Raw genomic sequence first — 70,931 nt, forward strand, 5'->3', positions numbered from 1 at the left:
AGGGATTGGGAGGAGAATCGAGAGAAAGTAACTCCCATGGGTTGAGATCAAAAGTCCAGTAAGTAAGGTATAATACACATCACCACTGCTACCACCAATCATAATATTGATACGAGAAAGTAACAAGAGAATACGATACCACCTCCGAACGAGTTTAACCCCCCCCAAGAGAGAGTGTGCCGTTCCGGGTAATTCCCAGTTACCTCCCTGGGCATGACATGCTGTGGTATGGAATACGTCTTTGGCTACTTTGGGTCAGGCGTCCTGTCTCTGCTTCCTCCCGGCCTCCTCTCGTCCCCAGCAGAGCATGAGACTCACAAAGTCCTTGGCCAGAATAAACATTACTTAACAACAATTACTAACAACTGGTGTTATCACCTCTCTGCCCAGGCTGGAAGTCAAAACACAGAGCTTACACCACTTACTAAGAAGGAGAAAAAAAAAATAACTGTTACTGCTGAACCCAGGACAGTATCCACCCCTTAGTCCATGCCATTCACGTCATGCTCAGATCCCACATTTTTGCACCTCGTGGTGCGTAAATGTTTTTTTCCTTTGGGTACCTCTGGGACATGCCTGCTGATTGTGATGGGGATCAGCATGTTGGCACACACACACAGAGTGTGTTCTGCCCGCAACCATTTTGTCTGATCTCAGAAGTTAAGCAGAGTCAAGTTTGCTTCTTGTCTGGGGTTAAACGACAATATGGGAGGACCAAGAGATCTTCCTCAAGGCTGGACAGTCATGAGTGGCAGTGTATGTGGGACAGCATGAGCAAGTATCTGGTCCACTGGACCCCTCCAGTGCTTTGGAAGCGTCGGAGATGGAAGGCAGCTGTATGGAGTCCCCAGCAACAAGCTGTAGAAACTGCTGAAGGGAACGGTGAATTATTTTGAGCCTCGTGGTCCCATGACACTTCAGGCCATCAGGGTAGAGATGCAACATAGAGATGGACTCATGATCCAGGAGTGGACTTAGCGATGGACACTATTGCTTACGTTATTCACGAGTGTGAACAGTGCATGCAGCCTCTCCTGCTCTGAGATACTGTTACAAGAGATGGAACTTGATATCATGGACTTGATGGACTCAACAGCTTTATAGGGACTGGGCCATGCACTAAGATAAGAGTGCACTGAGATAAGAGTGATGGTATATTGAAAATGTGGGATCTGAGCATGACTTGAATGGCATAGGATACTGTCCTGGGTTCAGCAGTAGCAGTTATTTTTTCTCCTTCTTAGTAACTACTGTAGTGCTGTGTTTTGATTTTTTGGCCTGGGAACAGTGTTGGTAAGGCTGATGTTTTCAGTTGGTGCTCAAAAGTTTGGTCTGGCCAAGGACTTTCTGAGCCACATGCTCTGCCAGGAAGGAGGGAAAGCTGGGAGGAAGCAGAGACAGGACACCTGACCCAAACTGACAAAAGAGGTATTCCATACCACAGCACATCATGCCTGGGATGTAACAGAGTTACCCGGAAGAGCTGGGGGACTGCAGGGTTGGAAGAGGTATCCGTTGGTGCTCGGCTGGGGGGAGTGGGGCGAATTATTGGTCAGCTGGTGTTGAGGTGTAGTTTTCTTTCCTCTTGTTATTTCCTTTATTATTATTGGTGGTAGCGGTAGTGATTTGTGTTATACCTTAGTTACTAAACTGTTCTTATCTCAACCCGTGGCAGTTGCATTCCTTTTGATTCTTCTCTCCGTCCCTCCAGGAGCAGGGGGGGGCAAGAAGGGGGGGAGTGAGCAAACGAGGTTTATGGCTGGGTTTGAACCACGACAGTTCTCCAGCAAAACGCAGAGTTCTCTAGCAAAACGCAGAGTTCTCCAGCAAAACGCAGAGTTCTCCAGCAAAACGCAGAGTTCTGCAATCCTAAACGTCGAGTTCTGCATTCCAAAACGTCGAGTTCTGCATTCCAAAACGCCGAGTTCGACATTACGAAAATAAGGTATGCATTACGAAATGCTCAGTTCTCCAGCAAAACTGTATGTTTTCCAGCGAAACCGTAAGTTCTGCATGACGAAAGTAAATTCTCACTTTAAACGCTAAGTTCTCCGGGGAAACACTAAGTTCTGCATTAGGAAAGGCTGAGTTCTGCATTAGGAAAGGCTGAGTACTCCAGCGAAACACTGAGTTCTCCAGCAACAAGCTGAGTTCTTCAGAAAAACACCAAGTTCTCTAGCAAAACACAAATTTCTGCATTACAAAGCTAAGTTCTCCAGGAAAACGCTAAGTTCTCCAGCGGAGCACTAAGTTCTTCAGCGAAGCACTAAGTTCTGCATTACAAAAGTCATTTCTCAATTGAAATGCTATGTTCTCCAGGGAAACGTTAAGTTCTCCAGCAAAACGCTAAGTTCTGCATTACAAAACAAATTTCTCAACTGAAACACTAAGTTCTCCTGGAAAACACTAAGTTCTGCATTATGGAACTTGTTTCTCAATTGAAGTGCTAAGTACTCCAGCAAAACACTCAGTTCTGCATGACGAAAGTAATTTCTCAATTGAAACGCAAAGTTCTTCAGGAAAACGCTAAGTTTTCCAGCAAAACGCTAGAGTTCTCCAGTGAAATGCTAAGATCTGCATTACGAAACTAATTTCTCAATTGAAATGCTAAGTTCTCCAGGAAAACACTAAGTTCTGCATTATGAAACTAACTTCTCACTTGAAACACTAATTTTCCAGGAAAACGTTACTTCCTCCAGTGAAACGCTAAAGTTCTCCAGCAAAACGCTAAGTTCTGCATTACGAAACTAAGTTCTCAATTGAAGTGTTAAGTTCTGCATTACGCAACGCTCAGGTCTGCATTACGCAACGCTCAGGTCTGCATTACGAAAGGCTGAGTTCTCCAGCGAAACAATGAGTTCTCCAACAGAACGCTGAGTTCTACATCACGAAACAGTAAGTTCTGCATTACGAAAGGCTGAGTTCTGCATTATGCATCTTATTTCTCAATTGAAATGCTGAGTTTTGCATTGTGAAAGGCTGAGTTGTACATTCCGAAACTAAGATCCCCAGGGAGACGCCACGTTCTGCACTACGAAACACCACCGTCTGCATTATGAAACACCACGGTCTGTGGCGAAACACCACCGTCTTCGGCAAAATGCTACGTCCTGCATTACCAGACTAAGTTACCTATCGAAACGCTATGCTCTTCATCGAAACGCTATGCTCTCCTAACAGCAGCATTCTAAGCCTAACACCTGCATTCTAAACCTAACACCAATAACTTTTACCTTACATAAACTTAGGAAATTAGTAACATCACACATTTCTTTTAAATACATTTACATACATAAATGACATTGTTCACATTTTAAAATTCAATCCTTAGAAATTCAACAACACTTTAGTACTTACACAAGACGCTCAACACGTAGCATGCTTTGTCACATAACGATCATCAGACGTCCCTTTACAAACGGCAATGCAGCCTTCCATTTGTCATGGAAAACTTTCATACCTTTAACTGAAATCTTCTATATGCTGCGAATCTCCATCCAAGAACAAACAGAGCTGCTTTTAAATCTATAGGTTCTCAACGTGCTTACCTGCAGACAAAAATACATTTCTATCAATATTATTACAATATGTCCTCTAAAAATTCTCCCCTCACTTTACTTTTCTCTATTTCTGCAAAGATAACTATTTGCATGCAACAGACAATACTCACTGCACCTAAACATGCTTAACAACCACCTACACCCACATAGGAGACAGCAACTTAAGGGCTGCCACACCAATTCTCACATGTTCTTTCCCAATACAAAACAACACCCCCACAGAGTGGCTTCATGAATTCTCAGCAACTGAATTTGCTGAAGCCTCAAAATTACCCTGCCTGAATAACCCATAACTGCACCAACCACAACTCAAACATAGGCAGAGATGCACATCAAATCATGGACTGGCTGGAAACAATAAAAAAAAAACTCACCTGAGGGAGGGAAAAAAAAGTCCTCTGTCAGTGACTGTTGTTTCTAAACATCCAAAGACCTGAAAAAAAAAAATTCAATCTAAAACCCACGTCCCACGCATAGAGACAACCCCTAAGCCTAGAACCGCCCACACATGATTCCACACATCTATACATGCTCTCAGGCATTCCAAATAGATCACCCTGCTGCATGCCACGCAGGTACAAACTCCGCCTCCACTTGTCGCTGCCATGCCTACCCCTGCCTCGTCACAATCAATCTGTGGGAACCGGGTTCTCGGGAACATCCTAAACACCCTTTTGCCAAAACTATATCCCTGCACCTACCGCTGCTCAAACATAGGCTATGACAAATGTTAACTGTCACAGAGATCATTACGGATAAACAGCTACAATGTGATTATAAAAACCCACCACCTATGTTCCAGAGCTCAAGAACTTCAGGTCAGAGAAAACTAGAGACAAGCATGTAACTGCCAATAGGCTTATTAATATCGGAAAATACAGACATAGTAAGAATACAGTAAAGGGTATGGTTTCATGGTTGCTTAGCTCACCAACCCCAAAGACCCTGTGAAGACCATCAGCAAACCAGGTCCAAGAACTGTCACAGTGGTGTGAGGTGGCAGGCTCAGCGTTAGCGGGTGTCCCCATGTAGGCAACGGTCACCTGGGCAGGATGACCTTCTCCCTCCCTCACATAGCATGAGGCTTGGGCTTTCATACTCACAAAAAAGAATACTCATTGCGACGCAAGGGGCCATCCTACATCAGATGAAGTGGCCAACAATATCTAGGAAGGTCTGCAAGGGTTACACTTCTTCATGCAGTTCTAAAGCAGAACTCTACAGGGAGGAAACAAAGCTGGACTTGTCATGAAACAGCCAAAGCAGCTATCTCTGCTAAGAGCCAAAGACAACAAACAGTACTTTCCCACCCTTGTGTGTTTCACCACAGACCATTGCCTGTTGTCCCTGACACAACAGCACAGACTTAAGCAGCACAAATAGCACCTTTATATCCTTGCTTTTGATTCCAAAGTACTAGCTTCACTACAGCTGTCCATTCCTCTCAAAGGCCCCTCCAAGTGTGTTCTGAGACTTCCAGACATTCTGACTCAGATAGTACATCGGAACACTATATTTCAAAGCCCTTCCTGCCATTCTGACATTGTCCCCCACCCCTGCCCCAAAAAAACAGTACCTTCACTTAGCATGCATTGTACTATGGGTCTTCAGGCAGCCTCCCTGCTCAGAACTCCTGCAGCAGACTTCACCAATGCCACACCCGTTACCAAGTTCCTCTTCATCATCTGCCAGAAGCAAACAAAGAAAGGGGAACACACTATCCTGGCCGTCATCACCACCACACCAGCCGACCAGAGCGACCTGACCTATCATAACCTTCTGCCTCCTCCAAATATTCTCAACATTGTGCTCGCCTTGCCTGTCCCAAACGGACTAGGACTAGGACTCTCATGGATTCCGCAACCTAGGAGTGCAATAGAGAAAAATGACCAGAGTGTTTGCAAAAATGGACTAACCCCACTATCCTCCTGCTTACCTCCCTGACTCACCTCAAGCACTCATCTGACTCCCAAGCTATAGGACAGGCCCTGCAATACCAAATGCAAATACTCAATCCCTTTGCCATGTTCTCCTCATTGCCCAGACATCACACACACACACAAAAACCCCTTAACTCTTTACAACTATCCACGCTTTGTGCCTTCACATCTCCCAAGCTGGCGGCAGCACGTGAAAAAGAAACAAAAGCAGGCATGCTGAGAGAGGACTCAAAGATGCACCTTTAACTTACCAAGTGCCATCTCCTTCTATTGTCATTTTACTGCTCGCACAGTGGACTTTGCAGATCTTTGGTTCCCTGTATGAGACAATGTATTGCTTACAAAGTACAACACAAGAGAAGCTTCAAATTCCTCGTTGTTCTCAACTCTAAGCTCACACACACACACACAAACACACAAACCCCTTAACTCCTCACAGCCCTCCCCAGCTGCCACCTTCACCTCCCCCAGGTTACCTGCAGCACCTGAAACACAAAGGGAAACAGACAAATGCTGAGAGAGGGTTTAAAGATGCACCCTTACCTCAGCAAGTCCCTTCTCGCTCTGCTGTCACTCTGCTGCTCATCTGCTGGCCTTTGCACGTCTTACCTGCTCTTCATTGAGCCCGGGCTCTCCCTGCAGAACACAGCCTTAAGAGATGCTTTTAATTTCACAAAAACTGAAAGACACTATCAGTTGCTGCTTCACCCAGCTAAGCATAGCTCACCCAGTCCAAGTAAGCTCTGGGACACAGAGCCCTACTGCGCTCCTCCATCTGCACCTCCTAATTTAAAACACGCAGCAAATCAAAAGCCCGCCAGGACAATCAACTGGAACTTGCTTCCAAGGAATCTTGGAATTCTTAGGATCTTGCCACAGTTGCCAAGTTCCTTTCCATCATCTGCAACAACAAACAAACGGGAGCACACTGTGCTGGCTGTCACTACCCCCACCCAACCAGCAATGCCAGCCTGTTCCGTAACAAACCCCTGCCTCCTCCAATGCTCCTCAACACGGTGCTCGCATGCTCCACATTGATTCCGGAGCATGATGACGGGCTGTCTCCTGCAATCCAGAACCTAGGAGTACAAGGGAGACAAATTACCACCGTGCTTGCAAGAAGGGACCAAGCCACAACCCCTATTGTTACCTCCCTGCCTCACCACACACACTCACCTGACTCCAGATGTAAAACACAGGACCTGCAACACCAAACACAAATACTGCACCCCCTTGCCGTGATATTTTCAAATCTGAGCCCATACACACAACCCACTTATCTTCTCATGGCCCTCCTCCATTTGCCTCTTCACCTCTCCTGACTTGGCCGCAGCACCTGAAAAACAACTAATTGGAAACACACAGAGAAGGTTCAAAGCGGCAACCATGCCTCTGGAAGTCCCGCCTCCCTCTCCCGTCACTTTACTGCTCATCCACTGGCCTTTGCAGGCCTGTGGTTCTATTCTACAAGCCCGTGCACTGTCTACAGAACACAAATACAAGGAATGTTTCCAAGTTCATGAACATTGCAAGACATTCCATCAGTTGAGCTATGTTTAGCGGGCTGAAGCAGCAGGTTGCCCAAGGCAGCTTTGGGTCAGAGGTCTTGCTCAGCTCCTTCTTCTGCACCTCCTAATTGAAAATAAACAGCAAAGCATAAGCCAGACAGGAGATTAAGCTGGAACATCTTCCTTCTGACATAGCAAGTTCACCCCCCTGGTACCTTCAACTCTGCTCAACCCACCCACAGCAGCCTCTCACACGTGCCTATCCACCTCGCCATCTGCAAGAACAACCTGGCATTAGTCACCGCAACGCCAAGCAAAAGCTTAGTCTGCCTCAAAGCCTCAGGCCACACTCACACCGACGCTTAGGTTGACATGCAGTCACACACTGGCATTCAGACACTCTCAGAACAGGCCCTCACACCCTCCGGCTCACACACTAACTCCAGATATATACTATCACACCCACTCCCAAGCAGACTCTCTGCCCCCGACTCATTCATTACAAGCTTATTCCCAGAGCTCTTCTCTCCATTCACACAGATCATCAAGAGTACACAGCTACACTGATTATAAAAACCCACCACCTCCCTTCCAGAGCTCAAGAACTCCAGGTCAGAAAAAACAGAGACAAACAGAACTGCCAACTACTTTATTAACATGGGAAACTACAGAGATACTCAAGGATACTTCTCATGCCTGCCTATCTTCCCAACCCCAAGGACCCTGCCAAGACCACCAGCAAACCAGCTCCGAGAATCATCACGGCCGTGCGAGGTGGCAGGCTCAACCTTAGCGGGCGTCCCCGCACAGGCAACGGTCGCCTGGGTGGGATGAACTTCTGCCTCCCTCACACGGCATGAGGCTCGGGCTTCCATACTCACAAACGGGCACGCTCATTGCGACGCAGGGGGCCAGCCCACATCGCAAGAAGTGGCCAACAATATCTGGGAAGGTCTGCAAGGCTCAGGACTTTTCCAGGCAGTTCTAAAGCACAACTTCCTGGGTAGGAAACAAAGCTGGACTCGTCTTGAAACAGCCAAAGCACCACTCTCTGCGAGGAGCCAAAGGCGACAAACAGCACTTGCCCACCCTTGTGTGTTTCACCACGGACCATTACCTATTGTCCCGGACGCAACACCCCAGACTTAAGCCCCACAAATGGCACCTTTTCATCCTGGCATTTAAATCTGAGGCACCACCTGCGCTATAGCTGACCATTTACCTCCCAGCCACCTCCGACTGTGTCCTCAGACATTCTGGCTCAAATACTACATTGGAATGCTACATCTCAAACCCCTTCCTGCCATTCTGACGTTGTCCCCCACGCCCTCGCCTCCTACAGGAGGCCCTCTACTTAGCGTGCGTAGTGCCCTGCGTCTCGAGGCGGCCTCACTGCTCAGAACTCCCACAGCAGACGCTAGCCATCTTGCTGCCGTTACCAAGTTCCTCTTCATCATCTGCCAGAAACAAACAAAGAAAGGGGAACACGTTGTGCTGGCCATCATCTCCAGCATCCCAGCCATCCAGCCCGGCCTCTTCCTTACCAACCGTCTGCCTCCTCCCAAGCTCCTCAACACCGTGCTCACCTGTGCCAAAGCCATTCCAGACTCTGACGCCGGGCCTCTCCTCCCCTGCGTGCCCTAGGAGTGCAACAGAAGCCAGTGACCATGGTTCTTGCCAAAGTGACCCACTCCACAATCCTTCCGCTTACCTCCCTGACTCACCTCAAGCACTCATCCGACTCCCAACCTAGAGGGCAACACCTGCAATACCAAACACAAATACTGAACCCCTTTACCACGTTCTTCTCAACTCTAAGCTCACACACACACACACACACACACAAACCCCTGAACTCCTCACAGCCCTCCTCCGTTGGCACCTTCACCTCTCCCGAGTTACCTGCGGCACCTGAAACACAAAGGGAAACAGACAAACGCTGAGAGAGGGTTCCAAGATGCACCCTGCCCTCAGCAAGTCCCATCTCCCTCTCCCGTCACTCTGCTGCTCGTCCGCTGGCCTTTGCACGTCTTCCGTTCTCTTCTTTGAGCCCGTGCACCCCCTGCAGAACACAACATTAAGAGCTGGTTTTAATTTCACAAAAACTACAAGGCACTCCATCAGGTGCTGCTTCACTCTGCTAAGCATAGCTCACCTAGTCCAAGTCAGCTCTGGGGCACAGACCTCGCTGCGCTCCTCGCTCCGCACCTCCAAATTCAAAACGCACAGCAAGCCAGAAGACAGCCAGGAGAGTAAGCTGGAACTTCCTTCTGACACCACAATTTTACCCACCTGGTACCATCGCTCCACTCAACCCTCCTCCATCAGCCTCTCACACGCGGCTATCCATCTCGCCATCTGCAAGAACAACCTGGCATTAGTCACCGCAACGCCAAGCAAACCTTAGTCTGCCTCTAAGTCTCAGGCCAGACTCACACCGGCGCTCAGGTTGACATGCATACACAGACTGACATTCACACACTCTCAACACAGACCCTCACACCCTCTGGCTCACACACTAACTCCACATAATACTACCACTCCCACTCCCAAGCAGACTCTCTCGCCCTCACTCATTCATTACAAGCTTATTCCCAGAGCTCTTCTGTCCATTCACACAGATCATCAAGAGTAGACAGCTACACTGTGATTATAAAAACCCACCACCTACGCTCCAGAGCTCAAGAACTCCAGGTCAGAGAAAACCAGAGACAAACAGAACTGCCAACTACTTTATTAACATGGGAAACTACAGAGATACTCAAGGATACTTCTCATGGCTGCCTATCTTCCCAACCCCAAGGACCCTGCCAAGACCACCAGCAAACCAGCTCCGAGAATCATCACGGCCGTGCGAGGTGGCAGGCTCAACCTTAGCGGGCGTCCCCGCGCAGGCAACGGTCGCCTGGGTGGGATGAGCTTCTGCCTCCCTCACACGGCATGAGGCTCGGGCTTCCATACTCACAAACGGGCACGCTCATTGCGACGCAGGGGGCCAGCCCACATCGCAAGAAGTGGCCAACAATATCTGGGAAGGTCTGCAAGGCTCAGGACTTTTCCAGGCAGTTCTAAAGCACAACTTCCTGGGTAGGAAACAAAGCTGGACTCGTCTTGAAACAGCCAAAGCACCACTCTCTGCGAGGAGCCAAAGGCGACAAACAGCACTTGCCCACCCTTGTGTGTTTCACCACGGACCATTACCTATTGTCCCGGACGCAACACCCCAGACTTAAGCCCCACAAATGGCACCTTTTCATCCTGGCATTTAAATCTGAGGCACCACCTGCGCTATAGCTGACCATTTACCTCCCAGCCACCTCCGACTGTGTCCTCAGACATTCTGGCTCAAATACTACATTGGAATGCTACATCTCAAACCCCTTCCTGCCATTCTGACGTTGTCCCCCACGCCCTCGCCTCCTACAGGAGGCCCTCTACTTAGCGTGCGTAGTGCCCTGCGTCTCGAGGCGGCCTCACTGCTCAGAACTCCCACAGCAGACGCCAGCCATCTTGCTGCCGTTACCAAGTTCCTCTTCATCATCTGCCAGAAACAAACAAAGAAAGGGGAACACGTTGTGCTGGCCATCATCTCCAGCATCCCAGCCATCCAGCCCGGCCTCTTCCTTACCAACCGTCTGCCTCCTCCCAAGCTCCTCAACACCGTGCTCACCTGTGCCAAAGCCATTCCAGACTCTGACGCCGGGCCTCTCCTCCCCTGCGTGCCCTAGGAGTGCAACAGAAGCCAGTGACCATGGTTCTTGCCAAAGTGACCCACTCCACAATCCTTCCGCTTACCTCCCTGACTCACCTCAAGCACTCATCCGACTCCCAACCTAGAGGGCAACACCTGCAATACCAAACACAAATACTGAACCCCTTTACCACGTTCTTCTCAACTCTAAGCTCACACACACACACACACACACACACAAACCCCTGAACTCCTCACAGCCCTCCTCCGTTGGCACCTTCACCTCTCCCGAGTTACCTGCGGCACCTGAAACACAAAGGGAAACAGACAAACGCTGAGAGAGGGTTCCAAGATGCACCCTGCCCTCAGCAAGTCCCATCTCCCTCTCCCGTCACTCTGCTGCTCGTCCGCTGGCCTTTGCACGTCTTCCGTTCTCTTCTTTGAGCCCGTGCACCCCCTGCAGAACACAACATTAAGAGCTGGTTTTAATTTCACAAAAACTACAAGGCACTCCATCAGGTGCTGCTTCACTCTGCTAAGCATAGCTCACCTAGTCCAAGTCAGCTCTGGGGCACAGACCTCGCTGCGCTCCTCGCTCCGCACCTCCAAATTCAAAACGCACAGCAAGCCAGAAGACAGCCAGGAGAGTAAGCTGGAACTTCCTTCTGACACCACAATTTTACCCACCTGGTACCATCGCTCCACTCAACCCTCCTCCATCAGCCTCTCACACGCGGCTATCCATCTCGCCATCTGCAAGAACAACCTGGCATTAGTCACCGCAACGCCAAGCAAACCTTAGTCTGCCTCTAAGTCTCAGGCCAGACTCACACCGGCGCTCAGGTTGACATGCATACACAGACTGACATTCACACACTCTCAACACAGACCCTCACACCCTCTGGCTCACACACTAACTCCACATAATACTACCACTCCCACTCCCAAGCAGACTCTCTCGCCCTCACTCATTCATTACAAGCTTATTCCCAGAGCTCTTCTGTCCATTCACACAGATCATCAAGAGTAGACAGCTACACTGTGATTATAAAAACCCACCACCTACGCTCCAGAGCTCAAGAACTCCAGGTCAGAGAAAACCAGAGACAAACAGAACTGCCAACTACTTTATTAACATGGGAAACTACAGAGATACTCAAGGATACTTCTCATGGCTGCCTATCTTCCCAACCCCAAGGACCCTGCCAAGACCACCAGCAAACCAGCTCCGAGAATCATCACGGCCGTGCGAGGTGGCAGGCTCAACCTTAGCGGGCGTCCCCGCGCAGGCAACGGTCGCCTGGGTGGGATGAGCTTCTGCCTCCCTCACACGGCATGAGGCTCGGGCTTCCATACTCACAAACGGGCACGCTCATTGCGACGCAGGGGGCCAGCCCACATCGCAAGAAGTGGCCAACAATATCTGGGAAGGTCTGCAAGGCTCAGGACTTTTCCAGGCAGTTCTAAAGCACAACTTCCTGGGTAGGAAACAAAGCTGGACTCGTCTTGAAACAGCCAAAGCACCACTCTCTGCGAGGAGCCAAAGGCGACAAACAGCACTTGCCCACCCTTGTGTGTTTCACCACGGACCATTACCTATTGTCCCGGACGCAACACCCCAGACTTAAGCCCCACAAATGGCACCTTTTCATCCTGGCATTTAAATCTGAGGCACCACCTGCGCTATAGCTGACCATTTACCTCCCAGCCACCTCCGACTGTGTCCTCAGACATTCTGGCTCAAATACTACATTGGAATGCTACATCTCAAACCCCTTCCTGCCATTCTGACGTTGTCCCCCACGCCCTCGCCTCCTACAGGAGGCCCTCTACTTAGCGTGCGTAGTGCCCTGCGTCTCGAGGCGGCCTCACTGCTCAGAACTCCCACAGCAGACGCTAGCCATCTTGCTGCCGTTACCAAGTTCCTCTTCATCATCTGCCAGAAACAAACAAAGAAAGGGGAACACGTTGTGCTGGCCATCATCTCCAGCATCCCAGCCATCCAGCCCGGCCTCTTCCTTACCAACCGTCTGCCTCCTCCCAAGCTCCTCAACACTGTGCTCACCTGTGCCAAAGCCATTCCGGACTCTGACGCCGGGCCTCTCCTCCCCTGCGTGCCCTAGGAGTGCAACAGAAGCCAGTGACTATGGTTCTTGCCAAAGTGACCCACTCCACAATCCTTCCGCTTACCTCCCTGACTCACCTCAAGCACTCATCCGACTCCCAACCTAGAGGGCAACACCTGCAATACCAAACACAAATACTGAACCCCTTTACCACGTTCTTCTCAACTCTAAGCTCACACACACACACACACACACACACAAACCCCTGAACTCCTCACAGCCCTCCTCCGTTGGCACCTTCACCTCTCCCGAGTTACCTGCGGCACCTGAAACACAAAGGGAAACAGACAAACGCTGAGAGAGGGTTCCAAGATGCACCCTGCCCTCAGCAAGTCCCATCTCCCTCTCCCGTCACTCTGCTGCTCGTCCGCTGGCCTTTGCACGTCTTCCGTTCTCTTCTTTGAGCCCGTGCACCCCCTGCAGAACACAACATTAAGAGCTGGTTTTAATTTCACAAAAACTACAAGGCACTCCATCAGGTGCTGCTTCACTCTGCTAAGCATAGCTCACCTAGTCCAAGTCAGCTCTGGGGCACAGACCTCGCTGCGCTCCTCGCTCCGCACCTCCAAATTCAAAACGCACAGCAAGCCAGAAGACAGCCAGGAGAGTAAGCTGGAACTTCCTTCTGACACCACAATTTTACCCACCTGGTACCATCGCTCCACTCAACCCTCCTCCATCAGCCTCTCACACGCGGCTATCCATCTCGCCATCTGCAAGAACAACCTGGCATTAGTCACCGCAACGCCAAGCAAACCTTAGTCTGCCTCTAAGTCTCAGGCCAGACTCACACCGGCGCTCAGGTTGACATGCATACACAGACTGACATTCACACACTCTCAACACAGACCCTCACACCCTCTGGCTCACACACTAACTCCACATAATACTACCACTCCCACTCCCAAGCAGACTCTCTCGCCCTCACTCATTCATTACAAGCTTATTCCCAGAGCTCTTCTGTCCATTCACACAGATCATCAAGAGTAGACAGCTACACTGTGATTATAAAAACCCACCACCTACGCTCCAGAGCTCAAGAACTCCAGGTCAGAGAAAACCAGAGACAAACAGAACTGCCAACTACTTTATTAACATGGGAAACTACAGAGATACTCAAGGATACTTCTCATGGCTGCCTATCTTCCCAACCCCAAGGACCCTGCCAAGACCACCAGCAAACCAGCTCCGAGAATCATCACGGCCGTGCGAGGTGGCAGGCTCAACCTTAGCGGGCGTCCCCGCGCAGGCAACGGTCGCCTGGGTGGGATGAGCTTCTGCCTCCCTCACACGGCATGAGGCTCGGGCTTCCATACTCACAAACGGGCACGCTCATTGCGACGCAGGGGGCCAGCCCACATCGCAAGAAGTGGCCAACAATATCTGGGAAGGTCTGCAAGGCTCAGGACTTTTCCAGGCAGTTCTAAAGCACAACTTCCTGGGTAGGAAACAAAGCTGGACTCGTCTTGAAACAGCCAAAGCACCACTCTCTGCGAGGAGCCAAAGGCGACAAACAGCACTTGCCCACCCTTGTGTGTTTCACCACGGACCATTACCTACTGTCCCGGACGCAACACCCCAGACTTAAGCCCCACAAATGGCACCTTTTCATCCTGGCATTTAAATCTGAGGCACCACCTGCGCTATAGCTGACCATTTACCTCCCAGCCACCTCCGACTGTGTCCTCAGACATTCTGGCTCAAATACTACATTGGAATGCTACATCTCAAACCCCTTCCTGCCATTCTGACGTTGTCCCCCACGCCCTCGCCTCCTACAGGAGGCCCTCTACTTAGCGTGCGTAGTGCCCTGCGTCTCGAGGCGGCCTCACTGCTCAGAACTCCCACAGCAGACGCCAGCCATCTTGCTGCCGTTACCAAGTTCCTCTTCATCATCTGCCAGAAACAAACAAAGAAAGGGGAACACGTTGTGCTGGCCATCATCTCCAGCATCCCAGCTATCTATGCCAGCCTTTTCTGTAACTCTACTTCGCCTTTACATTATGCTCACCTACTCCCAATCTATTGCAGAATACAATGCTGGGCTTCTCCTGCACTCTAGGACCTAGGAGTACAATAGAAAGAAATGACCATGGTGCTTGTAAAAAGTGACCAACCCCCACAACCATTATTGTTACCTCTCCGACTCACCTCAAATACTCATCTGACTGCAGAAGTGGAACGCAAGACCTGCAATAACCAACACTACTACTGAACCCTTTGCCATGTTATTCTCAGCTCTTACTCACCACTCACGCAGACAACCTTCTGACAGCCCTCCTCAGCTGGCAGCTTCACCTCTCTTGATTTAAGTGTGGCACCTAAAAAAGAAATGGAAACAGGCACTCATGGAGAGAAAAACAGAAGCTTTGGCCGACCCTGAAATAAGTTGCTACTGGGGTGTTCCAAGCATGGCTCACCTTGACTGAGTCATCTGAATGTTATTTTTCAGCTCGAGTGTGAGGATGAGTTTGAGCCAGGGAGTCTTAGCCAGGTAGTCAGAACCAGGAATTCTGTGTTAGAATCAACTTGAGATTTGTGTGGATGCATGAGCCAGTACGTGTCAGACTAAACCTAAGTGAGTGTGAGGAGAAGTCAGCGCCAGAGAACGTCTGTGCAGCTTAAACATGAACATGAGTCTGAGCCAGTCTGTGTGAGAAGGAGCCTGCACTGTCTGCCAGTCTTGAATATGAGTCTAAGCCAATGAAAGCCAGAAAATTAAAGCTGGGGAGCAGGCAATGAACCAGAACCAGACGAAACAAGACCCAGCTGTGGATCGTCAGGGTGCTTTTATCCCAGCTGGGAGTTTGCCCCACCCCTGACCCAGGGCACTGGGGGAAGGGCTGTGGGTGACACCCTCCCTCCCTAACACAGTCAAGCTGTAGCTGCCCTACCCATGTAAGCTCATGCTACAGAGTAACCCCCTGCCTTTCCCTCAGCCCCATGCTACATTTCAAACCCCGGACCTTGTCCCCCACCCTCCAGCCCCAAGCAGCAGTCCCTCTACTTAGCTTCCATAGTGCCATGGGTTTCAAGCTGGCCTTGATGCTCAGAACACCCACATCAGAGTCCTGTGATCTTGCCACAGCTGCCAAGTTTCTCTTTATCACCTGCAGCAACCAAACCAGCAAACAGGAACACACTGTGCTGGCCACCATCATCACCAGCACCCCACCCACCAGTGCTGGCCTGCTCTGTAACAGCCCTCTTTCTCCTTCAAAGCTCATCATGTGCTTGCCTGTTCCAAACCCACAGTGGAGTCCGACATTGAGCCTCTCCTCACCTCCAGGTCCTAGGAGTACAATAGAGACAAATGATCACCCTGCTTGCAAAAAGGGACCGACCCCACTATCCTTCTCCTTACCTGTCTGACTCACTTCAAGCACTCATCCGACTCCAAAGGTAGAGGGCAGCTCTGCAACACCGAGCACAAATACTGACCCCCTTTGCCATGCTCTCCTCAACAATTAAGCACCCCCAACACACACAACCCCCGATCTTCTCACAGCCCTCCTGAGTTTGCAGCTTCACCTCCCTCGAGTTATCTGCAGCACCTAGAAAAGTAAAGGGAACATGCACACACTGACAGAGATACAGAAGCTGCACCCTTCCCTCAGGAAGTCCCATCTCTCTCTCCTGTCACTTTACTACTCATCCACTAGCCCTCAGAGCTTTTCCATCCCTTTATTCTAACGTGTACACCCCCTGGAATACACCACCAACAAAAAGTAATTGCAGCTTTATGAAAATGACAAGACCCTAAAATAAATTGCTGCTTGGGTGGTCTAAGCTTTGCTCACCTTGGCTAAATCACCTGAATGTCTTTGTTTAGTTAGAATGTGAGAGCTAGTCTGAACCAGGAAGCCTATGTTAGTCTCGATGTGAGACTCGTGTGGTTGGGCGAGCCAGTCAATGCCAAATTGAGCCTAAATCTGAACTAGAGTGTCTGTGCTGTTTAAGTATATGAGCCTGAGCCAGTCTGTGTGGAAGAAAACCTCTTTGAGACTAAGCCCTAGAATGTGAGACAGAAAACCCCCACCCAGTCTGAAACCAAGTATAGTTTTGAGCCTAACTTCATAAAAGTGAAGCTATGGAATCTGAGAATTTTGAAGAGAAATCTAAGCCCCAAAAAGAAACTTCCTGCCATTCTGACGTTGTCCCCCACGCCCTCGCCTCCTACAGGAGTCCCTCTACTTAGCGTACGTAGTGCCGTGCGTCTCAAGGCGGCCTCACTGCTCAGAACTCCCACAGCAGACGCCAGCCATGCTGCTGCCGTTACCAAGTTCCTCTTCATCATCTGCCAGAAACAAACAAAGAAAGGGGAACACGTTGTGCTGTCCATCATCTCCAGCATCCCAGCCATCCAGCTCGGCCTCTTCCTTACCAACCGTCTGCCTCCTCCCAAGCTCCTCAACACCGTGCTCACCTGTGCCAAAGCCATTCCAGACTCTGACGCCGGGCCTCTCCTCCCCTGCGTGCCCTAGGAGTGCAACAGAAGCCAGTGACCATGGTTCTTGCCAAAGTGACCGACTCCACAATCCTTCCGCTTACCTCCCTGACTCACCTCAAGCACTCATCCGACTCCCAACCTAGAGGGCAACACCTGCAATACCAAACACAAATACTGAATCTTTTTGCCATGTTCTTCTAAACATGAGGGCATCACACTCAAAATGAAACCCTTTACCTTTTTATAGCTGGAACTGGAAGCTGGATAAAAGCCTTAGAAGGCTCCTGCTGATGTGACTGAAAAAAAAGCTGTTCTCTGCTTTATGTTTGTAAGTAATGAACACGAATGCCTGACCAGCTTTTAACCAGCCAACACAAGCACTCTGTATATGAAGGACTAAGTTCCAAGAACAAGCTTAACACTTTCAGTTCTAGCAGTGAGTTGGAAGCACCAAAACAGCACACAAGCTAATGCACTCATTAAAACAGTCAAGCTGTACTACCCTGCCCACTATAAGATGGTGCTAAAAAAAGTCCCACTTATTTTTTCTCATCCCCATGGTGTATTTCAAATCTCTTTCTGCTATCCTGATGCTGTTTCCCCCGTCTGTTCTGTGGAAAACTAATCTTTCTGCTTAGTTTTTATAGTGTCATAAGTCTCAAACTAAAATTGTTGCTCAGATCTCCCACACTAGACACATGGGTGTTTACTGCACCCACCCAATTTATTTTTATCATTTGCAGTAACAGGAATAAAAGGAAAAAATAAAAGAACTGCCACACAACATTCTGCAGACTAAGACAAGGAAATTCCCTGAAATATTTATTATATGCAGACTGTAATGAACAAGCACTCTGTAATTTAGAGTTTTAAAATAAGAAATATACAAGCTGAAAAGCATCCTTTTATCTTTCCCTGCCAAAAGTCATCAGTTATTTAACAGCCACTACATCCCAAAAGAACATTAATATTATGTTTTGGTATTCTTTAGACCCAAGTGTCCAACTTAGTTTTTGAAAGAGCACAAACCCAAAGGCACTCTTGAAGTAACTCTTAAACATATAAATGGAATGTTTGCTCAGTAACCACTGTTATAAATATTTTATGAGAAATAAAAGACAAATAATAAGAACATAAACTGTAAACAAATTTTTCTTTAAGTTCTGTGTCTGAGAGCAATTAAAAAAAACACTTACCTGAACACCACCACTAAGAACAGCACCTCAAGTAAAACCACAGCACAAAGAAATTCATTTATACAAGAAGATGCAAAACCAAAGATAGCTTAAAAAAATTAGCTCAGAAAAAATCATTTCAAAAAACTCAAAAAACAAAAGCAATACACACATCATTAAAACCACAAAACACCCCAAAGACCTTACCTTGAATAGCATCAAATCCTAAAGAAGACCCTTACTCTGAAGCTGTGCCTTATATACCCCAGGCCCTACCCACAACACCCCCCCTCCCCAGTGCCCTGGCTCAGGGGTGGGGCAAACCAGCTGCTGGGATAAAAACAGCCTGACAAGGTGCACCTGGTTTTTGTTGTTTTGGGTTTGGTTTCTTGGCTGCTCTCTGATTTTAACTTCTTGGGTTTCTTTTTGGGGCTTAGATTTCTCTTAAAAATTCTCAGATTCCATAGCTTCACTTTTATGAAGTTAGGCTCAAAACTATACTTGGTTTCAGACTGGGTGGGGGTTTTCTGTCTCACATTCTAGGGCTTAGTCTCAAAGAGGTTTTCTTCCACACAGACTGGCTCAGGCTCATATACTTAAACAGCACAGACACTCTAGTTCAGATTTAGGCTCAATTTGGCATTGACTGGCTCGCCCAACCACACGAGTCTCACATCGAGACTAACATAGGCTTCCTGGTTCAGACTAGCTCTCACATTCTAACTAAACAAAGACATTCAGGTGATTTAGCCAAGGTGAGCAAAGCTTAGACCACCCAAGCAGCAATTTATTTTAGGGTCTTGTCATTTTCATAAAGCTGCAATTACTTTTTGTTGGTGGTGTATTCCAGGGGGTGTACACGTTAGAATAAAGGGATGGAAAAGCTCTGAGGGCTAGTGGATGAGTAGTAAAGTGACAGGAGAGAGAGATGGGACTTCCTGAGGGAAGGGTGCAGCTTCTGTATCTCTGTCAGTGTGTGCATGTTCCCTTTACTTTTCTAGGTGCTGCAGATAACTCGAGGGAGGTGAAGCTGCAAACTCAGGAGGGCTGTGAGAAGATCGGGGGTTGTGTGTGTTGGGGGTGCTTAATTGTTGAGGAGAGCATGGCAAAGGGGGTCAGTATTTGTGCTCGGTGTTGCAGGGCTGCCCTCTACCTTTGGAGTCGGATGAGTGCTTGAAGTGAGTCAGACAGGTAAGGAGAAGGATAGTGGGGTCGGTCCCTTTTTGCAAGCAGGGTGATCATTTGTCTCTATTGTACTCCTAGGACCTGGAGGTGAGGAGAGGCTCAATGTCGGACTCCACTGTGGGTTTGGAACAGGCAAGCACATGATGAGCTTTGAAGGAGAAAGAGGGCTGTTACAGAGCAGGCCAGCACTGGTGGGTGGGGTGCTGGTGATGATGGTGGCCAGCACAGTGTGTTCCTGTTTGCTCGTTTGTTTGCTGCAGGTGATAAAGAGAAACTTGGCAGCTGTGGCAAGATCACAGGACTCTGATGTGGGTGTTCTGAGCATCAAGGCCAGCTTGAAACCCATGGCACTATGGAAGCTAAGTAGAGGGACTGCTGCTTGGGGCTGGAGGGTGGGGGACAAGGTCCGGGGTTTGAAATGTAGCATGGGGCTGAGGGAAAGGCAGGGGGTTACTCTGTAGCATGAGCTTACATGGGTAGGGCAGCTACAGCTTGACTGTGTTAGGGAGGGAGGGTGTCACCCACAGCCCTTCCCCCAGTGCCCTGGGTCAGGGGTGGGGCAAACTCCCAGCTGGGATAAAAGCACCCTGACGATCCACAGCTGGGTCTTGTTTCGTCTGGTTCTGGTTCATTGCCTGCTCCCCAGCTTTAATTTTCTGGCTTTCATTGGCTTAGACTCATATTCAAGACTGGCAGACAGTGCAGGCTCCTTCTCACACAGACTGGCTCAGACTCATGTTCATGTTTAAGCTGCACAGACGTTCTCTGGCGCTGACTTCTCCTCACACTCACTTAGGCTTAGTCTGACACTGACTGGCTCATGCATCCACACAAATCTCAAGTTGATTCTAACACAGAATTCCTGGTTCTGACTACCTGGCTAAGACTCCCTGGCTCAAACTCATCCTCACACTCGAGCTGAAAAATAACATTCAGATGACTCAGTCAAGGTGAGCCATGCTTGGAACACCCCAGTAGCAACTTATTTCAGGGTCGGCCAAAGCTTCTGTTTTTCTCTCCATGAGTGCCTGTTTCCATTTCTTTTTTAGGTGCCACACTTAAATCAAGAGAGGTGAAGCTGCCAGCTGAGGAGGGCTGTCAGAAGGTTGTCTGCGTGAGTGGTGAGTAAGAGCTGAGAATAACATGGCAAAGGGTTCAGTAGTAGTGTTGGTTATTGCAGGTCTTGCGTTCTACTTCTGCAGTCAGAGGAGTATTTGAGGTGAGTCGGAGAGGTAACAATAAGGGTTGTGGGGGTTGGTCACTTTTTACAAGCACCATGGTCATTTCTTTCTATTGTACTCCTAGGTCCTAGAGTGCAGGAGAAGCCCAGCATTGTATTCTGCAATAGATTGGGAGTAGGTGAGCATAATGTAAAGGCGAAGTAGAGTTACAGAAAAGGCTGGCATAGATAGCTGGGATGCTGGAGATGATGGCCAGCACAACGTGTTCCCCTTTCTTTGTTTGTTTCTGGCAGATGATGAAGAGGAACTTGGTAACGGCAGCAAGATGGCTGGCGTCTGCTGTGGGAGTTCTGAGCAGTGAGGCCGCCTCGAGACGCAGGGCACTACGCACGCTAAGTAGAGGGCCTCCTGTAGGAGGCGAGGGCGTGGGGGACAACGTCAGAATGGCAGGAAGGGGTTTGAGATGTAGCATTCCAATGTAGTATTTGAGCCAGAATGTCTGAGGACACAGTCGGAGGTGGCTGGGAGGTAAATGGTCAGCTATAGCGCAGGTGGTGCCTCAGATTTAAATGCCAGGATGAAAAGGTGCCATTTGTGGGGCTTAAGTCTGGGGTGTTGCGTCCGGGACAGTAGGTAATGGTCCGTGGTGAAACACACAAGGGTGGGCAAGTGCTGTTTGTCGCCTTTGGCTCCTCGCAGAGAGTGGTGCTTTGGCTGTTTCAAGACGAGTCCAGCTTTGTTTCCTACCCAGGAAGTTGTGCTTTAGAACTGCCTGGAAAAGTCCTGAGCCTTGCAGACCTTCCCAGATATTGTTGGCCACTTCTTGCGATGTGGGCTGGCCCCCTGCGTCGCAATGAGCGTGCCCGTTTGTGAGTATGGAAGCCCGAGCCTCATGCCGTGTGAGGGAGGCAGAAGCTCATCCCACCCAGGCGACCGTTGCCTGCGCGGGGACGCCCGCTAAGGTTGAGCCTGCCACCTCGCACGGCCGTGATGATTCTCGGAGCTGGTTTGCTGGTGGTCTTGGCAGGGTCCTTGGGGTTGGGAAGATAGGCAGGCATGAGAAGTATCCTTGAGTATCTCTGTAGTTTCCCATGTTAATAAAGTAGTTGGCAGTTCTGTTTGTCTCTGGTTTTCTCTGACCTGGAGTTCTTGAGCTCTGGAAGGGAGGTGGTGGGTTTTTATAATCACAGTGTAGCTGTCTACTCTTGATGATCTGTGCGAATGGACAGAAGAGCTCTGGGAATAAGCTTGTAATGAATGAGTCGGGGGCAGAGAGTCTGCTTGGGAGTGGGTGTGATAGTATATAATTTGTGAAATTAAAACCAGCTCTTAATGTTGTGTTCTGCAGGGGGTGCACGGGCTCAAAGAAGAGAACGGAAGACGTGCAAAGACCAGCGGACGAGCAGCAGAGTGACGGGAGAGGGAGATGGGACTTGCTGAGGGCAGGGTGCATCTTGGAACCCTCTCTCAGCGTTTGTCTGTTTCCCTTTGTGTTTCAGGTGCCGCAGGTAACTCGGGAGAGGTGAAGGTGCCAACGGAGGAGGGCTGTGAGGAGTTCAGGGGTTTGTGTGTGTGTGTGTGTGTGTGTGAGCTTAGAATTGAGAAGAACGTGGTAAAGGGGTTCAGTATTTGTGTTCGGTATTGCAGGTGTTGCCCTCTAGGTCTGAATTGGGCCAAAGTAGTGCCAAGCCATGCTGTGTAGCAAACAAGCCGTTCTGCCTGTAGCAAACGAGGGTGGGCTGGGCTCTGCTGGGCTGGACAAGGCTAAACTGTGTTGAAGTGGGCTAAACTGGGCTGGGCTGGTCTGAAGTGGGCCAAAGTGGTCTAAACTCTCCTGAAGTGGGCCAAACTGGGCTGAACAGTGCTGGAGTGGCTGAAGTGGGCTGAAGGGGGCTTCACTGGGTTAGACAGATCTGAGCTTGTCTGAAAGTGACTGGACTGGGCCGAATTGGAGTAAATTTTGCTGGGCTGGGCTGAGCTGAGGTAAACTGGCTTGAAGAGGCTGATCATGTCTTGGCTGGGCTGGGCTGTGCTAAACCGGGCTGAACTGTGCTAAAGTGGGCCTAATTGGGCTCAGCTTGTCTGCGCTGAGCTGCAGTAGGCTGGGCTGTAAAGTGGGCTGAACAGGGTTAAATTGGGCAGGGATAAGATGGACTGGGCTAAACTGGGCTGGACTGAGCTGCCCTAAAGTATGCTACGTTGGTCTGGGAAGGGCTAAAGTGGGCTAAACTGTAGTGGGCTGGGCTGCGTTGGGCTAAAGTGAGCTGGACTGGTCTGAATTGGGCTTAACTGTGACAAAGTGTTCTGCATAGATGTGAATTGGGATAAACTAGGCTGAACTGGTCTAAAGTGTGCTGGGCTGGTCTGAAGTGGGCTGAAGTGGGCTCAAGAGGCCTAAGGCGTGCTGGATGGTCTGAATTGGGCTAAACCCTGCTGAACTGTGCTAAATTGGTTGGGACAGGTCTGAACTGGGCTGGGCTGAGCTAAGTTGGTCTGGCCAGGGCAAAACTGGTCTGAAGTGGGCTAAAGTGGGCTGGGCTGGGCTGAAGTGGAACGGACTTTGCTAAAGCTGGCTGCGCTGGGCTGAAGTGGGCTGAAGGGGCTGGGGGGAGCTGGAAAGGGCTGGACAGGGCTAATGGGGCCTGGACTGAAGTGGGGTAAAGTGTCTGAAGTGAGATAAGCTGGGCTGGACTGGTGTGCACTGGGCTAAACTGGGCTGTGCTGGGCTAAAGTGGTCTGGAGAGGTCTGAAGTGGGCCAAAATGTGCTGGACTGGGCTAAACTGTCCTTGGGTGGGCTTAATTGCAGTGGACTGAGCTAAAGTGGGCTGGACTGGTCTGAATTGGGCCAAAGTAGTGCCAAGCCATGCTGTGTAGCAAACGAGCCGTTCTGCCTGTAGCAAACGAGGGTGGGCTGGGCTCTGCTGGGCTGGACAAGGCTAAACTGTGTTGAAGTGGGCTAAACTGGGCTGGGCTGGTCTGAAGTGGGCCAAAGTGGTCTAAACTCTCCTGAAGTGGGCCAAACTGGGCTGAACTGTGCTGGAGTGGCTGAACTGGGCCGAAGGGGCCTTCACTGAGTTAGACAGATCTGAGCTTGTCTGAAAGTGACTGGACTGGGCCGAATTGGAGTAAATTTTGCTGGGCTGGGCTGAGCTGAGGTAAACTGGCTTGAAGAGGCTGATCATGTCTTGGCTGGGCTGGGCTGTGCTAAACCGGGCTGAACTGTGCTAAAGTGGGCCTAATTGGGCTCAGCTTGTCTGCGCTGAGCTGCAGTAGGCTGGGCTGTAAAGTGGGCTGAACAGGGTTAAATTGGGCAGGGATAAGATGGACTGGGCTAAACTGGGCTGGACTGAGCTGCCCTAAAGTATGCTACGTTGGTCTGGGAAGGGCTAAAGTGGGCTAAACTGTAGTGGGCTGGGCTGCGTTGGGCTAAAGTGGGCTGGACTGGTCTGAATTGGGCTTAACTGTGACAAAGTGTTCTGCATAGATGTGAATTGGGATAAACTAGGCTGAACTGGTCTAAAGTGTGCTGGGCTGGTCTGAAGTGGGCTGAAGTGGGCTCAAGAGGCCTAAGGCATGCTGGATGGTCTGAATTGGGCTAAACCCTGCTGAACTGTGCTAAATTGGTTGGGACAGGTCTGAACTGGGCTGGGCTGAGCAAACTTGGTCTGGCCAGGGCAAAACTGGTCTGAAGTGGGCTAAAGTGGGCTGGGCTGGGCTGAAGTGGAACGGACTTTGCTAAAGCTGGCTGCGCTGGGCTGAAGTGGGCTGAAGGGGCTGGGGGGAGCTGGAAAGGGCTGGACAGGGCTAATGGGGCCTGGACTGAAGTGGGGTAAAGTGTCTGAAGTGAGATAAGCTGGGCTGGACTGGTGTGCACTGGGCTAAACTGGGCTGTGCTGGGCTAAAGTGGTCTGGAGAGGTCTGAAGTGGGCCAAAATGTGCTGGACTGGGCTAAACTGTCCTTGGGTGGGCTTAATTGCAGTGGACTGAGCTAAAGTGGGCTGGACTGGTCTGAATTGGGCCAAAGTAGTGCCAAGCCATGCTGTGTAGCAAACGAGCCGTTCTGCCTGTAGCAAACGAGGGTGGGCTGGGCTCTGCTGGGCTGGACAAGGCTAAACTGTGTTGAAGTGGGCTAAACTGGGCTGGGCTGGTCTGAAGTGGGCCAAAGTGGTCTAAACTCTCCTGAAGTGGGCCAAACTGGGCTGAACTGTGCTGGAGTGGCTGAACTGGGCCGAAGGGGCCTTCACTGGGTTAGACAGATCTGAGCTTGTCTGAAAGTGACTGGACTGGGCCGAATTGGAGTAAATTTTGCTGGGCTGGGCTGAGCTGAGGTAAACTGGCTTGAAGAGGCTGATCATGTCTTGGCTGGGCTGGGCTGTGCTAAACCGGGCTGAACTGTGCTAAAGTGGGCCTAATTGGGCTCAGCTTGTCTGCGCTGAGCTGCAGTGGGCTGGGCTGTAAAGTGGGGTGAACTGGGTTAAACTGGGCAGGGATAAGATGGACTGGGCTAAACTGGGCTGGACTGAGCTGGCCTAAAGTACGCTACGTTGGGCTGGGAAGGGCTAAAGTGGGCTAAACGGTAGTGGGCTGGGCTGCGTTGGGCTAAAGTGGGCTGGACTGGTCTGAATTGGGCTTAACTGTGACAAAGTGTTCTGGATAGATGTGATTTGGGATAAACTAGGCTGAACTGGTCTAAAGTGTGCTGGGCTGGTCTGAAGTGTGGCTGAAGTGGGCTCAAGAGGCCTAAGGCGTGCTGGATGGTCTGAATTGGGCTAAACCCTGCTGAACTGTGCTAAATTGGTTGGGACAGGTCTGAACTGGGCTGGGCTGAGCTAAGTTGGTCTGGCCAGGGCAAAACTGGTCTGAAGTGGGCTAAAGTGGGCTGGGCTGGGCTGAAGTGGAACGGACTTTGCTAAAGCTGGCTGCGCTGGGCTGAAGTGGGCTGAAGGGGCTGGGGGGAGCTGGAAAGGGCTGGACAGGGCTAATGGGGCCTGGACTGAAGTGGGGTAAAGTGTCTGAAGTGAGATAAGCTGGGCTGGACTGGTGTGCACTGGGCTAAACTGGGCTGTGCTGGGCTAAAGTGGTCTGGAGAGGTCTGAAGTGGGCCAAAATGTGCTGGACTGGGCTAAACTGTCCTTGGGTGGGCTTAATTGCAGTGGACTGAGCTAAAGTGGGCTGGACTGGTCTGAATTGGGCCAAAGTAGTGCCAAGCCATGCTGTGTAGCAAACGAGCCGTTCTGCCTGTAGCAAACGAGGGTGGGCTGGGCTCTGCTGGGCTGGACAAGGCTAAACTGTGTTGAAGTGGGCTAAACTGGGCTGGGCTGGTCTGAAGTGGGCCAAAGTGGTCTAAACTCTCCTGAAGTGGGCCAAACTGGGCTGAACTGTGCTGGAGTGGCTGAACTGGGCCGAAGGGGCCTTCACTGAGTTAGACAGATCTGAGCTTGTCTGAAAGTGACTGGACTGGGCCGAATTGGAGTAAATTTTGCTGGGCTGGGCTGAGCTGAGGTAAACTGGCTTGAAGAGGCTGATCATGTCTTGGCTGGGCTGGGCTGTGCTAAACCAGGCTGAACTGTGCTAAAGTGGGCCTAATTGGGCTCAGCTTGTCTGCGCTGAGCTGCAGTGGGCTGGGCTGTAAAGTGGGGTGAACTGGGTTAAACTGGGCAGGGATAAGATGGACTGGGCTAAACTGGGCTGGACTGAGCTGCCCTAAAGTATGCTACGTTGGGCTGGGAAGGGCTAAAGTGGGCTAAACGGTAGTGGGCTGGGCTGCGTTGGGCTAAAGTGGGCTGGACTGGTCTGAATTGGGCTTAACTGTGACAAAGTGTTCTGGATAGATGTGAATTGGGATAAACTAGGCTGAACTGGTCTAAAGTGTGCTGGGCTGGTCTGAAGTGTGGCTGAAGTGGGCTCAAGAGGGCTAAGGCTTGCTGGATGGTCTGAATTGGGCTAAACCCTGCTGAACTGTGCTAAATTGGTTGGGACAGGTCTGAACTGGGCTGGGCTGAGCAAACTTGGTCTGGCCAGGGCAAAACTGGTCTGAAGTGGGCTAAAGTGGGCTGGGCTGGGCTGAAGTGGAACGGACTTTGCTAAAGCTGGCTGCGCTGGGCTGAAGTGGGCTGAAGGGGCTGGGGGGAGCTGGAAAGGGCTGGACAGGGCTAATGGGGCCTGGACTGAAGTGGGGTAAAGTGTCTGAAGTGAGATAAGCTGGGCTGGACTGGTGTGCACTGGGCTAAACTGGGCTGTGCTGGGCTAAAGTGGTCTGGAGAGGTCTGAAGTGGGCCAAAATGTGCTGGACTGGGCTAAACTGTCCTTGGGTGGGCTTAATTGCAGTGGACTGAGCTAAAGTGGGCTGGACTGGTCTGAATTGGGCCAAAGTAGTGCCAAGCCATGCTGTGTAGCAAACAAGCCGTTCTGCCTGTAGCAAACGAGGGTGGGCTGGGCTCTGCTGGGCTGGACAAGGCTAAACTGTGTTGAAGTGGGCTAAACTGGGCTGGGCTGGTCTGAAGTGGGCCAAAGTGGTCTAAACTCTCCTGAAGTGGGCCAAACTGGACTGAACTGTGCTGGAGTGGCTGAACTGGGCCGAAGGGGGCTTCACTGGGTTAGACAGATCTGAGCTTGTCTGAAAGTGACTGGACTGGGCCGAATTGGAGTAAATTTTGCTGGGCTGGGCTGAGCTGAGGTAAACTGGCTTGAAGAGGCTGATCATGTCTTGGCTGGGCTGGGCTGTGCTAAACCGGGCTGAACTGTGCTAAAGTGGGCCTAATTGGGCTCAGCTTGTCTGCGCTGAGCTGCAGTGGGCTGGGCTGTAATGTGGGCTGAACTGGGTTAAATTGGGCAAAACGCTAAGTTCTCCAGCGAAACGCTCTGTTATCCAGCAAAACGCTAAGTTCTCCAGCAAAACACTATGTTTTCCAGCGAAACATTAAGTTCTCCAGCGAAACGCTAGGTTTTCCACAGAAACGATAAGTTCTACATTACAGAACCAATTTCTCAATTGAAACGCAAAGTTCTCCAGCAAAACGCTAAGTTCTCCAGCGAAACGCTAAGTTCTCCAGTGAAACGCTAAGTTCTGCATTACCGTACTAATTTCTCAATTGAAACACAAAGTTCTACAGCAAAACGCTTAGTTCTCCAGCAAAACGCTAAGTTCTCAAATGAAACGCTAAGATCTCCAGCGAAACACTAAGTTGTCCAGCGAAACGTTAACTTCTCCAGTAAAACGATAAGTTCTTTATTACCGAACTAATTTCTCAATTGAAACACAAAGTTCTCCAGCAAAACGCTAAGTTCTCCAGCGAAAGAATAAGTTCTGCATTACCCAACCAATTTCTCAATTGAAACACAATGTTCTCCATCGAAAAGCTAAGTTCTCTAGCAAAACGCTAATTTCTTCAGCGAAACAATAAGTTCTGCATTACCGAACTAATTTCTCAATTGAAACGCCATGTTCTCCATCAAAAAGCTAAGTTCTCCAGCAAAACGCTAAGTTCACAAGCGAAACAATAATTTCTGCATTACCGAACCAATTTCTCAATTGAAATGCTATGTTCTCCTGCGAAACGCTAAGTTCTCCTGCGAAACGCAATGTCCTCCAGTGAAACTCTAAGTTATCCAGCGAAACGCTAAGTTCTCCAGCAAAATGCTAAGTTCTCCAGCGAAATGATAAGTTCTCCACAAAAAGGCTAAGTTCTCCAGGAAAACGCTATGTTCTCCAGCAAAACGCTAAGTGCTCCAGCGAAACACTAAGTTGTCCAGCGAAACGTTAACGTCTCCAGTGAAACGATAAGTTCTGCATTACCGAACTAATTTAAAAAATGAAACACAAAGTTCTCCAGCAAAACGCTAAGTTCTCCAGCAAAACGCTAAGTTCTCCAGCAAAACGCTAAGTTCTCCAGCGAAAAAATAAGTTCTGCATTACCGAACCAATTTCTCAATTGAAACTCAATGTTCTCCAGCAAAACGCTATGTTCTCCAGCAAAACGCTAAGTGCTCCAGCAAAACGCTATGTGCTCCAGTGAAACGCTAAGTTCTCCAGCAAAACGCTAAGTTGTCCAGCGAAACGTTAACTTCTCCACTGAAACGCTAAGTTCTGCATTACCGAACTAATTTCTCAATTGAAACACAAAGTTCTCCAGCAAAATGCTAAGTTCTCCAGCAAAATGCTAAGTTCTCCAGCGAAACAAGAAGTTCTGCATTACCGAACTAATTTCTCAATTGAAACGCCATGTTCTCTATCAAAAAGCTAAGTTCTAAAGCAAAACGCTAAGTTCACCAGCGAAACAATAAGTTCTGCATTACCGAACCAATTTCTCAAGTGAAATGCAATGTTCTCCAGCAAAACACTAAGTTTTACAGCAAAACGCTATGTTCTCCTGCGAAACGCTAAGTTCTCCTGCGAAACGCAATGTTCTCCAGTGAAACTCTAAGTTATCCAGCGAAACGCTAAGTTCTCCAGCAAAACGCTAAGTTCTCCACAGAAACGCTAAGTTCTCCAGTGAAACGCTAAGTTCTCCACAGAAAAGACAAGTTCTACATTACCGAACCAATTTCTCAATTGAAACGCAAAGTTCTCCAGCAAAACGCTAAGTTCTGCAGCGAAACGCTAAGTTCTCCAGTGAAACGCTAACTTCTGCATTACCGAACTAATTTCTCAATTGAAACACAAAGTTCTCCAGCAAAACGCTTAGTTCTCCAGCAAAGTGGGCTGGGCTGGGCTGAAGTGGAACGGACTTTGCTAAAGCTGGCTGCGCTGGGCTGAAGTGGGCTGAAGGGGCTGGGGGGAGCTGGAAAGGGCTGGACAGGGCTAATGGGGCCTGGACTGAAGTGGGGTAAAGTGTCTGAAGTGAGATAAGCTGGGCTGGACTGGTGTGCACTGGGCTAAACTGGGCTGTGCTGGGCTAAAGTGGTCTGGAGAGGTCTGAAGTGGGCCAAAATGTGCTGGACTGGGCTAAACTGTCCTTGGGTGGGCTTAATTGCAGTGGACTGAGCTAAAGTGGGCTGGACTGGTCTGAATTGGGCCAAAGTAGTGCCAAGCCATGCTGTGTAGCAAACAAGCCGTTCTGCCTGTAGCAAACGAGGGTGGGCTGGGCTCTGCTGGGCTGGACAAGGCTAAACTGTGTTGAAGTGGGCTAAACTGGGCTGGGCTGGTCTGAAGTGGGCCAAAGTGGTCTAAACTCTCCTGAAGTGGGCCAAACTGGACTGAACTGTGCTGGAGTGGCTGAACTGGGCCGAAGGGGGCTTCACTGGGTTAGACAGATCTGAGCTTGTCTGAAAGTGACTGGACTGGGCCGAATTGGAGTAAATTTTGCTGGGCTGGGCTGAGCTGAGGTAAACTGGCTTGAAGAGGCTGATCATGTCTTGGCTGGGCTGGGCTGTGCTAAACCGGGCTGAACTGTGCTAAAGTGGGCCTAATTGGGCTCAGCTTGTCTGCGCTGAGCTGCAGTGGGCTGGGCTGTAAAGTGGGCTGAACTGGGTTAAATTGGGCAAAACGCTAAGTTCTCCAGCGAAACGCTCTGTTATCCAGCAAAACGCTAAGTTCTCCAGCAAAACACTATGTTCTCCAGCAAAACATTAAGTTCTCCAGCGAAACGCTAGGTTTTCCACAGAAACGATAAGTTCTACATTACAGAACCAATTTCTCAATTGAAACGCAAAGTTCTCCAGCAAAACGCTACATTCTCCAGTGAAACGCTAAGTTCTCCACAGAAAAAAAATTTCTACATTACCGAACTAATTTCTCAATTGAAACGCAAAGTTCTCCAGCAAAACGCTAAGTTCTCCAGAGAAACTCTAAGTTCTCCAGTGAAACACTAAGTTCTGCATTACCGTACTAATTTCTCAATTCAAACACAAAGTTCTACAGCAAAACGCTTAGTTCTCCAGCAAAACGCTAATTTCTCAAATGAAACGCTAAGATCTCCAGCGAAACACTAAGTTGTCCAGCGAAACGTTAACTTCTCCAGTAAAACGATAAGTTCTTTATTACCGAACTAATTTCTCAATTGAAACACAAAGTTCTCCAGCAAAACGCTAAGTTCTCCAGCGAAATAATAAGTTCTGCATTACCGAACCAATTTCTCAATTGAAACACAATGTTCTCCATCGAAAAGCTAAGTTCTCCAGCAAAACGCTAATTTCTTCAGCGAAACAAAAGTTCTGCATTACCGAACTGATTTCTCAATTGAAACGCCATGTTCTCCATCGAAAAGCTAAGTTCTCCAGCAAAACGCTAAGTTCACCAGCGAAACAATAATTTCTGCATTACCGAACCAATTTCTCAATTGAAATGCTATGTTCTCCTGCGAAACGCTAAGTTCTCCTGCGAAACGCAATGTCCTCCAGTGAAACTCTAAGTTATCCAGCGAAACGCTAAGTTCTCCAGCAAAACGCTAAGTTCTCCAGTGAAATGATAAGTTCTCCACAAAAAGGCTAAGTTCTCCAGGAAAACGCTATGTTCTCCAGCAAAACGCTAAGTTCTCCAGCGAAACAATAAGTTCTGCATTACCGAACCAATTTCTCAATTGAAACTCAATGTTCTCCATCGAAAAGCTAAGTTCTCCAGCAAAACGCTATGTTCTCCAGCAAAACACTAAGTGCTCCAGCGAAACACTATGTGCTCCAGTGAAACGCTAAGTTCTCCAGCGAAACACTAAGTTGTCCAGCGAAACGTTAACTTCTCCACTGAAAAGCTAAGTTCTGCATTACCGAACTAATTTCTCAATTGAAACACAATGTTCTCTATCAAAAAGCTAAGTTCTAAAGCAAAACGCTAAGTTCACCAGCGAAACAATAAGTTCTGCATTACCGAACCAATTTCTCAAGTGAAATGCAATGTTCTCCAGCAAAACGCTAAGTTTTACAGCAAAATGCTATGTTCTCCTGCGAAACACTAAGTTCTTCTGTGAAACGCTAAGTTCTCCACAGAAACGCTAAGTTCTCCAGCGAAACGCTAAGTTCTCCAGCGAAACGCTAAGTTCTCCACAGAAACGCTAAGTTCTCCAGCGAAACGCTAAGTTCTCCAGCAAAACGCTATGTTCTTCAGCAAAACGCTATCTTCTCCAGCAAAACGCTAAGTTCTCCACAGAAAAGATAAGTTCTACATTACCGAACGAATTTCTCAATTGAAACGCAAAGTTCTCCAGCAAAACGCTAAGTTCTGCAGCGAAACGCTAAGTTCTCCAGTGAAACGCTAACTTCTGCATTACCGAACTAATTTCTCAATTGAAACACAAAGTTCTCCAGCAAAACGCTTAGTTCTCCAGCAAAGTGGGCTGGGCTGGGCTGAAGTGGAACGGACTTTGCTAAAGCTGGCTGCGCTGGGCTGAAGTGGGCTGAAGGGGCTGGGGGGAGCTGGAAAGGGCTGGACAGGGCTAATGGGGCCTGGACTGAAGTGGGGTAAAGTGTCTGAAGTGAGATAAGCTGGGCTGGACTGGTGTGCACTGGGCTAAACTGGGCTGTGCTGGGCTAAAGTGGTCTGGAGAGGTCTGAAGTGGGCCAAAATGTGCTGGACTGGGCTAAACTGTCCTTGGGTGGGCTTAATTGCAGTGGACTGAGCTAAAGTGGGCTGGACTGGTCTGAATTGGGCCAAAGTAGTGCCAAGCCATGCTGTGTAGCAAACGAGCCGTTCTGCCTGTAGCAAACGAGGGTGGGCTGGGCTCTGCTGGGCTGGACAAGGCTAAACTGTGTTGAAGTGGGCTAAACTGGGCTGGGCTGGTCTGAAGTGGGCCAAAGTGGTCTAAACTCTCCTGAAGTGGGCCAACTGGGCTGAACTGTGCTGGAGTGGCTGAACTGGGCCGAAGGGGGCTTCACTGGGTTAGACAGATCTGAGCTTGTCTGAAAGTGACTGGACTGGGCCGAATTGGAGTAAATTTTGCTGGGCTGGGCTGAACTGGGCTGAACTCAGGTAAAGTGGCTTGAAGTGGCTGATCATGTCTTGGCTGGGCTGGGCTGTGCTAAACCGGGCTGAATTGTGCTAAAGTGGGCCTAATTGGTCTCAGCTTGTCTGCGCTGAGCTGCAGTGGGCTGGGCTGTAAAGTGGGCTGAAGTGGGTTAAATTGGGCAAAACGCTAAGTTCTCCAGCAAAACGCTCTGTTATCCAGCAAAACGCTAAGTTCTCCAGCAAAACACTATGTTCTCCAGCAAAACATTAAGTTCTAAAGCGAAACGCTAGGTTTTCCACAGAAACGATAAGTTCTACATTACCGAACCAATTTCTCAATTGAAACGCAAAGTTCTCCAGCAAAACGCTAAGTTCTGCAGCGAAACGCTAAGTTCTCCAGTGAAACGCTAACTTCTGCATTACCGAACTAATTTCTCAATTGAAACACAAAGTTCTCCAGCAAAACGCTAAGTTCTCCAGCAAAACGCTATGTTCTCCAGCGAAACAGTAAGTTCTGCATTACCAAACCAATTTCTCAATTGAAACACAATGTTCTCCATCGAAAAGCTAAGTTCTCCAGCGAAACGCTATGTTCTCCAGAGAAACATTAAATTCTCCAGCAAAACCCTATGTTCTCCAGCGAAACACTAAGTTGTCCAGCGAAACGTTAAGTTCTTCTCAGAAAAGATAAGTTCTACATTACCGAACCAATTTCTCAATTGAAACACAAAGTTCTCCAGCAAAACGCTAAGTTCTCCAGTGAAACGCTAAGTTCTGCATTACCGAACTAATTTCTCAATTGAAACACAAAGTTCTCCAGCAAAACGCTAAGTTCTCCAGTGAAACGCTAAGTTCTGCATTACCGAACTAATTTCTCAATTGAAACACAAAGTTCTCCAGCAAAACGCTAAGTTCTCCAGTGAAACGCTAAGTTCTCCAGCGAAACACTAAGTTGTCCAGCGAAACGTTAACGTCTCCAGTGAAACGCTAACTTCTGCATTACCGAACTAATTTCTCAATTGAAACACAATGTTCTCTATCAAAAAGCTAAGTTCTAAAGCAAAACGCTAAGTTCACCAGCGAAACAATAAGTTCTGCATTACCGAACCAATTTCTCAAGTGAAATGCAATGTTCTCCAGCAAAACGCTAAGTTTTACAGCAAAATGCTATGTTCTCCTGCGAAACACTAAGTTCTTCTGTGAAACGCTAAGTTCTCCACAGAAACGCTAAGTTCTCCAGCGAAACGCTAAGTTCTCCAGCGAAACGCTAAGTTCTCCACAGAAACGCTAAGTTCTCCAGCGAAACGCTAAGTTCTCCAGCAAAACGCTATGTTCTCCAGCAAAACGCTATCTTCTCCAGCAAAACGCTAAGTTCTCCACAGAAAAGATAAGTTCTACATTACCGAACGAATTTCTCAATTGAAACGCAAAGTTCTCCAGCAAAACGCTAAGTTCTGCAGCGAAACGCTAAGTTCTCCAGTGAAACGCTAACTTCTGCATTACCGAACTAATTTCTCAATTGAAACACAAAGTTCTCCAGCAAAACGCTTAGTTCTCCAGCAAAGTGGGCTGGGCTGGGCTGAAGTGGAACGGACTTTGCTAAAGCTGGCTGCGCTGGGCTGAAGTGGGCTGAAGGGGCTGGGGGGAGCTGGAAAGGGCTGGACAGGGCTAATGGGGCCTGGACTGAAGTGGGGTAAAGTGTCTGAAGTGAGATAAGCTGGGCTGGACTGGTGTGCACTGGGCTAAACTGGGCTGTGCTGGGCTAAAGTGGTCTGGAGAGGTCTGAAGTGGGCCAAAATGTGCTGGACTGGGCTAAACTGTCCTTGGGTGGGCTTAATTGCAGTGGACTGAGCTAAAGTGGGCTGGACTGGTCTGAATTGGGCCAAAGTAGTGCCAAGCCATGCTGTGTAGCAAACGAGCCGTTCTGCCTGTAGCAAACGAGGGTGGGCTGGGCTCTGCTGGGCTGGACAAGGCTAAACTGTGTTGAAGTGGGCTAAACTGGGCTGGGCTGGTCTGAAGTGGGCCAAAGTGGTCTAAACTCTCCTGAAGTGGGCCAACTGGGCTGAACTGTGCTGGAGTGGCTGAACTGGGCCGAAGGGGGCTTCACTGGGTTAGACAGATCTGAGCTTGTCTGAAAGTGACTGGACTGGGCCGAATTGGAGTAAATTTTGCTGGGCTGGGCTGAACTGGGCTGAACTCAGGTAAAGTGGCTTGAAGTGGCTGATCATGTCTTGGCTGGGCTGGGCTGTGCTAAACCGGGCTGAATTGTGCTAAAGTGGGCCTAATTGGTCTCAGCTTGTCTGCGCTGAGCTGCAGTGGGCTGGGCTGTAAAGTGGGCTGAAGTGGGTTAAATTGGGCAAAACGCTAAGTTCTCCAGCAAAACGCTCTGTTATCCAGCAAAACGCTAAGTTCTCCAGCAAAACACTATGTTCTCCAGCAAAACATTAAGTTCTAAAGCGAAACGCTAGGTTTTCCACAGAAACGATAAGTTCTACATTACCGAACCAATTTCTCAATTGAAACGCAAAGTTCTCCAGCAAAACGCTAAGTTCTGCAGCGAAACGCTAAGTTCTCCAGTGAAACGCTAACTTCTGCATTACCGAACTAATTTCTCAATTGAAACACAAAGTTCTCCAGCAAAACGCTAAGTTCTCCAGCAAAACGCTATGTTCTCCAGCGAAACAGTAAGTTCTGCATTACCAAACCAATTTCTCAATTGAAACACAATGTTCTCCATCGAAAAGCTAAGTTCTCCAGCGAAACGCTATGTTCTCCAGAGAAACATTAAATTCTCCAGCAAAACCCTATGTTCTCCAGCGAAACACTAAGTTGTCCAGCGAAACGTTAAGTTCTTCTCAGAAAAGATAAGTTCTACATTACCGAACCAATTTCTCAATTGAAACACAAAGTTCTCCAGCAAAACGCTAAGTTCTCCAGTGAAACGCTAAGTTCTGCATTACCGAACTAATTTCTCAATTGAAACACAAAGTTCTCCAGCAAAACGCTAAGTTCTCCAGTGAAACGCTAAGTTCTGCATTACCGAACTAATTTCTCAATTGAAACACAAAGTTCTCCAGCAAAACGCTAAGTTCTCCAGTGAAACGCTAAGTTCTCCAGCGAAACACTAAGTTGTCCAGCGAAACGTTAACGTCTCCAGTGAAACGCTAACTTCTGCATTACCGAACTAATTTCTCAATTGAAACACAAAGTTCTCCAGCAAAACGCTAAGTTCTCCAGCAAAACGCTAAGTTCTCCAGCGAAACAAGAAGTTCTGCATTACCAAACCAATTTCTCAATTGAAACACAATGTTCTCCATCAAAAAGCTAAGTTCTCCAGTGAAACGCTAAGTTCTGCACTACTGTACTAATTTCTCAATTGAAACACAAAGTTCTACAGCAAAACGCTTAGTTCTCCAGCAAAACGCTAAGTTCTCAAATGAAACGCTAAGATCTCCAGCGAAACGCTAAGTTCTCCAGCAAAACGCTTTGTTCTCCAGCGAAACATTAAATTCTCCATCAAAACCCTAAGTTCTCCAGCGAAACACTAAGTTGTCCAGCGAAACACTATGTTCTCCAGTGAAACGATAAGTTCTGCATTACCGAACGAATTTCTCAATTGAAACGCAAAGTTCTCCAGCAAAACGCTACGTTGTCCAGCAAAACGCTAAGTTCTACAGGAAAACGCTATGTTCTCCAGCAAAACGCTAAGTGCTCCAGCGAAACACTATGTTCTCCAGTGAAACGCTAAGTTCTACAGCGAAAGACTAAGTTCTCCAGCGAAACGATAAGTTCTGCATTATCGAACTAATTTCTCAATTGAAACACAAAGTTCTCCAGCAAAACGCTAAGTTCTGCAGCAAGACACTACGTTGTCCAGTGAAACATTAAGTTCTCCAGCGAAACGCTAGGTTCTCCAGCGAAACACTAAGTTCTCCAGCAAAACGCTTTGTTCTCCAGCGAAACATTAAATTCTCCATCAAAACCCTAAGTTCTCCAGCGAAACACTAAGTTGTCCAGCGAAACACTAAGTTCTCCAGTGACACGATAAGTTCTGCATTACCGAACTAATTTCTCAATTGAAACGCAAAGTTCTCCAGCAAAACGCTACGTTGTCCAGCAAAACGCTAAGTTCTACAGGAAAACGCTATGTTCTCCAGCAAAACACTATGTTCTCCAGCAAAACGCTAAGTTCTCCTGCAAAATGCTAAGTATTAAAGCAAAACGCTATCTTTTCCAGCGAAACGCTATGTTCTCCAGCAAAACACTAATTTCACCAGCGAAACAATAAGTTCTGCATTACTGAACCAATTTCTCAATTCAAAGGCAATGTTCTCCAGCAAAACGCTAGGTTTTACAGCAAAACGCTATGTTCACCTCCGAAACGCAATGTTCTCCAGCGAATCTCTAATTTATCCAGCGAAACGCTAAGTTCTCCAGCAAAACGCTAAGTTCTCCATCAAAACACTATGTTCTCCAGCGAAACGCTAAGATCTCTACAGAAAAGATAAGTTCTACATTACCGAACCAATTTCTCAATTGAAACGCAAAGTTCTCCAGCAAAACGCTAAGTTCTTCAGCGAAACGCTAAGTTCTCCAGTGAAACACTAAGTTCTGCATTACCGAACTAATTTCTCAATTGAAACACAAAGTTCTCCAGCAAAACGCTTAGTTCTCCAGCAAAACGCTAAGTTCTCCAGTGAAACGCTAAGTTCTCCAGCGAAACAATAAGTTGTCCAGCGAAACGTTAACGTCTCCAGTGAAACGCTAACTTCTGCATTACCGAACTAATTTCTCAATTGAAACACAAAGTTCTCCAGCAAAATGCTAAGTTCTCCAGCGAAACAAGAAGTTCTGCATTACCAAACTAATTTCTCAATTGAAACGCCATGTTCTCTATCAAAAAGCTAAGTTCTAAAGAAAAACGCTAAGTTCACAAGCGAAACAATAAGTTCTGCATTACCGAACCAATTTCTCAAGTGAAATGCAATGTTCTCCAGCAAAACGCTAAGTTTTACAGCAAAACGCTATGTTCTCCTGCGAAACGCTAAGTTCTCCTGCGAAACGCAATGTTCTCCAGTGAAACTCTAAGTTATCCAGCGAAACGCTAAGTTCTCCAGCAAAACGCTAAGTTCTCCAGCGAAACGCTAAGTTCTCCAGCGAAACGCTAAGTTCTCCAGCAAAACGCTATGTTCTCCAGCAAAACGCTAAGTTCTCCACAGAAAAGATAAGTTCTACATTACCGAACCAATTTCTCAATTGAAACGCAAAGTTCTCCAGCAAAACGCTAAGTTCTGCAGCGAAACGCTAAGTTCTCCAGTGAAACGCTAACTTCTGCATTACCGAACTAATTTCTCAATTGAAACACAAAGTTCTCCAGCAAAACGCTAAGTTCTCCAGCAAAACGCTATGTTCTCCAGCGAAACAATAAGTTCTGCATTACCAAACCAATTTCTCAATTGAAACACAATGTTCTCCATCGAAAAGCTAAGTTCTCCAGCGAAACGCTATGTTCTCCAGCGAAACATTAAATTCTCCAGCAAAACCCTATGTTCTCCAGCGAAACACTAAGTTGTCCAGCGAAACGTTAAGTTCTTCTCAGAAAAGATAAGTTCTACATTACCGAACCAATTTCTCAATTGAAACACAAAGTTCTCCAGCAAAACGCTAAGTTCTCCAGTGAAACGCTAAGTTCTGCATTACCGAACTAATTTCTCAATTGAAACACAAAGTTCTCCAGCAAAACGCTAAGTTCTCCAGCGAAACAATAAGTTCTGCATTACCGAACCAATTTCTCAATTGAAACTCAATGTTCTCCATCGAAAAGCTAAGTTCTCCAGCAAAACGCTATGTTCTCCAGCAAAACACTAAGTGCTCCAGCGAAACACTATGTGCTCCAGTGAAACGCTAAGTTCTCCAGCGAAACACTAAGTTGTCCAGCGAAACGTTAACTTCTCCACTGAAAAGCTAAGTTCTGCATTACCGAACTAATTTCTCAATTGAAACACAATGTTCTCTATCAAAAAGCTAAGTTCTAAAGCAAAACGCTAAGTTCACCAGCGAAACAATAAGTTCTGCATTACCGAACCAATTTCTCAAGTGAAATGCAATGTTCTCCAGCAAAACGCTAAGTTTTACAGCAAAATGCTATGTTCTCCTGCGAAACACTAAGTTCTTCTGTGAAGCGCTAAGTTCTCCACAGAAACGCTAAGTTCTCCAGCGAAACGCTAAGTTCTCCAGCAAAACGCTAAGTTCTCCACAGAAACGCTAAGTTCTCCAGCGAAACGCTAAGTTCTCCAGCAAAACGCTATGTTCTCCAGCAAAACGCTATCTTCTCCAGCAAAACGCTAAGTTCTCCACAGAAAAGATAAGTTCTACATTACCGAACGAATTTCTCAATTGAAACGCAAAGTTCTCCAGCAAAACGCTAAGTTCTGCAGCGAAACGCTAAGTTCTCCAGTGAAACGCTAACTTCTGCATTACCGAACTAATTTCTCAATTGAAACACAAAGTTCTCCAGCAAAACGCTTAGTTCTCCAGCAAAGTGGGCTGGGCTGGGCTGAAGTGGAACGGACTTTGCTAAAGCTGGCTGCGCTGGGCTGAAGTGGGCTGAAGGGGCTGGGGGGAGCTGGAAAGGGCTGGACAGGGCTAATGGGGCCTGGACTGAAGTGGGGTAAAGTGTCTGAAGTGAGATAAGCTGGGCTGGACTGGTGTGCACTGGGCTAAACTGGGCTGTGCTGGGCTAAAGTGGTCTGGAGAGGTCTGAAGTGGGCCAAAATGTGCTGGACTGGGCTAAACTGTCCTTGGGTGGGCTTAATTGCAGTGGACTGAGCTAAAGTGGGCTGGACTGGTCTGAATTGGGCCAAAGTAGTGCCAAGCCATGCTGTGTAGCAAACGAGCCGTTCTGCCTGTAGAAAACGAGGGTGGGCTGGGCTCTGCTGGGCTGGACAAGGCTAAACTGTGTTGAAGTGGGCTAAACTGGGCTGGGCTGGTCTGAAGTGGGCCAAAGTGGTCTAAACTCTCCTGAAGTGGGCCAACTGGGCTGAACTGTGCTGGAGTGGCTGAACTGGGCCGAAGGGGGCTTCACTGGGTTAGACAGATCTGAGCTTGTCTGAAAGTGACTGGACTGGGCCGAATTGGAGTAAATTTTGCTGGGCTGGGCTGAACTGGGCTGAACTCAGGTAAAGTGGCTTGAAGTGGCTGATCATGTCTTGGCTGGGCTGGGCTGTGCTAAACCGGGCTGAATTGTGCTAAAGTGGGCCTAATTGGTCTCAGCTTGTCTGCGCTGAGCTGCAGTGGGCTGGGCTGTAAAGTGGGCTGAAGTGGGTTAAATTGGGCAAAACGCTAAGTTCTCCAGCAAAACGCTCTGTTATCCAGCAAAACGCTAAGTTCTCCAGCAAAACACTATGTTCTCCAGCAAAACATTAAGTTCTCCAGCGAAACGCTAGGTTTTCCACAGAAACGATAAGTTCTACATTACCGAACCAATTTCTCAATTGAAACGCAAAGTTCTCCAGCAAAACGCTAAGTTCTGCAGCGAAACGCTAAGTTCTCCAGTGAAACGCTAACTTCTGCATTACCGAACTAATTTCTCAATTGAAACACAAAGTTCTCCAGCAAAACGCTAAGTTCTCCAGCAAAACGCTATGTTCTCCAGCGAAACAGTAAGTTCTGCATTACCAAACCAATTTCTCAATTGAAACACAATGTTCTCCATCGAAAAGCTAAGTTCTCCAGCGAAACGCTATGTTCTCCAGAGAAACATTAAATTCTCCAGCAAAACCCTATGTTCTCCAGCGAAACACTAAGTTGTCCAGCGAAACGTTAAGTTCTTCTCAGAAAAGATAAGTTCTACATTACCGAACCAATTTCTCAATTGAAACACAAAGTTCTCCAGCAAAACGCTAAGTTCTCCAGTGAAACGCTAAGTTCTGCATTACCGAACTAATTTCTCAATTGAAACACAAAGTTCTCCAGCAAAACGCTAAGTTCTCCAGTGAAACGCTAAGTTCTGCATTACCGAACTAATTTCTCAATTGAAACACAAAGTTCTCCAGCAAAACGCTTAGTTCTCCAGCAAAACGCTAAGTTCTCCAGTGAAACGCTAAGTTCTCCAGCGAAACACTAAGTTGTCCAGCGAAACGCTAAGTTCTCCAGTGAAACGCTAACTTCTGCATTACCGAACTAATTTCTCAATTGAAACACAAAGTTCTCCAGCAAAACGCTTAGTTCTCCAGCAAAGTGGGCTGGGCTGGGCTGAAGTGGAACGGACTTTGCTAAAGCTGGCTGCGCTGGGCTGAAGTGGGCTGAAGGGGCTGGGGGGAGCTGGAAAGGGCTGGACAGGGCTAATGGGGCCTGGACTGAAGTGGGGTAAAGTGTCTGAAGTGAGATAAGCTGGGCTGGACTGGTGTGCACTGGGCTAAACTGGGCTGTGCTGGGCTAAAGTGGTCTGGAGAGGTCTGAAGTGGGCCAAAATGTGCTGGACTGGGCTAAACTGTCCTTGGGTGGGCTTAATTGCAGTGGACTGAGCTAAAGTGGGCTGGACTGGTCTGAATTGGGCCAAAGTAGTGCCAAGCCATGCTGTGTAGCAAACGAGCCGTTCTGCCTGTAGCAAACGAGGGTGGGCTGGGCTCTGCTGGGCTGGACAAGGCTAAACTGTGTTGAAGTGGGCTAAACTGGGCTGGGCTGGTCTGAAGTGGGCCAAAGTGGTCTAAACTCTCCTGAAGTGGGCCAACTGGGCTGAACTGTGCTGGAGTGGCTGAACTGGGCCGAAGGGGGCTTCACTGGGTTAGACAGATCTGAGCTTGTCTGAAAGTGACTGGACTGGGCCGAATTGGAGTAAATTTTGCTGGGCTGGGCTGAACTGGGCTGAACTCAGGTAAAGTGGCTTGAAGTGGCTGATCATGTCTTGGCTGGGCTGGGCTGTGCTAAACCGGGCTGAATTGTGCTAAAGTGGGCCTAATTGGTCTCAGCTTGTCTGCGCTGAGCTGCAGTGGGCTGGGCTGTAAAGTGGGCTGAAGTGGGTTAAATTGGGCAAAACGCTAAGTTCTCCAGCAAAACGCTCTGTTATCCAGCAAAACGCTAAGTTCTCCAGCAAAACACTATGTTCTCCAGCAAAACATTAAGTTCTCCAGCGAAACGCTAGGTTTTCCACAGAAACGATAAGTTCTACATTACCGAACCAATTTCTCAATTGAAACGCAAAGTTCTCCAGCAAAACGCTAAGTTCTGCAGCGAAACGCTAAGTTCTCCAGTGAAACGCTAACTTCTGCATTACCGAACTAATTTCTCAATTGAAACACAAAGTTCTCCAGCAAAACGCTAAGTTCTCCAGCAAAACGCTATGTTCTCCAGCGAAACAGTAAGTTCTGCATTACCAAACCAATTTCTCAATTGAAACACAAAGTTCTCCAGCAAAACGCTAAGTTCTCCAGTGAAACGCTAAGTTCTGCATTACCGAACTAATTTCTCAATTGAAACACAAAGTTCTCCAGCAAAACGCTAAGTTCTCCAGTGAAACGCTAAGTTCTGCATTACCGAACTAATTTCTCAATTGAAACACAAAGTTCTCCAGCAAAACGCTTAGTTCTCCAGCAAAACGCTAAGTTCTCCAGTGAAACGCTAAGTTCTCCAGCGAAACACTAAGTTGTCCAGCGAAACGTTAACGTCTCCAGTGAAACGCTAACTTCTGCATTACCGAACTAATTTCTCAATTGAAACACAAAGTTCTCCAGCAAAACGCTAAGTTCTCCAGCAAAACGCTAAGTTCTCCAGCGAAACAAGAAGTTCTGCATTACCAAACCAATTTCTCAATTGAAACACAATGTTCTCCATCAAAAAGCTAAGTTCTCCAGTGAAACGCTAAGTTCTGCACTACCGTACTAATTTCTCAATTGAAACACAAAGTTCTACAGCAAAACGCTTAGTTCTCCAGCAAAACGCTAAGTTCTCAAATGAAACGCTAAGATCTCCAGCGAAACGCTAAGTTCTCCAGCAAAACGCTTTGTTCTCCAGCGAAACATTAAATTCTCCATCAAAACCCTAAGTTCTCCAGCGAAACACTAAGTTGTCCAGCGAAACACTATGTTCTCCAGTGAAACGATAAGTTCTGCATTACCGAACGAATTTCTCAATTGAAACGCAAAGTTCTCCAGCAAAACGCTACGTTGTCCAGCAAAACGCTAAGTTCTACAGGAAAACGCTATGTTCTCCAGCAAAACGCTAAGTGCTCCAGCGAAACACTATGTTCTCCAGTGAAACGCTAAGTTCTACAGCGAAAGACTAAGTTCTCCAGCGAAACGATAAGTTCTGCATTATCGAACTAATTTCTCAATTGAAACACAAAGTTCTCCAGCAAAACGCTAAGTTCTGCAGCAAGACACTACGTTGTCCAGTGAAACATTAAGTTCTCCAGCGAAACGCTAGGTTCTCCAGATAAACACTAAGTTCTCCAGCAAAACGCTTTGTTCTCCAGCGAAACATTAAATTCTCCATCAAAACCCTAAGTTCTCCAGCGAAACACTAAGTTGTCCAGCGAAACACTAAGTTCTCCAGTGAAACGATAAGTTCTGCATTACCGAACTAATTTCTCAATTGAAACGCAAAGTTCTCCAGCAAAACGCTACGTTGTCCAGCAAAACGCTAAGTTCTACAGGAAAACGCTATGTTCTACAGGAAAACGCTATGTTCTCCAGCAAAACACTATGTTCTCCAGCAAAACGCTAAGTTCTCCTGCAAAACGCTAAGTATTAAAGCAAAACGCTATCTTTTCCAGCGAAACGCTATGTTCTCCAGCAAAACACTAATTTCAGCAGCGAAACAATAAGTTCTGCATTACTGAACCAATTTCTCAATTCAAAGGCAATGTTCTCCAGCAAAACGCTAGGTTTTACAGCAAAACGCTATGTTCACCTCCGAAACGCAATGTTCTCCAGCGAATCTCTAATTTATCCAGCGAAACGCTAAGTTCTCCAGCAAAACGCTAAGTTCTCCATCAAAACACTATGTTCTCCAGCGAAACGCTAAGATCTCTACAGAAAAGATAAGTTCTACATTACCGAACCAATTTCTCAATTGAAACGCAAAGTTCTCCAGCAAAACGCTAAGTTCTTCAGCGAAACGCTAAGTTCTCCAGTGAAACGCTAAGTTCTGCATTACCGAACTAATTTCTCAATTGAAACACAAAGTTCTCCAGCAAAACGCTTAGTTCTCCAGCAAAACGCTAACTTCTCCAGTGAAACGCTAAGTTCTCCAGCGAAACAATAAGTTGTCCAGCGAAACGTTAACGTCTCCAGTGAAACGCTAACTTCTGCATTACCGAACTAATTTCTCAATTGAAACACAAAGTTCTCCAGCAAAATGCTAAGTTCTCCAGCGAAACAAGAAGTTCTGCATTACCAAACTAATTTCTCAATTGAAACGCCATGTTCTCTATCAAAAAGCTGAGTTCTAAAGAAAAACGCTAAGTTCACAAGCGAAACAATAATTTCTGCATTACCGAACCAATTTCTCAAGTGAAATGCAATGTTCTCCAGCAAAACGCTAAGTTTTACAGCAAAACGCTATGTTCTCCTGCGAAACGATAAGTTCTCCTGCGAAACGCAATGTTCTCCAGTGAAACTCTAAGTTATCCAGCGAAACGCTAAGTTCTCCAGCAAAACGCTAAGTTCTCCAGCGAAACGCTAAGTTCTCCAGCGAAACGCTAAGTTCTCCAGCAAAACGCTATGTTCTCCAGCAAAACGCTAAGTTCTCCACAGAAAAGATAAGTTCTACATTACCGAACCAATTTCTCAATTGAAACGCAAAGTTCTCCAGCAAAACGCTAAGTTCTGCAGCGAAACGCTAAGTTCTCCAGTGAAACGCTAACTTCTGCATTACCGAACTAATTTCTCAACTGAAACACAAAGTTCTCCAGCAAAACGCTAAGTTCTCCAGTGAAACGCTATGTTCTGCATTACCGAACTAATTTCTCAATTGAAACACAAAGTTCTCCAGAAAAACGCTAAGTTCTCCAGCAAAACGTTAAGTTCTCCAGCGAAACAAGAAGTTCTGCATTACCGAACTAATTTCTCAATTGAAACACAAAGTTCTCCAGCAAAACGCTTAGTTCTCCAGCAAAACGCTAAGTTCTCCAGTGAAACGCTAAGTTCTCCAGCGAAACACTAAGTTGTCCAGCGAAACATTAACGTCTCCAGTGAAACGCTAAGTTCTGCATTACCGAACTAATTTCTCAATTGAAACACAAAGTTCTCCAGCAAAATGCTAAGTTCTCCAGCAAAATGCTAAGTTCTCCAGCGAAACAAGAAGTTCTGCATTACCGAACTAATTTCTCAATTGAAACGCCATGTTCTCTATCAAAAAGCTAAGTTCTAAAGAAAAACGCTAAGTTCACAAGCGAAACAATAAGTTCTGCATTACCGAACCAATTTCTCAAGTGAAATGCAATGTTCTCCAGCAAAACGCTAAGTTTTACAGCAAAACGCTATGTTCTCCTGCGAAACGCAATGTTCTCCAGTGAAACTCTAAGTTATCCAGCGAAACGCTAAGTTCTCCACAGAAACGCTAAGTTCTCCAGCAAAACGCTAAGTTCTCCAGCAAAACGCTATGTTCTCCAGCAAAACGCTAAGTTCTCCACAGAAAAGATAAGTTCTACATTACCCAACCAATTTCTCAATTGAAATGCAAAGTTCTCCAGCAAAACGCTAAGTTCTGCAGCAAAACGCTAAGTTCTCCAGTGAAACGCTAACTTCTGCATTACCAAACTAATTTCTCAATTGAAACACAAAGGTCTCCAGCAAAACGCTAAGTTCTCCAGCAAAACGCTATGTTCTCCAGCGAAACAATAAGTTCTGCATTACCAAACCAATTTCTCAATTGAAACACAATGTTCTCCATCGAAAAGCTAAGTTCTCCAGCGAAACGCTATGTTCTCCAGCGAAACATTAAATTCTCCAGCAAAACCCTATGTTCTCCAGCGAAACACTAAGTTGTCCAGCGAAACGTTAAGTTCTTCTCAGAAAAGATAAGTTCTACATTACCGAACTAATTTCTCAATTGAAACACAAAGTTCTCCAGCAAAACGCTAAGTTCTCCAGTGAAACGCTAAGTTCTGCATTACCGAACTAATTTCTCAATTGAAACACAAAGTTCTCCAGCAAAACGCTAAGTTCTCCAGCGAAACAATAAGTTCTGCATTACCGAACCAATTTCTCAATTGAAACTCAATGTTCTCCATCGAAAAGCTAAGTTCTCCAGCAAAACGCTATGTTCTCCAGCAAAACACTAAGTGCTCCAGCGAAACACTATGTGCTCCAGTGAAACGCTAAGTTCTCCAGCGAAACACTAAGTTGTCCAGCGAAACGTTAACTTCTCCACTGAAAAGCTAAGTTCTGCATTACCGAACTAATTTCTCAATTGAAACACAATGTTCTCTATCAAAAAGCTAAGTTCTAAAGCAAAACGCTAAGTTCACCAGCGAAACAATAAGTTCTGCATTACCGAACCAATTTCTCAAGTGAAATGCAATGTTCTCCAGCAAAATGCTAAGTTTTACAGCAAAATGCTATGTTCTCCTGCGAAACACTAAGTTCTTCTGTGAAACGCTAAGTTCTCCACAGAAACGCTAAGTTCTCCAGCGAAACGCTAAGTTCTCCAGCAAAACGCTAAGTTCTCCACAGAAACGCTAAGTTCTCCAGCGAAACGCTAAGTTCTCCAGCAAAACGCTATGTTCTCCAGCAAAACGCTATCTTCTCCAGCAAAACGCTAAGTTCTCCACAGAAAAGATAAGTTCTACATTACCGAACGAATTTCTCAATTGAAACGCAAAGTTCTCCAGCAAAACGCTAAGTTCTGCAGCGAAACGCTAAGTTCTCCAGTGAAACGCTAACTTCTGCATTACCGAACTAATTTCTCAATTGAAACACAAAGTTCTCCAGCAAAACGCTTAGTTCTCCAGCAAAGTGGGCTGGGCTGGGCTGAAGTGGAACGGACTTTGCTAAAGCTGGCTGCGCTGGGCTGAAGTGGGCTGAAGGGGCTGGGGGGAGCTGGAAAGGGCTGGACAGGGCTAATGGGGCCTGGACTGAAGTGGGGTAAAGTGTCTGAAGTGAGATAAGCTGGGCTGGACTGGTGTGCACTGGGCTAAACTGGGCTGTGCTGGGCTAAAGTGGTCTGGAGAGGTCTGAAGTGGGCCAAAATGTGCTGGACTGGGCTAAACTGTCCTTGGGTGGGCTTAATTGCAGTGGACTGAGCTAAAGTGGGCTGGACTGGTCTGAATTGGGCCAAAGTAGTGCCAAGCCATGCTGTGTAGCAAACGAGCCGTTCTGCCTGTAGCAAACGAGGGTGGGCTGGGCTCTGCTGGGCTGGACAAGGCTAAACTGTGTTGAAGTGGGCTAAACTGGGCTGGGCTGGTCTGAAGTGGGCCAAAGTGGTCTAAACTCTCCTGAAGTGGGCCAAACTGGGCTGAACAGTGCTGGAGTGGCTGAAGTGGGCTGAAGGGGGCTTCACTGGGTTAGACAGATCTGAGCTTGTCTGAAAGTGACTGGACTGGGCCGAATTGGAGTAAATTTTGCTGGGCTGGGCTGAGCTGAGGTAAACTGGCTTGAAGAGGCTGATCATGTCTTGGCTGGGCTGGGCTGTGCTAAACCGGGCTGAACTGTGCTAAAGTGGGCCTAATTGGGCTCAGCTTGTCTGCGCTGAGCTGCAGTAGGCTGGGCTGTAAAGTGGGCTGAACAGGGTTAAATTGGGCAGGGATAAGATGGACTGGGCTAAACTGGGCTGGACTGAGCTGCCCTAAAGTATGCTACGTTGGTCTGGGAAGGGCTAAAGTGGGCTAAACTGTAGTGGGCTGGGCTGCGTTGGGCTAAAGTGGGCTGGACTGGTCTGAATTGGGCTTAACTGTGACAAAGTGTTCTGCATAGATGTGAATTGGGATAAACTAGGCTGAACTGGTCTAAAGTGTGCTGGGCTGGTCTGAAGTGGGCTGAAGTGGGCTCAAGAGGCCTAAGGCATGCTGGATGGTCTGAATTGGGCTAAACCCTGCTGAACTGTGCTAAATTGGTTGGGACAGGTCTGAACTGGGCTGGGCTGAGCTAAGTTGGTCTGGCCAGGGCAAAACTGGTCTGAAGTGGGCTGAAGTGGGCTGGGCTGGGCTGAAGTGGAACGGACTTTGCTAAAGCTGGCTGCGCTGGGCTGAAGTGGGCTGAAGGGGCTGGGGGGAGCTGGAAAGGGCTGGACAGGGCTAATGGGGCCTGGACTGAAGTGGGGTAAAGTGTCTGAAGTGAGATAAGCTGGGCTGGACTGGTGTGCACTGGGCTAAACTGGGCTGTGCTGGGCTAAAGTGGTCTGGAGAGGTCTGAAGTGGGCCAAAATGTGCTGGACTGGGCTAAACTGTCCTTGGGTGGGCTTAATTGCAGTGGACTGAGCTAAAGTGGGCTGGACTGGTCTGAATTGGGCCAAAGTAGTGCCAAGCCATGCTGTGTAGCAAACGAGCCGTTCTGCCTGTAGCAAACGAGGGTGGGCTGGGCTCTGCTGGGCTGGACAAGGCTAAACTGTGTTGAAGTGGGCTAAACTGGGCTGGGCTGGTCTGAAGTGGGCCAAAGTGGTCTAAACTCTCCTGAAGTGGGCCAACTGGGCTGAACTGTGCTGGAGTGGCTGAACTGGGCCGAAGGGGGCTTCACTGGGTTAGACAGATCTGAGCTTGTCTGAAAGTGACTGGACTGGGCCGAATTGGAGTAAATTTTGCTGGGCTGGGCTGAACTGGGCTGAACTCAGGTAAAGTGGCTTGAAGTGGCTGATCATGTCTTGGCTGGGCTGGGCTGTGCTAAACCGGGCTGAATTGTGCTAAAGTGGGCCTAATTGGTCTCAGCTTGTCTGCGCTGAGCTGCAGTGGGCTGGGCTGTAAAGTGGGCTGAAGTGGGTTAAATTGGGCAAAACGCTAAGTTCTCCAGCAAAACGCTCTGTTATCCAGCAAAACGCTAAGTTCTCCAGCAAAACACTATGTTCTCCAGCAAAACATTAAGTTCTCCAGCGAAACGCTAGGTTTTCCACAGAAACGATAAGTTCTACATTACCGAACCAATTTCTCAATTGAAACGCAAAGTTCTCCAGCAAAACGCTAAGTTCTGCAGCGAAACGCTAAGTTCTCCAGTGAAACGCTAACTTCTGCATTACCGAACTAATTTCTCAATTGAAACACAAAGTTCTCCAGCAAAACGCTAAGTTCTCCAGCAAAACGCTATGTTCTCCAGCGAAACAGTAAGTTCTGCATTACCAAACCAATTTCTCAATTGAAACACAATGTTCTCCATCGAAAAGCTAAGTTCTCCAGCGAAACGCTATGTTCTCCAGAGAAACGTTAAATTCTCCAGCAAAACCCTATGTTCTCCAGCGAAACACTAAGTTGTCCAGCGAAACGTTAAGTTCTTCTCAGAAAAGATAAGTTCTACATTACCGAACCAATTTCTCAATTGAAACACAAAGTTCTCCAGCAAAACGCTAAGTTCTCCAGTGAAACGCTAAGTTCTGCATTACCGAACTAATTTCTCAATTGAAACACAAAGTTCTCCAGCAAAACGCTAAGTTCTCCAGTGAAACGCTAAGTTCTGCATTACCGAAATAATTTCTCAATTGAAACACAAAGTTCTCCAGCAAAACGCTTAGTTCTCCAGCAAAACGCTAAGTTCTCCAGTGAAACGCTAAGTTCTCCAGCGAAACACTAAGTTGTCCAGCGAAACGTTAACGTCTCCAGTGAAACGCTAACTTCTGCATTACCGAACTAATTTCTCAATTGAAACACAAAGTTCTCCAGCAAAACGCTAAGTTCTCCAGCAAAACGCTAAGTTCTCCAGCGAAACAAGAAGTTCTGCATTACCAAACCAATTTCTCAATTGAAACACAATGTTCTCCATCAAAAAGCTAAGTTCTCCAGTGAAACGCTAAGTTCTGCACTACCGTACTAATTTCTCAATTGAAACACAAAGTTCTACAGCAAAACGCTTAGTTCTCCAGCAAAACGCTAAGTTCTCAAATGAAACGCTAAGATCTCCAGCGAAACGCTAAGTTCTCCAGCAAAACGCTTTGTTCTCCAGCGAAACATTAAATTCTCCATCAAAACCCTAAGTTCTCCAGCGAAACACTAAGTTGTCCAGCGAAACACTATGTTCTCCAGTGAAACGATAAGTTCTGCATTACCGAACGAATTTCTCAATTGAAACGCAAAGTTCTCCAGCAAAACGCTACGTTGTCCAGCAAAACGCTAAGTTCTACAGGAAAACGCTATGTTCTCCAGCAAAACGCTAAGTGCTCCAGCGAAACACTATGTTCTCCAGTGAAACGCTAAGTTCTACAGCGAAAGACTAAGTTCTCCAGCGAAACGATAAGTTCTGCATTATCGAACTAATTTCTCAATTGAAACACAAAGTTCTCCAGCAAAACGCTAAGTTCTGCAGCAAGACACTACGTTGTCCAGTGAAACATTAAGTTCTCCAGCGAAACGCTAGGTTCTCCAGCGAAACACTAAGTTCTCCAGCAAAACGCTTTGTTCTCCAGCGAAACATTAAATTCTCCATCAAAACCCTAAGTTCTCCAGCGAAACACTAAGTTGTCCAGCGAAACACTAAGTTCTCCAGTGAAACGATAAGTTCTGCATTACCGAACTAATTTCTCAATTGAAACACAAAGTTCTCCAGCAAAACGCTTAGTTCTCCAGCAAAACGCTAAGTTCTACAGGAAAACGCTATGTTCTCCAGCAAAACACTATGTTCTCCAGCAAAACGCTAAGTTCTCCTGCAAAACGCTAAGTATTAAAGCAAAACGCTATCTTTTCCAGCGAAACGCTATGTTCTCCAGCAAAACACTAATTTCACCAGCGAAACAATAAGTTCTGCATTACTGAACCAATTTCTCAATTCAAAGGCAATGTTCTCCAGCAAAACGCTAGGTTTTACAGCAAAACGCTATGTTCACCTCCGAAACGCAATGTTCTCCAGCGAATCTCTAATTTATCCAGCGAAACGCTAAGTTCTCCAGCAAAACGCTAAGTTCTCCATCAAAACACTATGTTCTCCAGCGAAACGCTAAGATCTCTACAGAAAAGATAAGTTCTACATTACCGAACCAATTTCTCAATTGAAACGCAAAGTTCTCCAGCAAAATGCTAAGTTCTTCAGCGAAACGCTAAGTTCTCCAGTGAAACACTAAGTTCTGCATTACCGAACTAATTTCTCAATTGAAACACAAAGTTCTCCAGCAAAACGCTTAGTTCTCCAGCAAAACGCTAAGTTCTCCAGTGAAACGCTAAGTTCTCCAGCGAAACAATAAGTTGTCCAGCGAAACGTTAACGTCTCCAGTGAAACGCTAACTTCTGCATTACCGAACTAATTTCTCAATTGAAACACAAAGTTCTCCAGCAAAATGCTAAGTTCTCCAGCGAAACAAGAAGTTCTGCATTACCAAACTAATTTCTCAATTGAAACGCCATGTTCTCTATCAAAAAGCTGAGTTCTAAAGAAAAACGCTAAGTTCACAAGCGAAACAATAATTTCTGCATTACCGAACCAATTTCTCAAGTGAAATGCAATGTTCTCCAGCAAAACGCTAAGTTTTACAGCAAAACGCTATGTTCTCCTGCGAAACGATAAGTTCTCCTGCGAAACGCAATGTTCTCCAGTGAAACTCTAAGTTATCCAGCGAAACGCTAAGTTCTCCAGCAAAACGCTAAGTTCTCCAGCAAAACGCTAAGTTCTCCAGCGAAACGCTAAGTTCTCCAGCAAAACGCTATGTTCTCCAGCAAAACGCTAAGTTCTCCACAGAAAAGATAAGTTCTACATTACCGAACCAATTTCTCAATTGAAACGCAAAGTTCTCCAGCAAAACGCTAAGTTCTGCAGCGAAACGCTAAGTTCTCCAGTGAAACGCTATGTTCTGCATTACCGAACTAATTTCTCAATTGAAACACAAAGTTCTCCAGAAAAACGCTAAGTTCTCCAGCAAAACGTTAAGTTCTCCAGCGAAACAAGAAGTTCTGCATTACCGAACTAATTTCTCAATTGAAACACAAAGTTCTCCAGCAAAACGCTTAGTTCTCCAGCAAAACGCTAAGTTCTCCAGTGAAACGCTAAGTTCTCCAGCGAAACACTAAGTTGTCCAGCGAAACATTAACGTCTCCAGTGAAACGCTAAGTTCTGCATTACCGAACTAATTTCTCAATTGAAACACAAAGTTCTCCAGCAAAATGCTAAGTTCTCCAGCAAAATGCTAAGTTCTCCAGCGAAACAAGAAGTTCTGCATTACCGAACTAATTTCTCAATTGAAACGCCATGTTCTCTATCAAAAAGCTAAGTTCTAAAGAAAAACGCTAAGTTCACAAGCGAAACAATAAGTTCTGCATTACCGAACCAATTTCTCAAGTGAAATGCAATGTTCTCCAGCAAAACGCTAAGTTTTACAGCAAAACGCTATGTTCTCCTGCGAAACGCAATGTTCTCCAGTGAAACTCTAAGTTATCCAGCGAAACGCTAAGTTCTCCACAGAAACGCTAAGTTCTCCAGCAAAACGCTAAGTTCTCCAGCAAAACGCTATGTTCTCCAGCAAAACGCTAAGTTCTCCACAGAAAAGATAAGTTCTACATTACCCAACCAATTTCTCAATTGAAATGCAAAGTTCTCCAGCAAAGCGCTAAGTTCTGCAGCGAAACGCTAAGTTCTCCAGTGAAACGCTAACTTCTGCATTACCAAACTAATTTCTCAATTGAAACACAAAGGTCTCCAGCAAAACGCTAAGTTCTCCAGCAAAACGCTATGTTCTCCAGCGAAACAATAAGTTCTGCATTACCAAACCAATTTCTCAATTGAAACACAATGTTCTCCATCGAAAAGCTAAGTTCTCCAGCGAAACGCTATGTTCTCCAGCGAAACATTAAATTCTCCAGCAAAACCCTATGTTCTCCAGCGAAACACTAAGTTGTCCAGCGAAACGTTAAGTTCTTCTCAGAAAAGATAAGTTCTACATTACCGAACCAATTTCTCAATTGAAACACAAAGTTCTCCAGCAAAACGCTAAGTTCTACAGTGAAACGCTAAGTTCTGCATTACCGAACTAATTTCTCAATTGAAACACAAAGTTCTCCAGCAAAACGCTAAGTTCTCCAGTGAAACGCTATGTTCTGCATTACCGAACTAATTTCTCAATTGAAACACAAAGTTCTCCAGAAAAACGCTAAGTTCTCCAGCAAAACGTTAAGTTCTCCAGCGAAACAAGAAGTTCTGCATTACCGAACTAATTTCTCAATTGAAACACAAAGTTCTCCAGCAAAACGCTTAGTTCTCCAGCAAAACGCTAAGTTCTCCAGTGAAACGCTAAGTTCTCCAGCGAAACACTAAGTTGTCCAGCGAAACATTAACGTCTCCAGTGAAACGCTAAGTTCTGCATTACCGAACTAATTTCTCAATTGAAACACAAAGTTCTCCAGCAAAATGCTAAGTTCTCCAGCAAAATGCTAAGTTCTCCAGCGAAACAAGAAGTTCTGCATTACCGAACTAATTTCTCAATTGAAACGCCATGTTCTCTATCAAAAAGCTAAGTTCTAAAGAAAAACGCTAAGTTCACAAGCGAAACAATAAGTTCTGCATTACCGAACCAATTTCTCAAGTGAAATGCAATGTTCTCCAGCAAAACGCTAAGTTTTACAGCAAAACGCTATGTTCTCCTGCGAAACGCAATGTTCTCCAGTGAAACTCTAAGTTATCCAGCGAAACGCTAAGTTCTCCACAGAAACGCTAAGTTCTCCAGCAAAACGCTAAGTTCTCCAGCAAAACGCTATGTTCTCCAGCAAAACGCTAAGTTCTCCACAGAAAAGATAAGTTCTACATTACCGAACCTATTTCTCAATTGAAATGCAAAGTTCTCCAGCAAAACGCTAAGTTCTGCAGCGAAACGCTAAGTTCTCCAGTGAAACGCTAACTTCTGCATTACCAAACTAATTTTTCAATTGAAACACAAAGGTCTCCAGCAAAACGCTAAGTTCTCCAGCAAAACGCTATGTTCTCCAGCGAAACAATAAGTTCTGCATTACCAAACCAATTTCTCAATTGAAACACAATGTTCTCCATCGAAAAGCTAAGTTCTCCAGCGAAACGCTATGTTCTCCAGCGAAACATTAAATTCTCCAGCAAAACCCTATGTTCTCCAGCGAAACACTAAGTTGTCCAGCGAAACGTTAAGTTCTTCTCAGAAAAGATAAGTTCTACATTACCGAACCAATTTCTCAATTGAAACACAAAGTTCTCCAGCAAAACGCTAAGTTCTACAGTGAAACGCTAAGTTCTGCATTACCGAACTAATTTCTCAATTGAAACACAAAGTTCTCCAGCAAAACGCTAAGTTCTCCAGTGAAACGCTATGTTCTGCATTACCGAACTAATTTCTCAATTGAAACACAAAGTTCTCCAGAAAAACGCTAAGTTCTCCAGCAAAACGTTAAGTTCTCCAGCGAAACAAGAAGTTCTGCATTACCGAACTAATTTCTCAATTGAAACACAAAGTTCTCCAGCAAAACGCTAAGTTCTCCAGTGAAACGCTAAGTTCTGCATTACCGAACTAATTTCTCAATTGAAACACAAAGTTCTCCAGCAAAATGCTAAGTTCTCCAGCAAAATGCTAAGTTCTCCAGCGAAACAAGAAGTTCTGCATTACCGAACTAATTTCTCAATTGAAACGCCATGTTCTCTATCAAAAAGCTAAGTTCTAAAGAAAAACGCTAAGTTCACAAGCGAAACAATAAGTTCTGCATTACCGAACCAATTTCTCAAGTGAAATGCAATGTTCTCCAGCAAAACGCTAAGTTTTACAGCAAAACGCTATGTTCTCCTGCGAAACGCAATGTTCTCCAGTGAAACTCTAAGTTATCCAGCGAAACGCTAAGTTCTCCACAGAAACGCTAAGTTCTCCAGCAAAACGCTAAGTTCTCCAGCAAAACGCTATGTTCTCCAGCAAAACGCTAAGTTCTCCACAGAAAAGATAAGTTCTACATTACCCAACCAATTTCTCAATTGAAATGCAAAGTTCTCCAGCAAAGCGCTAAGTTCTGCAGCGAAACGCTAAGTTCTCCAGTGAAACGCTAACTTCTGCATTACCGAACTAATTTCTCAATTGAAACACAAAGGTCTCCAGCAAAACGCTAAGTTCTCCAGCAAAACGCTATGTTCTCCAGCGAAACAATAAGTTCTGCATTACCAAACCAATTTCTCAATTGAAACACAATGTTCTCCATCGAAAAGCTAAGTTCTCCAGCGAAACGCTATGTTCTCCAGCGAAACATTAAATTCTCCAGCAAAACCCTATGTTCTCCAGCGAAACACTAAGTTGTCCAGCGAAACGTTAAGTTCTTCTCAGAAAAGATAAGTTCTACATTACCGAACCAATTTCTCAATTGAAACACAAAGTTCTCCAGCAAAACGCTAAGTTCTCCAGTGAAACGCTAAGTTCTGCATTACCGAACTAATTTCTCAATTGAAACACAAAGTTCTCCAGCAAAACGCTAAGTTCTCCAGTGAAACGCTAAGTTCTGCATTACCGAACTAATTTCTCAATTGAAACGCCATGTTCTCTATCAAAAAGCTAAGTTCTAAAGAAAAACGCTAAGTTCACAAGCGAAACAATAAGTTCTGCATTACCGAACCAATTTCTCAAGTGAATTGCAATGTTCTCCAGCAAAACGCTAAGTTTTACAGCAAAACGCTATGTTCTCCTGCGAAACGCTAAGTTCTCCTGCGAAACGCAATGTTCTCCAGTGAAACTCTAAGTTATCCAGCGAAACGCTAAGTTCTCCAGCAAAACGCTAAGTTCTCCAGCGAAACGCTAAGTTCTCCAGCGAAACGCTAAGTTCTCCAGCAAAACGCTATGTTCTCCAGCAAAACGCTAAGTTCTCCACAGAAAAGATAAGTTCTACATTACCCAACCAATTTCTCAATTGAAATGCAAAGTTCTCCAGCAAAACGCTAAGTTCTGCAGCGAAACGCTAAGTTCTCCAGTGAAACGCTAACTTCTGCATTACCAAACTAATTTCTCAATTGAAACACAAAGGTCTCCAGCAAAACGCTAAGTTCTCCAGCAAAACGCTATGTTCTCCAGCGAAACAATAAGTTCTGCATTACCAAACCAATTTCTCAATTGAAACACAATGTTCTCCATCGAAAAGCTAAGTTCTCCAGCGAAACGCTATGTTCTCCAGCGAAACATTAAATTCTCCAGCAAAACCCTATGTTCTCCAGCGAAACACTAAGTTGTCCAGCGAAACGTTAAGTTCTTCTCAGAAAAGATAAGTTCTACATTACCGAACCAATTTCTCAATTGAAACACAAAGTTCTCCAGCAAAACGCTAAGTTCTACAGTGAAACGCTAAGTTCTGCATTACCGAACTAATTTCTCAATTGAAACACAAAGTTCTCCAGCAAAACGCTAAGTTCTCCAGTGAAACGCTATGTTCTGCATTACCGAACTAATTTCTCAATTGAAACACAAAGTTCTCCAGAAAAACGCTAAGTTCTCCAGCAAAACGTTAAGTTCTCCAGCGAAACAAGAAGTTCTGCATTACCGAACTAATTTCTCAATTGAAACACAAAGTTCTCCAGCAAAACGCTTAGTTCTCCAGCAAAACGCTAAGTTCTCCAGTGAAACGCTAAGTTCTCCAGCGAAACACTAAGTTGTCCAGCGAAACATTAACGTCTCCAGTGAAACGCTAAGTTCTGCATTACCGAACTAATTTCTCAATTGAAACACAAAGTTCTCCAGCAAAATGCTAAGTTCTCCAGCAAAATGCTAAGTTCTCCAGCGAAACAAGAAGTTCTGCATTACCGAACTAATTTCTCAATTGAAACGCCATGTTCTCTATCAAAAAGCTAAGTTCTAAAGAAAAACGCTAAGTTCACAAGCGAAACAATAAGTTCTGCATTACCGAACCAATTTCTCAAGTGAAATGCAATGTTCTCCAGCAAAACGCTAAGTTTTACAGCAAAACGCTATGTTCTCCTGCGAAACGCAATGTTCTCCAGTGAAACTCTAAGTTATCCAGCGAAACGCTAAGTTCTCCACAGAAACGCTAAGTTCTCCAGCAAAACGCTAAGTTCTCCAGCAAAACGCTATGTTCTCCAGCAAAACGCTAAGTTCTCCACAGAAAAGATAAGTTCTACATTACCCAACCAATTTCTCAATTGAAATGCAAAGTTCTCCAGCAAAACGCTAAGTTCTGCAGCGAAACGCTAAGTTCTCCAGTGAAACGCTAACTTCTGCATTACCAAACTAATTTCTCAATTGAAACACAAAGGTCTCCAGCAAAACGCTAAGTTCTCCAGCAAAACGCTATGTTCTCCAGCGAAACAATAAGTTCTGCATTACCAAACCAATTTCTCAATTGAAACACAATGTTCTCCATCGAAAAGCTAAGTTCTCCAGCGAAACGCTATGTTCTCCAGCGAAACATTAAATTCTCCAGCAAAACCCTATGTTCTCCAGCGAAACACTAAGTTGTCCAGCGAAACGTTAAGTTCTTCTCAGAAAAGATAAGTTCTACATTACCAAACCAATTTCTCAATTGAAACACAAAGTTCTCCAGCAAAACGCTAAGTTCTCCAGTGAAACGCTAAGTTCTGCATTACCGAACTAATTTCTCAATTGAAACACAAAGTTCTCCAGCAAAACGCTAAGTTCTCCAGTGAAACGCTATATTCTGCATTACCGAACTAATTTCTCAATTGAAACACAAAGTTCTCCAGAAAAACGCTAAGTTCTCCAGCAAAACGTTAAGTTCTCCAGCGAAACAAGAAGTTCTGCATTACCGAACTAATTTCTCAATTGAAACACAAAGTTCTCCTGCAAAACGCTTAGTTCTCCAGCAAAACGCTAAGTTCTCCAGTGAAACGCTAAGTTCTGCATTACCGAACTAATTTCTCAATTGAAACACAAAGTTCTCCAGCAAAATGCTAAGTTCTCCAGCAAAATGCTAAGTTCTCCAGCGAAACAAGAAGTTCTGCATTACCGAACTAATTTCTCAATTGAAACGCCATGTTCTCTATCAAAAAGCTAAGTTCTAAAGAAAAACGCTAAGTTCACAAGCGAAACAATAAGTTCTGCATTACCGAACCAATTTCTCAAGTGAAATGCAATGTTCTCCAGCAAAACGCTAAGTTTTACAGCAAAACGCTATGTTCTCCTGCGAAACGCAATGTTCTCCAGTGAAACTCTAAGTTATCCAGCGAAACGCTAAGTTCTCCACAGAAACGCTAAGTTCTCCAGCAAAACGCTAAGTTCTCCAGCAAAACGCTATGTTCTCCAGCAAAACGCTAAGTTCTCCACAGAAAAGATAAGTTCTACATTACCGAACCTATTTCTCAATTGAAATGCAAAGTTCTCCAGCAAAGCGCTAAGTTCTGCAGCGAAACGCTAAGTTCTCCAGTGAAACGCTAACTTCTGCATTACCGAACTAATTTCTCAATTGAAACACAAAGGTCTCCAGCAAAACGCTAAGTTCTCCAGCAAAACGCTATGTTCTCCAGCGAAACAATAAGTTCTGCATTACCAAACCAATTTCTCAATTGAAACACAATGTTCTCCATCGAAAAGCTAAGTTCTCCAGCGAAACGCTATGTTCTCCAGCGAAACATTAAATTCTCCAGCAAAACCCTATGTTCTCCAGCGAAACACTAAGTTGTCCAGCGAAACGTTAAGTTCTTCTCAGAAAAGATAAGTTCTACATTACCGAACCAATTTCTCAATTGAAACACAAAGTTCTCCAGCAAAACGCTAAGTTCTCCAGTGAAACGCTAAGTTCTGCATTACCGAACTAATTTCTCAATTGAAACACAAAGTTCTCCAGCAAAACGCTAAGTTCTCCAGTGAAACGCTAAGTTCTGCATTACCGAACTAATTTCTCAATTGAAACGCCATGTTCTCTATCGAAAAGCTAAGTTCTAAAGAAAAACGCTAAGTTCACAAGCGAAACAATAAGTTCTGCATTACCGAACCAATTTCTCAAGTGAATTGCAATGTTCTCCAGCAAAACGCTGTTTTACAGCAAAACGCTATGTTCTCCAGCGAAACAATAAGTTCTGCATTACCAAACCAATTTCTCAATTGAAACACAATGTTCTCCATCGAAAAGCTAAGTTCTCCAGCGAAACGCTATGTTCTCCAGCGAAACATTAAATTCTCCAGCAAAACCCTATGTTCTCCAGCGAAACACTAAGTTGTCCAGCGAAACGTTAAGTTCTTCTCAGAAAAGATAAGTTCTACATTACCGAACCAATTTCTCAATTGAAACACAAAGTTCTCCAGCAAAACGCTAAGTTCTACAGTGAAACGCTAAGTTCTGCATTACCGAACTAATTTCTCAATTGAAACACAAAGTTCTCCAGCAAAACGCTAAGTTCTCCAGTGAAACGCTATGTTCTGCATTACCGAACTAATTTCTCAATTGAAACACAAAGTTCTCCAGAAAAACGCTAAGTTCTCCAGCAAAACGTTAAGTTCTCCAGCGAAACAAGAAGTTCTGCATTACCGAACTAATTTCTCAATTGAAACACAAAGTTCTCCAGCAAAACGCTTAGTTCTCCAGCAAAACGCTAAGTTCTCCAGTGAAACGCTAAGTTCTCCAGCGAAACACTAAGTTGTCCAGCGAAACATTAACGTCTCCAGTGAAACGCTAAGTTCTGCATTACCGAACTAATTTCTCAATTGAAACACAAAGTTCTCCAGCAAAATGCTAAGTTCTCCAGCAAAATGCTAAGTTCTCCAGCGAAACAAGAAGTTCTGCATTACCGAACTAATTTCTCAATTGAAACGCCATGTTCTCTATCAAAAAGCTAAGTTCTAAAGAAAAACGCTAAGTTCACAAGCGAAACAATAAGTTCTGCATTACCGAACCAATTTCTCAAGTGAAATGCAATGTTCTCCAGCAAAACGCTAAGTTTTACAGCAAAACGCTATGTTCTCCTGCGAAACGCAATGTTCTCCAGTGAAACTCTAAGTTATCCAGCGAAACGCTAAGTTCTCCACAGAAACGCTAAGTTCTCCAGCAAAACGCTAAGTTCTCCAGCAAAACGCTATGTTCTCCAGCAAAACGCTAAGTTCTCCACAGAAAAGATAAGTTCTACATTACCCAACCAATTTCTCAATTGAAATGCAAAGTTCTCCAGCAAAACGCTAAGTTCTGCAGCGAAACGCTAAGTTCTCCAGTGAAACGCTAACTTCTGCATTACCAAACTAATTTCTCAATTGAAACACAAAGGTCTCCAGCAAAACGCTAAGTTCTCCAGCAAAACGCTATGTTCTCCAGCGAAACAATAAGTTCTGCATTACCAAACCAATTTCTCAATTGAAACACAATGTTCTCCATCGAAAAGCTAAGTTCTCCAGCGAAACGCTATGTTCTCCAGCGAAACATTAAATTCTCCAGCAAAACCCTATGTTCTCCAGCGAAACACTAAGTTGTCCAGCGAAACGTTAAGTTCTTCTCAGAAAAGATAAGTTCTAAATTACCAAACCAATTTCTCAATTGAAACACAAAGTTCTCCAGCAAAACGCTAAGTTCTACAGTGAAACGCTAAGTTCTGCATTACCGAACTAATTTCTCAATTGAAACACAAAGTTCTCCAGCAAAACGCTAAGTTCTCCAGTGAAACGCTATATTCTGCATTACCGAACTAATTTCTCAATTGAAACACAAAGTTCTCCAGAAAAATGTTAAGTTCTCCAGCGAAACAAGAAGTTCTGCATTACCGAACTAATTTCTCAATTGAAACACAAAGTTCTCCTGCAAAACGCTTAGTTCTCCAGCAAAACGCTAAGTTCTCCAGTGAAACGCTAAGTTCTGCATTACCGAACTAATTTCTCAATTGAAACACAAAGTTCTCCAGCAAAATGCTAAGTTCTCCAGCAAAATGCTAAGTTCTCCAGCGAAACAAGAAGTTCTGCATTACCGAACTAATTTCTCAATTGAAACGCCATGTTCTCTATCAAAAAGCTAAGTTCTAAAGAAAAACGCTAAGTTCACAAGCGAAACAATAAGTTCTGCATTACCGAACCAATTTCTCAAGTGAAATGCAATGTTCTCCAGCAAAACGCTAAGTTTTACAGCAAAACGCTATGTTCTCCTGCGAAACGCAATGTTCTCCAGTGAAACTCTAAGTTATCCAGCGAAACGCTAAGTTCTCCACAGAAACGCTAAGTTCTCCAGCAAAACGCTAAGTTCTCCAGCAAAACGCTATGTTCTCCAGCAAAACGCTAAGTTCTCCACAGAAAAGATAAGTTCTACATTACCCAACCAATTTCTCAATTGAAATGCAAAGTTCTCCAGCAAAGCGCTAAGTTCTGCAGCGAAACGCTAAGTTCTCCAGTGAAACGCTAACTTCTGCATTACCGAACTAATTTCTCAATTGAAACACAAAGGTCTCCAGCAAAACGCTAAGTTCTCCAGCAAAACGCTATGTTCTCCAGCGAAACAATAAGTTCTGCATTACCAAACCAATTTCTCAATTGAAACACAATGTTCTCCATCGAAAAGCTAAGTTCTCCAGCGAAACGCTATGTTCTCCAGCGAAACATTAAATTCTCCAGCAAAACCCTATGTTCTCCAGCGAAACACTAAGTTGTCCAGCGAAACGTTAAGTTCTTCTCAGAAAAGATAAGTTCTACATTACCGAACCAATTTCTCAATTGAAACACAAAGTTCTCCAGCAAAACGCTAAGTTCTCCAGTGAAACGCTAAGTTCTGCATTACCGAACTAATTTCTCAATTGAAACACAAAGTTCTCCAGCAAAACGCTAAGTTCTCCAGTGAAACGCTAAGTTCTGCATTACCGAACTAATTTCTCAATTGAAACGCCATGTTCTCTATCAAAAAGCTAAGTTCTAAAGAAAAACGCTAAGTTCACAAGCGAAACAATAAGTTCTGCATTACCGAACCAATTTCTCAAGTGAATTGCAATGTTCTCCAGCAAAACGCTAAGTTTTACAGCAAAACGCTATGTTCTCCTGCGAAACGCTAAGTTCTCCTGCGAAACGCAATGTTCTCCAGTGAAACTCTAAGTTATCCAGCGAAACGCTAAGTTCTCCAGCAAAACGCTAAGTTCTCCAGCGAAACGCTAAGTTCTCCAGCGAAACGCTAAGTTCTCCAGCAAAACGCTATGTTCTCCAGCAAAACGCTAAGTTCTCCACAGAAAAGATAAGTTCTACATTACCCAACCAATTTCTCAATTGAAATGCAAAGTTCTCCAGCAAAACGCTAAGTTCTGCAGCGAAACGCTAAGTTCTCCAGTGAAACGCTAACTTCTGCATTACCAAACTAATTTCTCAATTGAAACACAAAGGTCTCCAGCAAAACGCTAAGTTCTCCAGCAAAACGCTATGTTCTCCAGCGAAACAATAAGTTCTGCATTACCAAACCAATTTCTCAATTGAAACACAATGTTCTCCATCGAAAAGCTAAGTTCTCCAGCGAAACGCTATGTTCTCCAGCGAAACATTAAATTCTCCAGCAAAACCCTATGTTCTCCAGCGAAACACTAAGTTGTCCAGCGAAACGTTAAGTTCTTCTCAGAAAAGATAAGTTCTACATTACCGAACCAATTTCTCAATTGAAACACAAAGTTCTCCAGCAAAACGCTAAGTTCTACAGTGAAACGCTAAGTTCTGCATTACCGAACTAATTTCTCAATTGAAACACAAAGTTCTCCAGCAAAACGCTAAGTTCTCCAGTGAAACGCTATGTTCTGCATTACCGAACTAATTTCTCAATTGAAACACAAAGTTCTCCAGAAAAACGCTAAGTTCTCCAGCAAAACGTTAAGTTCTCCAGCGAAACAAGAAGTTCTGCATTACCGAACTAATTTCTCAATTGAAACACAAAGTTCTCCAGCAAAACGCTTAGTTCTCCAGCAAAACGCTAAGTTCTCCAGTGAAACGCTAAGTTCTCCAGCGAAACACTAAGTTGTCCAGCGAAACATTAACGTCTCCAGTGAAACGCTAAGTTCTGCATTACCGAACTAATTTCTCAATTGAAACACAAAGTTCTCCAGCAAAATGCTAAGTTCTCCAGCAAAATGCTAAGTTCTCCAGCGAAACAAGAAGTTCTGCATTACCGAACTAATTTCTCAATTGAAACGCCATGTTCTCTATCAAAAAGCTAAGTTCTAAAGAAAAACGCTAAGTTCACAAGCGAAACAATAAGTTCTGCATTACCGAACCAATTTCTCAAGTGAAATGCAATGTTCTCCAGCAAAACGCTAAGTTTTACAGCAAAACGCTATGTTCTCCTGCGAAACGCAATGTTCTCCAGTGAAACTCTAAGTTATCCAGCGAAACGCTAAGTTCTCCACAGAAACGCTAAGTTCTCCAGCAAAACGCTAAGTTCTCCAGCAAAACGCTATGTTCTCCAGCAAAACGCTAAGTTCTCCACAGAAAAGATAAGTTCTACATTACCCAACCAATTTCTCAATTGAAATGCAAAGTTCTCCAGCAAAACGCTAAGTTCTGCAGCGAAACGCTAAGTTCTCCAGTGAAACGCTAACTTCTGCATTACCAAACTAATTTCTCAATTGAAACACAAAGGTCTCCAGCAAAACGCTAAGTTCTCCAGCAAAACGCTATGTTCTCCAGCGAAACAATAAGTTCTGCATTACCAAACCAATTTCTCAATTGAAACACAATGTTCTCCATCGAAAAGCTAAGTTCTCCAGCGAAACGCTATGTTCTCCAGCGAAACATTAAATTCTCCAGCAAAACCCTATGTTCTCCAGCGAAACACTAAGTTGTCCAGCGAAACGTTAAGTTCTTCTCAGAAAAGATAAGTTCTACATTACCAAACCAATTTCTCAATTGAAACACAAAGTTCTCCAGCAAAACGCTAAGTTCTCCAGTGAAACGCTAAGTTCTGCATTACCGAACTAATTTCTCAATTGAAACACAAAGTTCTCCAGCAAAACGCTAAGTTCTCCAGTGAAACGCTATATTCTGCATTACCGAACTAATTTCTCAATTGAAACACAAAGTTCTCCAGAAAAACGCTAAGTTCTCCAGCAAAACGTTAAGTTCTCCAGCGAAACAAGAAGTTCTGCATTACCGAACTAATTTCTCAATTGAAACACAAAGTTCTCCTGCAAAACGCTTAGTTCTCCAGCAAAACGCTAAGTTCTCCAGTGAAACGCTAAGTTCTGCATTACCGAACTAATTTCTCAATTGAAACACAAAGTTCTCCAGCAAAATGCTAAGTTCTCCAGCAAAATGCTAAGTTCTCCAGCGAAACAAGAAGTTCTGCATTACCGAACTAATTTCTCAATTGAAACGCCATGTTCTCTATCAAAAAGCTAAGTTCTAAAGAAAAACGCTAAGTTCACAAGCGAAACAATAAGTTCTGCATTACCGAACCAATTTCTCAAGTGAAATGCAATGTTCTCCAGCAAAACGCTAAGTTTTACAGCAAAACGCTATGTTCTCCTGCGAAACGCAATGTTCTCCAGTGAAACTCTAAGTTATCCAGCGAAACGCTAAGTTCTCCACAGAAACGCTAAGTTCTCCAGCAAAACGCTAAGTTCTCCAGCAAAACGCTATGTTCTCCAGCAAAACGCTAAGTTCTCCACAGAAAAGATAAGTTCTACATTACCGAACCTATTTCTCAATTGAAATGCAAAGTTCTCCAGCAAAGCGCTAAGTTCTGCAGCGAAACGCTAAGTTCTCCAGTGAAACGCTAACTTCTGCATTACCGAACTAATTTCTCAATTGAAACACAAAGGTCTCCAGCAAAACGCTAAGTTCTCCAGCAAAACGCTATGTTCTCCAGCGAAACAATAAGTTCTGCATTACCAAACCAATTTCTCAATTGAAACACAATGTTCTCCATCGAAAAGCTAAGTTCTCCAGCGAAACGCTATGTTCTCCAGCGAAACATTAAATTCTCCAGCAAAACCCTATGTTCTCCAGCGAAACACTAAGTTGTCCAGCGAAACGTTAAGTTCTTCTCAGAAAAGATAAGTTCTACATTACCGAACCAATTTCTCAATTGAAACACAAAGTTCTCCAGCAAAACGCTAAGTTCTCCAGTGAAACGCTAAGTTCTGCATTACCGAACTAATTTCTCAATTGAAACACAAAGTTCTCCAGCAAAACGCTAAGTTCTCCAGTGAAACGCTAAGTTCTGCATTACCGAACTAATTTCTCAATTGAAACGCCATGTTCTCTATCGAAAAGCTAAGTTCTAAAGAAAAACGCTAAGTTCACAAGCGAAACAATAAGTTCTGCATTACCGAACCAATTTCTCAAGTGAATTGCAATGTTCTCCAGCAAAACGCTGTTTTACAGCAAAACGCTATGTTCTCCAGCGAAACAATAAGTTCTGCATTACCAAACCAATTTCTCAATTGAAACACAATGTTCTCCATCGAAAAGCTAAGTTCTCCAGCGAAACGCTATGTTCTCCAGCGAAACATTAAATTCTCCAGCAAAACCCTATGTTCTCCAGCGAAACACTAAGTTGTCCAGCGAAACGTTAAGTTCTTCTCAGAAAAGATAAGTTCTACATTACCGAACCAATTTCTCAATTGAAACACAAAGTTCTCCAGCAAAACGCTAAGTTCTACAGTGAAACGCTAAGTTCTGCATTACCGAACTAATTTCTCAATTGAAACACAAAGTTCTCCAGCAAAACGCTAAGTTCTCCAGTGAAACGCTATGTTCTGCATTACCGAACTAATTTCTCAATTGAAACACAAAGTTCTCCAGAAAAACGCTAAGTTCTCCAGCAAAACGTTAAGTTCTCCAGCGAAACAAGAAGTTCTGCATTACCGAACTAATTTCTCAATTGAAACACAAAGTTCTCCAGCAAAACGCTTAGTTCTCCAGCAAAACGCTAAGTTCTCCAGTGAAACGCTAAGTTCTCCAGCGAAACACTAAGTTGTCCAGCGAAACATTAACGTCTCCAGTGAAACGCTAAGTTCTGCATTACCGAACTAATTTCTCAATTGAAACACAAAGTTCTCCAGCAAAATGCTAAGTTCTCCAGCAAAATGCTAAGTTCTCCAGCGAAACAAGAAGTTCTGCATTACCGAACTAATTTCTCAATTGAAACGCCATGTTCTCTATCAAAAAGCTAAGTTCTAAAGAAAAACGCTAAGTTCACAAGCGAAACAATAAGTTCTGCATTACCGAACCAATTTCTCAAGTGAAATGCAATGTTCTCCAGCAAAACGCTAAGTTTTACAGCAAAACGCTATGTTCTCCTGCGAAACGCAATGTTCTCCAGTGAAACTCTAAGTTATCCAGCGAAACGCTAAGTTCTCCACAGAAACGCTAAGTTCTCCAGCAAAACGCTAAGTTCTCCAGCAAAACGCTATGTTCTCCAGCAAAACGTTAAGTTCTCCACAGAAAAGATAAGTTCTACATTACCCAACCAATTTCTCAATTGAAATGCAAAGTTCTCCAGCAAAACGCTAAGTTCTGCAGCGAAACGCTAAGTTCTCCAGTGAAACGCTAACTTCTGCATTACCAAACTAATTTCTCAATTGAAACACAAAGGTCTCCAGCAAAACGCTAAGTTCTCCAGCAAAACGCTATGTTCTCCAGCGAAACAATAAGTTCTGCATTACCAAACCAATTTCTCAATTGAAACACAATGTTCTCCATCGAAAAGCTAAGTTCTCCAGCGAAACGCTATGTTCTCCAGCGAAACATTAAATTCTCCAGCAAAACCCTATGTTCTCCAGCGAAACACTAAGTTGTCCAGCGAAACGTTAAGTTCTTCTCAGAAAAGATAAGTTCTAAATTACCAAACCAATTTCTCAATTGAAACACAAAGTTCTCCAGCAAAACGCTAAGTTCTACAGTGAAACGCTAAGTTCTGCATTACCGAACTAATTTCTCAATTGAAACACAAAGTTCTCCAGCAAAACGCTAAGTTCTCCAGTGAAACGCTATATTCTGCATTACCGAACTAATTTCTCAATTGAAACACAAAGTTCTCCAGAAAAACGTTAAGTTCTCCAGCGAAACAAGAAGTTCTGCATTACCGAACTAATTTCTCAATTGAAACACAAAGTTCTCCTGCAAAACGCTTAGTTCTCCAGCAAAACGCTAAGTTCTCCAGTGAAACGCTAAGTTCTGCATTACCGAACTAATTTCTCAATTGAAACACAAAGTTCTCCAGCAAAATGCTAAGTTCTCCAGCAAAATGCTAAGTTCTCCAGCGAAACAAGAAGTTCTGCATTACCGAACTAATTTCTCAATTGAAACGCCATGTTCTCTATCAAAAAGCTAAGTTCTAAAGAAAAACGCTAAGTTCACAAGCGAAACAATAAGTTCTGCATTACCGAACCAATTTCTCAAGTGAAATGCAATGTTCTCCAGCAAAACGCTAAGTTTTACAGCAAAACGCTATGTTCTCCTGCGAAACGCAATGTTCTCCAGTGAAACTCTAAGTTATCCAGCGAAACGCTAAGTTCTCCACAGAAACGCTAAGTTCTCCAGCAAAACGCTATGTTCTCCAGCAAAACGCTAAGTTCTCCACAGAAAAGATAAGTTCTACATTACCCAACCAATTTCTCAATTGAAATGCAAAGTTCTCCAGCAAAGCGCTAAGTTCTGCAGCGAAACGCTAAGTTCTCCAGTGAAACGCTAACTTCTGCATTACCGAACTAATTTCTCAATTGAAACACAAAGGTCTCCAGCAAAACGCTAAGTTCTCCAGCAAAACGCTATGTTCTCCAGCGAAACAATAAGTTCTGCATTACCAAACCAATTTCTCAATTGAAACACAATGTTCTCCATCGAAAAGCTAAGTTCTCCAGCGAAACGCTATGTTCTCCAGCGAAACATTAAATTCTCCAGCAAAACCCTATGTTCTCCAGCGAAACACTAAGTTGTCCAGCGAAACGTTAAGTTCTTCTCAGAAAAGATAAGTTCTACATTACCGAACCAATTTGTCAATTGAAACACAAAGTTCTCCAGCAAAACGCTAAGTTCTCCAGTGAAACGCTAAGTTCTGCATTACCGAACTAATTTCTCAATTGAAACACAAAGTTCTCCAGCAAAACGCTAAGTTCTCCAGTGAAACGCTAAGTTCTGCATTACCGAACTAATTTCTCAATTGAAACGCCATGTTCTCTATCAAAAAGCTAAGTTCTAAAGAAAAACGCTAAGTTCACAAGCGAAACAATAAGTTCTGCATTACCGAACCAATTTCTCAAGTGAATTGCAATGTTCTCCAGCAAAACGCTAAGTTTTACAGCAAAACGCTATGTTCTCCTGCGAAACGCTAAGTTCTCCTGCGAAACGCAATGTTCTCCAGTGAAACTCTAAGTTATCCAGCGAAACGCTAAGTTCTCCAGCAAAACGCTAAGTTCTCCAGCGAAACGCTAAGTTCTCCAGCGAAACGCTAAGTTCTCCAGCAAAACGCTATGTTCTCCAGCAAAACGCTAAGTTCTCCACAGAAAAGATAAGTTCTACATTACCCAACCAATTTCTCAATTGAAATGCAAAGTTCTCCAGCAAAACGCTAAGTTCTGCAGCGAAACGCTAAGTTCTCCAGTGAAACGCTAACTTCTGCATTACCAAACTAATTTCTCAATTGAAACACAAAGGTCTCCAGCAAAACGCTAAGTTCTCCAGCAAAACGCTATGTTCTCCAGCGAAACAATAAGTTCTGCATTACCAAACCAATTTCTCAATTGAAACACAATGTTCTCCATCGAAAAGCTAAGTTCTCCAGCGAAACGCTATGTTCTCCAGCGAAACATTAAATTCTCCAGCAAAACCCTATGTTCTCCAGCGAAACACTAAGTTGTCCAGCGAAACGTTAAGTTCTTCTCAGAAAAGATAAGTTCTACATTACCGAACCAATTTCTCAATTGAAACACAAAGTTCTCCAGCAAAACGCTAAGTTCTACAGTGAAACGCTAAGTTCTGCATTACCGAACTAATTTCTCAATTGAAACACAAAGTTCTCCAGCAAAACGCTAAGTTCTCCAGTGAAACGCTATGTTCTGCATTACCGAACTAATTTCTCAATTGAAACACAAAGTTCTCCAGAAAAACGCTAAGTTCTCCAGCAAAACGTTAAGTTCTCCAGCGAAACAAGAAGTTCTGCATTACCGAACTAATTTCTCAATTGAAACACAAAGTTCTCCAGCAAAACGCTTAGTTCTCCAGCAAAACGCTAAGTTCTCCAGTGAAACGCTAAGTTCTCCAGCGAAACACTAAGTTGTCCAGCGAAACATTAACGTCTCCAGTGAAACGCTAAGTTCTGCATTACCGAACTAATTTCTCAATTGAAACACAAAGTTCTCCAGCAAAATGCTAAGTTCTCCAGCAAAATGCTAAGTTCTCCAGCGAAACAAGAAGTTCTGCATTACCGAACTAATTTCTCAATTGAAACGCCATGTTCTCTATCAAAAAGCTAAGTTCTAAAGAAAAACGCTAAGTTCACAAGCGAAACAATAAGTTCTGCATTACCGAACCAATTTCTCAAGTGAAATGCAATGTTCTCCAGCAAAACGCTAAGTTTTACAGCAAAACGCTATGTTCTCCTGCGAAACGCAATGTTCTCCAGTGAAACTCTAAGTTATCCAGCGAAACGCTAAGTTCTCCACAGAAACGCTAAGTTCTCCAGCAAAACGCTAAGTTCTCCAGCAAAACGCTATGTTCTCCAGCAAAACGTTAAGTTCTCCACAGAAAAGATAAGTTCTACATTACCCAACCAATTTCTCAATTGAAATGCAAAGTTCTCCAGCAAAACGCTAAGTTCTGCAGCGAAACGCTAAGTTCTCCAGTGAAACGCTAACTTCTGCATTACCAAACTAATTTCTCAATTGAAACACAAAGGTCTCCAGCAAAACGCTAAGTTCTCCAGCAAAACGCTATGTTCTCCAGCGAAACAATAAGTTCTGCATTACCAAACCAATTTCTCAATTGAAACACAATGTTCTCCATCGAAAAGCTAAGTTCTCCAGCGAAACGCTATGTTCTCCAGCGAAACATTAAATTCTCCAGCAAAACCCTATGTTCTCCAGCGAAACACTAAGTTGTCCAGCGAAACGTTAAGTTCTTCTCAGAAAAGATAAGTTCTAAATTACCAAACCAATTTCTCAATTGAAACACAAAGTTCTCCAGCAAAACGCTAAGTTCTACAGTGAAACGCTAAGTTCTGCATTACCGAACTAATTTCTCAATTGAAACACAAAGTTCTCCAGCAAAACGCTAAGTTCTCCAGTGAAACGCTATATTCTGCATTACCGAACTAATTTCTCAATTGAAACACAAAGTTCTCCAGAAAAACGTTAAGTTCTCCAGCGAAACAAGAAGTTCTGCATTACCGAACTAATTTCTCAATTGAAACACAAAGTTCTCCTGCAAAACGCTTAGTTCTCCAGCAAAACGCTAAGTTCTCCAGTGAAACGCTAAGTTCTGCATTACCGAACTAATTTCTCAATTGAAACACAAAGTTCTCCAGCAAAATGCTAAGTTCTCCAGCAAAATGCTAAGTTCTCCAGCGAAACAAGAAGTTCTGCATTACCGAACTAATTTCTCAATTGAAACGCCATGTTCTCTATCAAAAAGCTAAGTTCTAAAGAAAAACGCTAAGTTCACAAGCGAAACAATAAGTTCTGCATTACCGAACCAATTTCTCAAGTGAAATGCAATGTTCTCCAGCAAAACGCTAAGTTTTACAGCAAAACGCTATGTTCTCCTGCGAAACGCAATGTTCTCCAGTGAAACTCTAAGTTATCCAGCGAAACGCTAAGTTCTCCAGCAAAACGCTAAGTTCTCCAGCGAAACGCTAAGTTCTCCAGCGAAACGCTAAGTTCTCCAGCAAAACGCTATGTTCTCCAGCAAAACGCTAAGTTCTCCACAGAAAAGATAAGTTCTACATTACCCAACCAATTTCTCAATTGAAATGCAAAGTTCTCCAGCAAAACGCTAAGTTCTGCAGCGAAACGCTAAGTTCTCCAGTGAAACGCTAACTTCTGCATTACCAAACTAATTTCTCAATTGAAACACAAAGGTCTCCAGCAAAACGCTAAGTTCTCCAGCAAAACGCTATGTTCTCCAGCGAAACAATAAGTTCTGCATTACCAAACCAATTTCTCAATTGAAACACAATGTTCTCCATCGAAAAGCTAAGTTCTCCAGCGAAACGCTATGTTCTCCAGCGAAACATTAAATTCTCCAGCAAAACCCTATGTTCTCCAGCGAAACACTAAGTTGTCCAGCG

The 70,931-nt window shown here is 45.3% G+C and overlaps 2 long non-coding RNA genes across 7 annotated transcripts; one reads left to right on the forward strand and one right to left on the reverse strand.

Annotated features, from left to right (window-relative positions):
• Positions 1–14,832: 14,832 nt before the first annotated feature.
• LOC136006256 (uncharacterized) lies at positions 14,833–17,430 on the reverse strand. 4 transcript variants are annotated; one of them, XR_010609023.1, is made up of 9 exons: positions 17,390–17,430; positions 17,252–17,305; positions 17,059–17,122; positions 16,190–16,379; positions 16,064–16,117; positions 15,838–15,935; positions 15,075–15,146; positions 14,977–14,993; positions 14,874–14,890 (listed from the first exon to the last, which is right to left on the reverse strand). It is a non-coding gene; the product is annotated as an uncharacterized LOC136006256 (long non-coding RNA). The 4 variants fall into 4 exon arrangements; XR_010609024.1 differs by lacking the exons at positions 17,059–17,122; positions 17,252–17,305; positions 17,390–17,430 and adding an exon at positions 16,626–17,001; XR_010609021.1 differs by lacking the exons at positions 17,059–17,122; positions 17,252–17,305; positions 17,390–17,430 and having other exon boundaries at positions 16,190–17,001.
• A 1,410-nt stretch (positions 17,431–18,840) lies between these two features.
• Positions 18,841–21,180, forward strand: LOC136006258 (uncharacterized). Of its 3 annotated transcripts, XR_010609026.1 has the most exons (8): positions 18,841–19,205; positions 19,591–19,641; positions 19,714–19,767; positions 19,896–19,993; positions 20,685–20,756; positions 20,838–20,854; positions 20,941–20,994; positions 21,110–21,180. It is a non-coding gene; the product is annotated as an uncharacterized LOC136006258 (long non-coding RNA). The 3 variants fall into 3 exon arrangements; XR_010609025.1 differs by lacking the exons at positions 18,841–19,205; positions 19,591–19,641; positions 19,714–19,767; positions 19,896–19,993 and having other exon boundaries at positions 20,034–20,756; XR_010609027.1 differs by lacking the exons at positions 18,841–19,205; positions 19,591–19,641; positions 19,714–19,767; positions 19,896–19,993; positions 20,838–20,854 and having other exon boundaries at positions 20,034–20,756.
• Positions 21,181–70,931: the final 49,751 nt, after the last annotated feature.

This window comes from Lathamus discolor, unplaced genomic scaffold, assembly GCF_037157495.1.
Source record: "Lathamus discolor isolate bLatDis1 unplaced genomic scaffold, bLatDis1.hap1 Scaffold_123, whole genome shotgun sequence".
In the NCBI taxonomy this organism is placed as follows: Eukaryota; Metazoa; Chordata; class Aves; order Psittaciformes; family Psittacidae; genus Lathamus; species Lathamus discolor.